We start from the raw sequence: 57655 nt of genomic DNA, 5'->3' as shown, positions 1-57655 counted from the left end.
GAAAAAAAGGAAAGAGTTGGAAAAGAGTCAAGGGGGGAGAGAGAAGCCATAGCAATGCTAAAGCTAGCGCTAGCCTAGGCTAGCTACTCCTTGCTATCAAAATAAAACCGTGTGAAACTGACAAGTGCTCAGTAGAAAAGTGCAGCAGAAGGTGCTATGTTTTAAAGTAGTCAGTTAGAGTTACTTAGATACAGAGATATCACAGAGAAAATAACTTAACTTCAGATGGAGATCCTCTGAACAGCTGCACACTCAGTTAATCCAAACAGGAAGTGAACAGGTCCAAACAGGAAAACTCAAGGAAAACACGCTGAAATATGCTGAAACATGCTGAAACATACTAAAACATGCTGAAACATGCTGAAATATACTAAAACATCTTGAAACACACTAAAACATGTTTAATTGTGCTGAAACATGCTGACATATGCTGAAACATACTAAAACATACTGAAACATACTAAAACATACTAAAACATACTGAAACATGCTGAAACATACTAAAACATGTTGAAATATGCTGAAACATGCTGAAACATGCTGAAACAAACTGAAACATGCTGCAACATACTAAAACATGTTGAAATATGCTGAAACATGCTGAAACATACTAAAACATGCTGAAATATGCTGAAACACGCTGAAACATACTAAAACATGTTGAAATATGCTGAAAAATGCTGAAACATACTAAAACATGTTGAAATATGCTGAAACACGCTGAAACATACTAAAACATGCTGACATATGCTGAAACATACTAAAACATACTAAAACATGCTGAAACATACTAAAACATACTAAAACATGCTGAAATATGCTGAAACATGCTGAAACATACTAAAACATACTAAAACACGCTAAAATATGCTTAAACATACTAAAACATACTAAAACATGCTGAAGCATGCTGAAATATGCTGAAACATACTAAAACATGTTGAAATATGCTGAAACACGCTGAAACATACTAAAACATGCTGACATATGCTGAAACATACTAAAACATACTGAAGCACGCGGAAACATACTAAAACATGCTGAAACATGCTGAAATATACTAAAACACACTAAAACTTCTTGAAACACACTAAAACATGTTTAATTATGCTGAAACATGCTGACATATGCTGAAACATACTAAAACATACTGAAACATGCTGAAACATACTAAAACATACTGAAAGATACTGAAACATACTAAAACATGTTGAAATATGCTGAAATATGCTGAAACGTGCTGAAACATACTGAAACATGCTGAAACATACTAAAACATGTTGACATATGCTGAAACATGCTGAAACATACTAAAACATGCTGAAACATACTAAAACATACTAAAACACGCTGAAATATGCTGAAACATGTTGAAACATAGTAAAACATGCTGAAACATGCTGAAATATGCTGAAACATACTGAAACATGCTGAAACATACTAAAACATGTTGAAATATGCTGAAACATGCTGAAACATGCTGAAACATACTAAAACATACTAAAACACGCTGAAATATGCTGAAACATACTAAAACATGTTGAAACATACTAAAACATACTAAAACACGCTGAAATATGCTGAAACATACTAAAACATGCTGAAACATACTAAAACATACTAAAACACGCTGAAATATGCTAAAACATACTAAAACATGCTGAAACATGCTGAAATATGCTGAAACATACTAAAACATGTTGAAATATCCTGAAACACGCTGAAACATACTAAAACATACTGAAACATGCTGAAATATGCTGAAACACGCTGAAACATACTAAAACATGTTGAAATATGCTGAAACACGCTGAAACATACTAAAACATACTGAAACATGCTGAAATATACTAAAACACACTAAAACATCCTGAAACATACTAAAACATGTTGAATTATTCTGAAACATGCTGAAACACACTAAAACATGCTGAAATATGCTGAAGCACGCGGAAACATACTAAAACATGCTGAAATATGCTGAAACATGCTGAAACATACTGAAACATGCTGAAACATACTAAAACATGTTGACATATGCTGAAACATGCTGAAACATACTAAAACATGCTGAAACATACTAAAACATACTAAAACACGCTGAAATATGCTGAAACATGTTGAAACATAGTAAAACATGCTGAAACATGCTGAAATATGCTGAAACATACTGAAACATGCTGAAACATACTAAAACATGTTGAAATATGCTGAAACATGCTGAAACATACTAAAACATGCTGAAACATACTAAAACATACTAAAACACGCTGAAATATGCTGAAACATACTAAAACATGTTGAAACATACTAAAACATACTAAAACACGCTGAAATATGCTGAAACATACTAAAACATGCTGAAACATACTAAAACATACTAAAACACGCTGAAATATGCTGAAACATACTAAAACATACTAAAACATGCTGAAACATGCTGAAATATGCTGAAACATACTAAAACATGTTGAAATATCCTGAAACACGCTGAAACATACTAAAACATACCGAAACATGCTGAAATATGCTGAAACACGCTGAAACATACTAAAACATGTTGAAATATGCTGAAACACGCTGAAACATACTAAAACATACTGAAACATGCTGAAATATACTAAAACACACTAAAACATCCTGAAACATACTAAAACATGTTGAATTATTCTGAAACATGCGGAAACACACTAAAACATGCTGAAATATGCTGAAGCACGCGGAAACATACTAAAACATGCTGAAATATGCTGAAACATGCTGAAACATGCTGAAACAAACTGAAACATGCTGCAACATACTAAAACATGTTGAAATATGCTGAAACATGCTGAAACATACTAAAACATGCTGAAATATGCTGAAACACGCTGAAACATACTAAAACATGTTGAAATATGCTGAAAAATGCTGAAACATACTAAAACATGTTGAAATATGCTGAAACACGCTGAAACATCCTAAAACATGCTGACATATGCTGAAACATACTAAAACATACTAAAACATGCTGAAACATACTAAAACATACTAAAACACGCTGAAATATGCTGAAACATGCTGAAACATACTAAAACATACTAAAACACGCTAAAATATGCTTAAACATACTAAAACATACTAAAACATGCTGAAGCATGCTGAAATATGCTGAAACATACTAAAACATGTTGAAATATGCTGAAACACGCTGAAGCATACTAAAACATGCTGACATATGCTGAAACATACTAAAACATACTGAAGCACGCGGAAACATACTAAAACATGCTGAAACATGCTGAAATATACTAAAACACACTAAAACTTCTTGAAACACACTAAAACATGTTTAATTATGCTGAAACATGCTGACATATGCTGAAACATACTAAAACATACTGAAACATGCTGAAACATACTAAAACATACTGAAAGATACTGAAACATACTAAAACATGTTGAAATATGCTGAAATATGCTGAAACGTGCTGAAACATACTGAAACATGCTGAAACATACTAAAACATGTTGACATATGCTGAAACATGCTGAAACATACTAAAACATGCTGAAACATACTAAAACATACTAAAACACGCTGAAATATGCTGAAACATGTTGAAACATAGTAAAACATGCTGAAACATGCTGAAATATGCTGAAACATACTGAAACATGCTGAAACATACTAAAACATGTTGAAATATGCTGAAACATGCTGAAACATACTAAAACATGTTGAAACATACTAAAACATACTAAAACACGCTGAAATATGCTGAAACATACTAAAACATGTTGAAACATACTAAAACATACTAAAACACGCTGAAATATGCTGAAACATACTAAAACATGCTGAAACATACTAAAACATACTAAAACACGCTGAAATATGCTGAAACATACTAAAACATACTAAAACATGCTGAAACACGCTGAAATATGCTGAAACATACTAAAACATGTTGAAATATCCTGAAACACGCTGAAACATACTAAAACATACTGAAACATGCTGAAATATGCTGAAACACGCTGAAACATACTAAAACATGTTGAAATATGCTGAAACACGCTGAAACATACTAAAACATACTGAAACATGCTGAAATATACTAAAACACACTAAAACATCCTGAAACATACTAAAACATGTTGAATTATTCTGAAACATGCTGAAACACACTAAAACATGCTGAAATATGCTGAAGCACGCGGAAACGTACTAAAACATGCTGAAACATATTAAAACATGTTGAAATATACTGAAATATACTGAAACACGCTGAAACACACTAAAACATACTGAAACATGCTGAAATATACTAAAACACACTAAAACATACAAAAACATGCTGAAACATACTAAAACACGATGAAATATGCTGAAACATACTAAAACACGATGAAATATGCTGAAACATACTAAAACACGCTGAAATATGCTGAAACATACTAAAACATACTAAAACATGCTGAAGCATGCTGAAATATGCCTAAACATACTAAAACATGCTGAAACATGCTGAAACACTCTAAAGTACGAAGAAGTACGCTGGCACACGTCTACATATGGCAAATATGTCCGCCATATGCCAGAGTCTGTCATCCGTGGGCCATCAGTTCCAGGTCAGCTATCTGATGGCTGACATACGTTCAGTTCCTCATCATCGTGGCGTCTAGCTGATCCTAAACCTCCGAGTAACTTGTCAATATCTTCTGCGTAACTTATCCAGAACTTCTCTCCAAGGCATATCAGCGTATCTGACGTGTTCCAGACGAGCGCTGAACGTGTTTCTACCTTCCAGCTACTGTATAATGGCGTATTGGCAGCGTTTTGGTATAAAGGGGGTTCACAGGAGGAAACCGTCAGTTCTCCTCCAGACTTCATTCCCATCATAGGGTGAGCCAGAAGGTGAGTGATGGATCCTCCCTGCGTTCACGCCCACCACCAACACACTTCCTAGCAGACATGACGCTCAATCTGCTGACACCTAAAACCTTCCTTTTTATCTTTATTTATTCTTTTTTTTTTGGTGGGTGGTAAACAGCAGCTAGGTTAATACCGCCATCAAATAAATCTCTTTCTGCAGACCGTGGGCCTCCGGGCGCATCGCTGCCCCCCTCAGGACACCGTGCATTATTTCCTGGGCATTACGCTGCAGTGCGTTATGCAAAAGTTAGGCTGTCGTTGGACAGAAGTTCTGGACTCGTTATGAATACTCTATGTTTACGCCCTGAATAGAAAGAATCCAAAGAAAGTTTAGCATCTGCCAGCGTTTTAGGGGATTCTGGGACGTATAACCAGTATCCAGAAGGTAAACTCATCTAAAGCTGCTCAGGGCTCAAATTGTCCAAAAATAATCAATAACCAATAAAGGCTTCCCTAAATTTTCCAGAGCTGTAACCTCCACTCATCTCCATGTTCCTCCAGTATTTAGCAGCTCAGCTTGGCTCACAGCAGGCAGCTTCTCAGGAACCTGAGAGTTGCTCTAAGTTTGCTCGCTCTGCAGACCCCGCTCCTTAGTGTGGGGTCTCTCATTATGCCACATGCTCCTGTAGGAGAGCAGAGTTAGATATAGCAAATGTTGATCCTTCTACACTGATGATCATGGCCACAGTCAGCATTAGTATCATGGATTATGGCCCACAGCATCATAGATCCTCCACCTTATCACAGCAGGCACACAGGTTGCTTCTGCACCTCTCCTTATCTTTGATGTAAACTGGATCCACCTCCAGGGTTCCTTTCTTCTCATCTAACCAAACTGCAAACGTTGTAAGTGTAGCAACCTTCTATTCATTAGCTCTTATTTTGAAATGGATTTTATTCTTGCTGTGTCTGACTTCCTGTCTGGCTTATCTGGTTATCAGACATTGACTCATTTTGCTCCATCCTCCTTCATAATCAGACTGATTGCTGACATAGAACAGCTGCCCATCATGCGCGTCGCTGCAAAGGCATGAACAGATGGATGGGGGGGGGGGGGGGGGGGGGGCGTTCCTTTGGGCCCCATAAAACTCTGTTTCCACGTATGGTTAATCCAACTATTCCTTATTTGTGCACATTGATTATGTTTTTGATGAAAATCCTTTGGCTTCAATGCCATCAGAGCTCTGATAATATTAAATGTGTCTCTATGGATTCTATTAACAACAGCGGGGTTTCTACTCTCTGTCCAATCAGCTCAGGGTTTAAACAAACAGATTGTTTTGGAATAAAGTCCCTGGAAGCCAAATAAACTCTGCTTTCAGTCATTAATCAGATGTAAGAACATTCAGAGCTTCAGATTGGTCAGGCCACATGGTGCGGTCACCTGATCCACAGGAGCATCTTCCTGCTGACCGGCGGCCCTCAGACCCCTGATAGTTGGCTAACAGCCCTCCACTGCAGCCTCCTGGCTCTCAGCGCTGATCTAGCTTCATCACACGGAGGCGCTGCTATGAATACCAGCAGACGTCATGAGGGGATCCTTTCCACAGTGACTGAGTGTCACCCTGATCCCCGATCCAACAGCTAATATTAGCCAGCAGTGAGGAACTCAGTGTGACCTTCAGGGACTCTGAGCTTCTGTGTTACAGCAGAGGGAACAATTTGTCACATGACCTTCAGGCTGCGCTTGGAGGTTAGAGACAGCAGAGCGTTGCCTTCAAAGTATTTCTGGCCTTTGGTCAACAGGTGGAATAGTTTCCATATGATAAACGTGCCCATGCTGCAGACGTGTGCTCTCTGTCTGCAGGACAAAAGAAGGATCCAGGAAGACATTGCTAAGAAAAGACGGCAGATTGAAGAGGAGAAACTGAAACTGCAGTATATCAAGGTATGTTTAAAGCTGAGTCTGGCTTTAATTCTTCCTGAAACCACAGAAGAAGCCGTGCTTAGGAGTCTCCTTGGTGTGACTGTAAATTGATCCTAATCCCAATCCAGCCTCTTTTATTTTAGTTCTATACCACTGGCATCAACCCTCTAAACATATTAATTAAAGCTCCTTTTCATAGCTGGAGATGGAAACAATCAGGAAGAAGACATTCAGTTACATTCTGAGGCAGAGGTCACACAGCTCTGCCATCAGTGGAAGATGATGCAGAAGCAAAGTTAGCATGTGAGGAGGGGTGTGGCCTCTTCATCCTCAGATACACACCATGGTAGTTAAACACGCCATAGATCCACATCAAGCAGATAAACATGGAGCACGAAGATCCTCCAGAGTTCAGAGGGCAAATGTCTCCCTGCTCATCCGCTCTAAGGCGAAACTGGGAATGAGGGACGAGAGGGGAAAAGAACGAGGGAGGAGAAAGGAGCAGACGTAGAGGCTGAAACGAGAGGGCGAAGGTGGAAACAAGGGAGGAGAAAGGAGCAGACAGTGAGGCTGAAACGGGAGAGCGAAGGTGGGAACAAGCGAGGAGAAAGGAGCAGATAGTGAGGCTGAAACGGGAGAGCGAAGGTGGAAAGAAGGGAGGAGAAAGGAGCAGATAGTGAGGCTGAAACGGGAGAGCGAAGGTGGAAAGAAGGGAGGAGAAAGGAGCAGACGTAGAGGCTAAAACGAGAGGGCAAAGGTGGGAACGAGGGAGGAGAAAGGAGCAGATAGTGAGGCTGAAACGGGAGAGCGAAGGTGGGAAAAGGGGGAGGAAAAGGAGCAAGTGAGGCGAAACGGGAGAGCGAAGGTGGAAAGGGGGGAAAAGGAGCAGATTAGGGGTAAAGGGAGGGGCAAGGGGGGAACGAGGGAGGAAAAAGGGACGACTGGGGCTGAAAAGCGAAGGGGAAAAAAGGGGGAGGGAAAAAGGGAGCAATGGGAGGTGAACAGGGGGGCTAATGGAAAAGGGGGAAAAAAAGGAGCAGCGAAAGGGGCTAAAAACGAGAGGGAAAAGGGTGGGAACGGGGGAAGAAAAGGACAGAGTGGGCTAAAAGGGGGAAGGGAAGGTGGAAAAAAGGGAGAGAAAGGGAAAAGGGAAAGGAAACAGAGGGCAAAGGGGGAACGGGAGGAGAAGGAGCAATGGGGGCTGAACGGAGGCGAAGTGGAACGGGGGGAGGGGAAAGAGCAGACGTAGAGGCTAAAACGAGAGGCAAGGGGGAAACGGGGAAAAAGGAGCAAAAATTTGAGGTAAAAAAGGGGGGGGAAAGGGGGGACAGGAAGAAAGGGCAGAAAGGAGGCGAAACGGGGGGGCGAAGGTGGAAAAAGGGGGGGGAAAAAAAGGACGACAAGGAAAAAGAGGGCAAGGGGGGGAACGAGGGAATAGAAAAAGGACCGACTTGAGGTGAAACAAAGGCGAAGGTGGGAAAAAGGGGGGAAAAAAGGGTGAAGGGGGCAAAAGGGGGGGAAGGGAAAGAAAAGGACAGAGAAGGGGCTGAAACGGGGGGAAAAAAGGGGGAACAGGGGGAAAGGGAAAACCCGACATTGAGGAAAAAAACAAGAGGGCAAAGGTGGGAACGAGGGAGGAGAAGGGAGCAAATAGAGGCTGATACGAGAGGGCGAAGGTGGGAACGAGGAATTAGAAAGGAGCAGACGTAGAGGCTGAAACGAGAGGGCAAAGGTGGTAACGAGGGATGAGAAAGGAGCCGACATTGAGGCTGAAACAAGAGGGCAAAGGTGGGAACGAGGGAGGAGAAGGGAGCAAATAGAGGCTGATACGAGAGGGCGAAGGTGGGAACGAGGAAGTAGAAAGGAGCAGACGTAGAGGCTGAAACGAGAGGGCGAAGGTGGGGACAAGGAAGTAGAAAGGAGCAGACATAGAGGCTGAAACGAGAGTGCGAAGGTGGGGACGAGGAAGTAGAAAGAAACAGACGTAGAGGCTGAAACGGGAGATCGAAGGTGGGAACAAGGGAGGAGAAAGGAGCAGACGTAGAGGCTGAAACGAGTGGGAGAAGGTGGGGACGAGGAAGTAGAAAGGAGCAGACGTAGAGGCTGAAACGAGAGGGCAAAGATGGTAACGAGGGATGAGAAAGGAGCAGACATTGAGGCTGAAACAAGAGGGCGAAGGTGGGGACGAGGAAGTAGAAAGGAGCAGACATAGAGGCTGAAACGAGAGGGCGAAGGTGGGAACGAGGAAGTAGAAAGGAGCAGACATAGAGGCTGAAACGAGAGGGCGAAGGTGGGAACAAGGGAGGAGAAAGGAGCAGACGTAGAGACTGAAACGAGAGGGCGAAGGTGGGGACGAGGAAGTAGAAAGGAGCAGACATAGAGGCTGAAACGAGAGGGCGAAGGTGGGAAAAAGGAGGTGAAAGGAGCAGAACGAGGGAGGAGAAAGGAGCAGATGCAGAGGCTGAAACAGGAGGGCGAAGGTGGGAACAAGGGTTGAGAAAGGAGCCGATAGTGAGGCTGAAACAAGAGGGCGAAGGTGGGAACGAGGGAGGAGAAAGGAGCAGACGTAGAGGCTGAAACGAGAGGGCGAAGGTGGGGACGAGGAAGTAGAAAGGAGCAGACGTAGAGGCTGAAACGAGAGGGCGAAGGTGGGGACGAGGAAGTAGAAAGGAGCAGACGTAGAGGCTGACACGGGTGAGCAAAGGTGGGAACGAGGGAGGAGAAAGGAGCAGACGTAGAGGCTGACACGGGAGAGTGAAGGTGGGAACGAGGGAGGAGAAAGGAGCAGACGTAGAGGCTGACACGGGAGAGCGAAGGTGGGAACGAGGGAGGAGAAAGGAGCAGACGTAGAGGCTGACACGGGAGAGCGAAGGTGGGAACAAGGGAGGAGAAAGGAGCTGACGTAGAGGCTGACATGGGAGAGCGAAGGTGGGAACAAGGGAGGAGAAAGGAGCAGACATAGAGGCTGACATGGGAGAGCGAAGGTGGGAACAAGGGAGGAGAAAGGAGCTGACGTAGAGGCTGACATGGGAGAGCGAAGGTGGGAACAAGGGAGGAGAAAGGAGCAGACGTAGAGGCTGAAACGGGAGAGCGAAGGTGGGAACGAGGGAGGAGAAAGGAGCAGACGTAGAGGCTGAAACGGGAGAGCGAAGGTGGAAACAAGGGAGGAGAAAGGAGCAGATAGTGAGGCTGAAACGGGAGAGCGAAGGTGGAAAGAAGGGAGGAGAAAGGAGCAGATAGTGAGGCTGAAACGGGAGAGCGAAGGTGGAAAGAAGGGAGGAGAAAGGAGCAGACGTAGAGGCTAAAACGAGAGGGCAAAGGTGGGAACGAGGGAGGAGAAAGGAGCAGATAGTGAGGCTGAAACGGGAGAGCGAAGGTGGGAACAAGGGAGGAGAAAGGAGCAGATAGTGAGGCTGAAACGGGAGAGCGAAGGTGGAAAGAAGGGAGGAGAAAGGAGCAGATGTAGAGGATAAAACGAGAGGGCAAAGGTGGGAACGAGGGATGAGAAAGGAGCCGACATTGAGGCTGAAACAAGAGGGCGAAGGTGGGAACGAGGGAGGAGAAGGGAGCAAATAGAGGCTGATACGAGAGGGCGAAGGTGGGAACAAGGAAGTAGAAAGGAGCAGGCGTAGAGGCTGAAACGAGAGGGCAAAGGTGGGAACGAGGAAGTAGAAAGGAGCAGACGTAGAGGCTGAAACGAGAGGGCAAAGGTGGTAACGAGGGATGAGAAAGGAGCCGACATTGAGGCTGAAACAAGAGGGCAAAGGTGGGAACGAGGGAGGAGAAGGGAGCAAATAGAGGCTGATACGAGAGGGCGAAGGTGGGAACGAGGAAGTAGAAAGGAGCAGACGTAGAGGCTGAAACGAGAGGGCAAAGGTGGTAACGAGGGATGAGAAAGGAGCAGACATTGAGGCTGAAACAAGAGGGCGAAGGTGGGGACGAGGAAGTAGAAAGGAGCAGACATAGAGGCTGAAACGAGAGGGCGAAGGTGGGAACAAGGGAGGAGAAAGGAGCAGACGTAGAGGCTGAAACGAGAGGGCGAAGGTGGGGACGAGGAAGTAGAAAGGAGCAGACATAGAGGCTGAAACGAGAGGGCGAAGGTGGGAACGAGGGAGGAGAAAGGAGCAGATGCAGAGGCTGAAACAGGAGGACGAAGGTGGGAACAAGGGTTGAGAAAGGAGCCGACATAGAGGCTGAAACAAGAGGGCGAAGGTGGGAACGAGGGAGGAGAAAGGAGCAGACGTAGAGGCTGAAACGAGAGGGCGAAGGTGGGAACGAGGGAGGAGAAAGGAGCAGACGTAGAGGCTGAAACGAGAGGGCGAAGGTGGGAACAAGGGAGGAGAAAGGAGCAGACGAGAATCTGGAGGTGAAACTGTTTCTGTGTCTGTTTCAGAAAAAGGCCCTCAGGGAGCAGTGGCTGATGGACGGCCTGAGTCAGCAGACGGAGGAGGAGCAGGAGGCCATGAGGCTCCAGGCTCAGGATGAACAGCAGCAGAGTGATCAGCTGAAGAGCAATATCCTCAGGTAACCCCGCCCCCTCTTTCACTCTGTTCTTCATCCAGGAGGTTCATTGATTTCTCCCACACAGAATAGAGAAGGAGATCGAGGCCTTGGAGCAGAAAGAGCTCAGCATCTCGTCCAATGAGGAGATGGTCCTGAAGCGGCTGAAGGAGGTGGAGAGGACATCTGAGGACATCATTAAGGTAGGCTTTGACTAGGCCGTTTCCTTCAGAGAGCATGGTTGCTGCCTGCTTTCTAATCCAGCAAGCTGCTCTGCATCTCGCTGCTTCAACAGAAACTAACCTCTCTAACCTTTGGTGAAACCGTTTCATCTCATAAGCTGCAGAAACAGAATCCAGAGGCTTCAGCAGATCTAGAAATGCAGAGATTAATTACAGGATGTTTGGACAGCGTGATGCAGCGGAATGTCTGCTTCCACTAATCCCAGTAAAACCAACATGAGCAGAGGTCTACTGGGCTCAGCATCCTGGTGACTGATTGAATTTGGACACCTAGAAGCTACAACCACTCTATCTGGGTTATCCGTAAAGAAATCACAGGCTCACCCGTTAGTTTGCTGTCTGCCTTCTATAGATCTCACAACAGAGAAATTCACTTGTGACATCGTCTGTAGTAAAACACAGAGGTTCAAAAGAAGTGAAAGTTTCAGTGAAGTGATCGTATGTAAATTAAGACATTACGGTTTTATCTGCAGCATTGGGACTCAGTGTAAACTGTGTGCTTGCAGGTTCTGTATCTGAACAAGGAAACAAAGGGCTCTTATTGCACAGGTTATTATAAAGTCTGATGGATGCAGTAATGAATGACCTGCAGTGGCGCTCATCTGTACACAGGTGGTGTCTAATGCTACGTTCAGACAGCATGCTATTGAAGCAGCAGAAGCAGCTGGTTTACATGCAAAGTTTGTGGTTGACGAGCATGAAGGTGCAGCAAAAGGTCCTGGAGTGTCTGGAGCAGGAGCAGCAGGATCAGCAGCAGGAGCAGCAGCAGGAGCAGCAGCAGGAGCAGCAGGAGCAGCAGCAGGAGCAGCAGCAGGAGCAGCGCCTCATGAGCTTCTTGAGCATCTGAGGCGCTTCATTAGCAGCAGGAGTTGGACACATGTAATTTTAGCTGTTGGACGCGCCACATCAACCAATGAGAGAAGCTGATCTGGGAGCTGGCAGGGAGTCAGACGCAGCACTGCTGATGCAGAGCGCTATGATAACTCCTCTGAAACAGTTCATTAACGACTAAATTAACTTCAAATGTAGGAACCTGCCGGCAGAATATGTTGGCTTTTATTATCCTGCTGCCTGCAGTTTGTAGCACAGACCTGAAAAACGCTAACATCTACTTCCAGCCGCCACCAACAGGAGGGGAAAACCCTGGAGAGGCTCCCGGGCCTGAGGCAGCTGCTGCTGGGGATTCCCAGTGACAGCGCAGCGCCGGTATGTGGGGGTCTGAGCGGCTCCCACAGAGAAATAATCTTTGAAGGCAGGATGGTAATCTGGATGAACTGACTGCACAGACCATGTTTTCAGGAGGACTTTCTCACTTCAACATAGATTCTAACTACTTTCTACCCGCTGATCACAGCTAATATAGCAAAACTGATCTCTGGCATCAAACACAGGAGCAGCAGATGCACCAGGACTCACTTTACTGGACCTTAATGAGGACAAGCATCAGAAAGAAAGAAGCTGCTATTGATGCTCAAAGCGTGTTAGTTGTGAACGTAAGCATAAGACGGCCAGTAAAGGAGAAAGGCATTAATTTTTAAATGCTGACTGTTCGATATCAGGCTCGGACTGGGAACTATTTTCAGCCCTGGCATTTTTCCATCTATACCGGCCCACTTATGGACCCCCCACCTCTCTTCAGAAAAAGAAAAAACAATTAATAGAAGCCCAGTCAAACGCGTGCGTCTTAAATGTGAAACACAACACGAATCCACATTAACTGATCTATCTTCAAGCATCACACGACAACATCACCAGGACTTCTAGAATGCGGTTTTACTGGCTTTGGTTATTAACACGGACGCCACAGTGACTGCTGCTGCGTAACGTCACACTCACTGCATCAGCAGGGTTACCAGATGTCACTGACTCATGTTTTCCAGCCCCAAAAAATGTAATAAATCGCCTGGATATACGAAATCTCGCCCAATTTGAACTAAAGTCTTTTGATCTCTTAGGCCATAAATCTAAAGAAAAACATTTTTTACCCATAGAAACATCCCAACCTGCCTACAATGCACGTAACACGGGAAACGTTAGCCTTTAGATGGAAAACCCCATCATGCACCGCAACATATTTTTGCAAAATATTCAAACAAGTTCACCAAATAGAGGAACATCGTAGTTTGGTTTAAAGAAAGCATTTTAGTTTTATTATAATTTAGTTTGTTGCAAGGATTTTACAGTTTGAAGAAACAGAAGATGACACCATATGCCAACCATCCTCATGATGTGAATGACAAGGAAGGGCTATATATACTGCATGCATCATTTAGGGAGTTAACATTGGATGGGCTCTATGCACGTCACACTTATGCGTTTTGGTCGAGGATGCAATTCTATTTCTGGTGGGTGTCCAAAGCGCATAGTAAACACAGCTCCTTCAGTTATGTACAGGTAGGAGCTTCAGCCGGAGAGGAAGTGTTGGGGCCGCTATGATTTAAGGAGGACCGATGTAGGTACCAGATTGACTCGGGCTGCCAGATTGACTCGGGGGCCTGCGCCTTTTGAGATGCGTCAGAGCGTCCGCCATCTTAAATGTGGCAAATCTGCAGTTTCTCAGTCACTTAAACAGTATCAGAGGGACTTTAATCTCTGAATATACTTTGTATTCGTAGTATTTTTGGTTTTGTAATATTACAAGTTTATTTTTTGTATCCCTTTAGCTTCATTCTCCTGAATTTATTCTCGTTACAAATGCAGACCGCGGGCTCAATGTAGTTTGTTTGAGTGGCATTGCCATAATGTCACGTCATCGGGAGGCGCAAGGCCCATGGCGAATTCGGTGACGTCATCAGAAGGCGCAGGGACCATGGAGAATGTCTTCGTAAAATTGTCCGTTTACAAACAGCAATCCCGCTTTCGAATAAAACCTACACCCCGCTATAATTACTTTAGTAAGCTGTCCAGACCAATCAAAATGTTTTGCGCAATTGTGCAAACGTTAAAACAATTATGTATTGTGACGTCATCAAAAGGCGCAGGCCCCCGAGTCAATCTGGCAGCCCGAGTCAATCTGGTACCTACACCGGCCTTCACAAGCTGAAATCGGTATCACAGATTAACAGTCCCAGCCTGTTCGATAAGGATGGTGAATGGTTGCTATGGATGGTGAATGGTTGCTATGGATGCTGGCTGAATGGTTCCTGTGGATGCTGAATGGTTCCTGTGGATGCTGACTGGTTGCTATGGATGCTGACTGGTTGCTATGGATGGTGGCAGATTGCTGTGGATGCTGACTGGTTGCTATGGATGCTGACTGATTGCTGTGGATGCTGAATGGTTTCTATGGATGCTGACTGGTTGCTATGGATGCTGACTGGTTGCTATGGATGGTGGCAGATTGCTGTGGATGCTGACTGGTTGCTATGGATGCTGACTGATTGCTGTGGGTGCTGAATGGTTTCTATGGATGCTGACTGGTTGCTATGGATGCTGACTGATTGCTGTGGATGCTGAATGGTTTCTATGGATGCTGACTGATTGCTGTGGATGCTGAATGGTTTCTATGGATGCTGACTGGTTGCTATGGATGCTGACTGGTTGCTGTGGATGCTGAATGGTTTCTATGGATGCTGACTGATTGCTGTGGATGCTGAATGGTTTCTATGGATGCTGACTGGTTGCTATGGATGCTGACTGGTTGCTATGGATGCTGACTGGTTGCTATGGATGGTGGCAGATTGCTGTGGATGCTGACTGGTTGCTATGGATGCTGACTGATTGCTGTGGATGCTGAATGGTTTCTATGGATGCTGGCTGATTGCTGTGGATGCTGAATGTTTTCTATGGATGCTGACTGGTTGCTATGGATGGTGGCAGATTGCTGTGGATGCTGACTGGTTGCTATGGATGCTGACTGATTGCTGTGGATGCTGAATGGTTTCTATGGATGCTGGCTGATTGCTGTGGATGCTGAATGTTTTCTATGGATGCTGACTGGTTGCTATGGATGGTGGCAGATTGCTGTGGATGCTGACTGGTTGCTATGGATGCTGACTGATTGCTGTGGATGCTGAATGGTTTCTATGGATGCTGGCTGATTGCTGTGGATGCTGAATGTTTTCTATGGATGCTGACTGGTTGCTATGGATGCTGACTGATTGCTGTGGATGCTGAATGGTTTCTATGGATGCTGGCTGATTGCTGTGGATGCTGACTGGTTGCTATGGATGCTGGCTGATTGCTGTGGATGCTGACTTGTTGCTATGGATGCTGGCTGAATGGTTCCTGTGGATGCTGAATGGTTCCTGTGGATGCTGACTGGTTGCTATGGATGCTGACTGGTTGCTATGAATGTTGAGGGTTGTTATGGATGCTGACTGGTTGCTATGAATGTTGAGGGTTGTTATGGATGCTGACTGGTTGCTATGGATGCTGCCTGATTTCTGTGGTTGCTATGGATGCTGACTGGTTGCTATGAATGTTGAGGGTTGCTATGGATGCTGACTGGTTGCTATGAATGTTGAGGGTTATGGATGCTGACTGGTTGCTATGGATGCTGGCTGATTGCTGTGGATGCTGAATGGTTTCTATGGATGCTGGCTGATTGCTGTGGATGCTGACTGGTTGCTATGGATGCTGACTGGTTGCTATGGATGGTGGCAGATTGCTGTGGATGCTGACTGGTTGCTATGGATGCTGACTGATTGCTGTGGATGCTGAATGGTTTCTATGGATGCTGGCTGATTGCTGTGGATGCTGAATGTTTTCTATGGATGCTGACTGGTTGCTATGGATGGTGGCAGATTGCTGTGGATGCTGACTGGTTGCTATGGATGCTGACTGATTGCTGTGGATGCTGAATGGTTTCTATGGATGCTGGCTGATTGCTGTGGATGCTGAATGTTTTCTATGGATGCTGACTGGTTGCTATGGATGCTGACTGATTGCTGTGGATGCTGAATGGTTTCTATGGATGCTGGCTGATTGCTGTGGATGCTGACTGGTTGCTATGGATGCTGGCTGATTGCTGTGGATGCTGACTTGTTGCTATGGATGCTGGCTGAATGGTTCCTGTGGATGCTGAATGGTTCCTGTGGATGCTGACTGGTTGCTATGGATGCTGACTGGTTGCTATGAATGTTGAGGGTTGTTATGGATGCTGACTGGTTGCTATGAATGTTGAGGGTTGTTATGGATGCTGACTGGTTGCTATGGATGCTGCCTGATTTCTGTGGTTGCTATGGATGCTGACTGGTTGCTATGAATGTTGAGGGTTGCTATGGATGCTGACTGGTTGCTATGAATGTTGAGGGTTATGGATGCTGACTGGTTGCTATGGATGCTGGCTTAATGCTGTGGATGCTGAATGGTTCCTGTGGATGCTGACTTGTTGATTTGAATGTTGAGTGGTTGCTATGGATGCTGACTGCTTGCTATGAATGGTGTCTGGTTGCTACGGATACTCACTGGTTGCTATGAATGTTGAGTGGTTGCTATGGATGCTGATTGATTACTGTGGATTCTGACTGGTTGCTATGGATGCTAACTGGTTGCTATGGATGCTGGCTGGTTGCTATGGAATCTGACTGGTTGCTATGGATGGTGACTCATTGCTGTGGATGATGGCTGGTTGCTATGGAATCTGACTGGTTGCTATGGATGCTGACTGATTGCTGTGAATGCTGACTGGTTGCTGTGGATCCTGACTGATTGCTGTGGATGCTGACTGGTTGCTATGGATGCTGACTGATTGCTGTGGATGCTGACTGGTTGCTGTGGATGCTGACTGGTTGCTATGGATGCTGACTGTTTTTTATGTATGCTGACTGGTTGCTATGGATGCTGGCTGATTGCTGTGGATGCTGAATGGCTGCTATGAATGCTGCCTGGTCGATACGGATGGTGACTCATTGATATGACTGTTGAGTGGTTGCCATGGATGGTGACTGGTCGCTATGGATGGTGACTCATTAATATGAATGTTGAGTGGTTGCTATGGATGGTGATTGGTCGCTATGGATGGTGACTAATGGATATGAATGTTGAGTGGTTGCTATGGATGGTGACTGGTTGCTATGAATGTTGAGGGTTGTTATGGATGCTGACTGGTTGCTATGGATGGTGACTGGTCGCTATGGATGCTGAACAGTGAAATGGATGTTTACCCATTAACATTTTTGTATATAGTTTGTATTTATTTGAGTGGTTGGGTTATATCCTGTTAGTTAATAAGAATATGAAGTATATGGTTAATGAATTTTACATATGCTGACTGCTTAATGTGTACATTGAATCTAATTGTGTTTGGAGAAATCTATTGATATTAATTTTAAGGGATGATTTTATATTCCTTTCTTTATTAAAGTTTTTCTTTATGCTGTCTCTTACATGCAATGCTCCACAGTGCCTGGGTGAGAGGAGTTTTTGACCACTTTTAAGAAATGTTTGTAACAGTCTCCTTTAGACTGAAGCTTTATTTAATATTTTACTGTTTTTTCCTTAACTGTCTGTGACTTGGTTGGATTAGCTCTTTGCGGAGACCTTTACAGCTCTTTGCAGACTTTCAGTTAGAAAAACTTTGACTATGGAGCAGTGAGGGCTGTTATGACTGTCTGGTTGTGCCCGGATAAATAACGTGCTCACTGGTTGAAGTACCATTGATCTCCTTCTCATTTATTCATCCAGACTGCATAGTTGAATATGTTTTTACGACACCAATAAGGAGACAAACCTCAGGTTTTCAGGTTTAGCCTAAATGAGTTAAAGGTTATCTGGTTCTTTGGCATCACGGGATCCTGCTTCAGAATGATTTAGTGATGAACAGCAGGTAGAGCCTCCATCAAACTGATTGGTTACCTTAACTGATGGACTGTTTATGACATTACAGGCTGCAGGTGGTGGACACACTGTAGCATAGATGAAACCTCTGGAGCTGTCTGTCATGAATTAAACTGAATTAAACGTCTGCTTGCTGCCTGTCGCTCCTCCTCTAATGAATGTTCTTTAGAGGATCCATCGCTCATTCAAACTGGCAGGTAAAAGCACCATTTGTCCTCTGCAGGCTCCTGTAGCACTTTCTCTTCTGATTCTAACACTCTAACATCTAAGGTAACCACTTTAAGAGGAAGTGATTACTGACTGCTTCTAACTGCTTCATGGAGACTAAACCGATTCTCATGTCTAAAACATTCACTCCAACTGCTCTGTCTTCGCCTGTAGGAGCTTCAAGCAGCCTTCCAGGCAGGTAAAAACCTTCTTACTTTTTTAACTTTAGACTACTTTCCATTCAGGATAACTAAGATGTTGTAAATGTAATGTGATTTTCTTATTAATATCCATAGTGTATCACATTGTTACCAAACTGACTGTTTACATGCTCTGACGGATATTATTCCTGTTAGAAACTGGTTCATTGTTTTCAAACCCATCATGCTCAGATCCTTGTCAGAACGGTTCAGACAGAGACTGGCGGTGATGGACCTTATGTTTAACAAAATTGCATCTATTTCTCTCCTTCCAAATAAGCTAAGATGCTGGTTTACCTGCAAAGGAGACAGTTAGACTGGTTTGTTACCTGGAAGCCAGGTTGGTCAAGTTGTCTCAACCTTCTGCTAATATCCTTCTACCTTTCTGCTAATATCTGCAAAAAAAATCGGATTTCACAAAAAATCGGAATTGAGCATCAAGGCTTGCAGTGTGAACGTAGTCTTGGTGTACTTTAAAACAATCAGCTAAGGCTGATAACTGGACATAAAGTTTTCTAGACAAAGTTTCGACCTCTCATCCAAGAGGTCGAAACTTTTCGCGAGATTTGGTAGTTCTAGTATTAAATACATTTTGTCGACCATGTCACTTATAGGGACAAAATCTGCTGTTCCCAAAACCAGACCCTGTCCGACCCTTGGCTGCACCTATAAAACCTGTTCTGAGCAGGACCAGTGACAGAGGGCAGCCCAATTAGCAGGACCAGGTCTGACTTTATCCTGGCAATGCGGACAGAACTCCTGCTCTACTTATACAGAGGCAGGATGGCCCCTAGTAAAGGGCCCAGGAGCGACCCCGACAGGACACCATGAGGGACATGCTCCTCTGGGTCCTGAAGGCACATTTGGACCTGTTGGGAAAACTCCAATGAACACCAACGCACCTTGAGTTTAGAGCTGGTCCACTCAGCCGGAGTGGTTATGGCAGTGAGCATAGAAACCTGAGGTTCTGAGTTTGAGCCCCACTCCCACAGACTGCCTCTCTGGGTCCCTGAGCAAAATATCCTTAACCCCACACTGCTCAGCCCACTGCTTCCCAAGAGGATGGATTAAATGCAGAGAGTTGTTCTGTACTTGTGGCAGTGGAATGACAATAAAAGCTGGGGGGGGGGAAAGCATCCTGACATAGGCCTTCCCAGAGAGGCTGAGAGGTGTCATCATCTCCTGCAGCTGGAAAACACCCTCCGGTGCCCCCTTCAATGGAGGGGGCTACCACCGCAGTATGCCACTCCAAGGGTACATCCTCAAAGTATTCCTTCTGCTGCGTCGACAATAGATGCAGAGAACATGGTTAGTTCCAATCAAGACATGTCTGTGATTGCAGTGAGGGAGGAAATGATGTTAAAGAAGTAATTTGGACATCTTAAGTTTGGTTGCTCGGTGGTCACCAGAGAATGGTGGAAGCTAACGGCTACTCTGATGCTTCCCTGTAAAAAATTATGTAGAATTTTACAGTTGATGGTATTTAGGCATTTTTCAATCAGCAGGAAATCCTCCATGCTTCTAGGTTGAGTCTGGCTGGTCCAGGCTCTGCAAAGGAAGGTCTAAACTTTCAGATTTGACTCAGCTGTACAGCAGGATGTGTTCATATTGTCTTCAGATTGTTCAGTCTTTTAACAGCACTTGCTATGGCCTTCTTAGTACTTCATAGAGCCACAAAGATCTCTACCTTTGAGGCTTTTACAGATCTTCAGCAGGGGAGATGGTAAACATGGAGGCTTGAAAACAGAAAGATGAGCACCATGCATCATCATTGTCTGACAATCTCATAAAAGCAATTTATATTACTGTTCTGAATTCCATAATGTATAATTCTAGTAATTATTTCTTTGTCCTCAGATTTTGTCCCCGACATCGAAGACGTCCCTTTGGTCTTTCCTCCAATCAAAGCAAAAAGTGCTCCAGTTGGAGAGACCAATGGTGCTGAGACAAAAAAAGGTAGGACAGGTCTGGAGCCCGTTTATGCTTAGCTAGATAGTCCTCCGCCTGCAGAATGCCCAGGAGGAAAAAAATTGTAACCGAGGAAGAAGATAGTGAAGGAAGGAGTTAAAGGCAGCGCTGTAGGTTTTTGTAAATGCATGGCATTGTGAACTGGACCTTGAAGCAGTCAGTATCTGATCAGAAAAGCAATTCCATGATGGACGTTCATGTCTTCTAATCTCACTGTATGAATGTCTTTCTGTTCCAGCAACCTTTGCCGTTAAAATCAGTGTAGAATATAACAGAAGAACAGGAAAAAACCAGGTGGTTTCTTCAACCGCTATAAGCCCAGGAAGCCTCCAGCAGAGCGGCTTAAAGATATACGACGATGGACGCAAGTCTGTGTTTGCCCTGCAGTCTGAAGAAGACAGCAGGAGAGGAGAGGTAGGACAGATGTCCAGTCACGACGTGGAGGAGCTTCTGCATCAGGCTGCAGAGGAAGCGGCGCCTGCTGAAGTACACTTCCATCGTCCAGTGTTCTCAGCACCGTACACAGGAAGCAACAGGCCATGTACGCCTCGGGCACCGACCCAAATACCGGTCAGAGAAAATACGCCTGAACAAATGGATCAGAAAACCCCAGCAGGACTTCATCAAAGCTGCACAGCCTCAGAGCGCCATGACCAAGCGGTCCAAAACAACCGGACAGGAAGGTTTGGTACCAAAACTAGTCCAGATTTCCCTGCCAGCAGCAGCAGAGGGGCCCCGGTGCCAGTTATGATGACATCACAAGCAACACCTGCATCCATAACATCAGGTCACTGGAGCTCAGATCCAGATCTACATTCATCAGCTAGTGAATCTGCTGATGGGACTCTGAGCAACCTTCACACAGCCACAGGAAGCTCTGCCTCCCTGAACCAAATCCAAGCCCTGCCAGAGGAACCAGAGCAGGAACCGCTGACCATGATTTTCATTGGCTATGAAAACGCTTCAGATGAGGAGGAGGAAGACATTCAAGCTGAGCTCGTCATTATAGGCGCCAGTGATGGTGAAGACGAGCCAGGTGATGCTAACCGATGTCTGGATCGTTTGGGCTACAAAGAAGAGCAGCTGTCCTTCCATCCAGAAGGATGCAAGAGCCAAGTCTTCCAACCCAAAGTGGAGATCGCTACGGTTGGAGGACGCCGGGAGGCAGCTGGAAACATCTGGGATGTGGAGCTCCACAGGCCTACGTTCGTCCACAGACCAGGAAAGCACAGCTGCTATCAACCGGGGGAGAGGCTGGATGAGCCTCCTAACATCCGCTGCATCACTGAGGAGAAGCTTCGCTCCACCAGAAGATGAGAGAGAGCAATATGAACATAAAACAACAAAAAAGTCCAGCAGATCCAGTTTATTCTGCATGCAGAGTGTTATTGGTGCCTCTGGTCCTCCATAACACTCCAGAGTGTTTTCATGAGTCTATGGGCTTCAAAAATAGCAATAGGACAGACTCAGGGTGTCCTTTAGGTCCAGTAGGAGAGGAAGAGATGTTCAGGATTCTGCAGCAGAGCAGCAAACATAGAAGCTCCTGATTCTGGATGATGTTAAAATGATTCCTAAATATATCTAAACCTTCATGGAATCATGAAGAATGAAAACATGTTGGCTGTTCTTGGTCTTTTTTAATGTTTCCATATCCTGGATGCCTGACTGTGTGAACCATGATGCTTTGGTGGTCTAGTTTAACATGTAGAACAAGCTGAACTCTGCACCTCTGGTGCTTTGTTTCACATTAAATGAATTTCCTTAAAGCTACAGTCTCGAATCTTCCTCTCTCTGAGCCGCTGTCTCACTTCACCTAAATGATCTTCCAGCTCTCCCACCACCACCTGATCACGAGAGTTTAAATTCTTCTCTAAACAAAGAGTGTGGGTACAGACAGGCTCTGTTTGTCACACATGTCCAGATGACTGATTAAACCATTTAGGATACGTCCACTCAGCAGCCTGACCCAGATCAGAATTGTTTGGCCCATATGTGACCTGTATCTGATCTTTTCATGACAGTCTGAACAAAACTGATCTGATTTTTTCCAATGCGACCCAGGACCCATGGCTCTGTGGTCCTGAATCCGATACGAACCTGATCTTTTCAATGCGACCTGCATCTGAACGGCCAGGTCGCATTCATCCGACCTAAAACCCATTAATACCCGACATAGCTCACTATTCTGGGTCTTGCTACACAGAAGCGGCAAGAAGAAACACAACCATGGCAGACGATGATGCGTAGAGTAGTTTTTATTTTTAACCATCTTGAAAAGATTGAGTTTTTAAGGTTGGGAAAGATCGCTGGATGCGCTCCAGCGCTACCATCCATGTTTACTTCCATAAACACGGAGAAAGCTAGCTTGTGATCTCATTATGTCCTCTACTGCGCATGCGGGACAGTGAAGCTGTATGAGTTGTATGAAATGTGAAATTTGACTATTTGATTTTAGCATTAAGGCCTGCAGTGTGAATGTAGCCTAATGCCGGGAATACACTGTGCAATATTTGCAATGGTTGCACGCAGCCACAGCTCAAACTTTACGACCAAACTGCAGGGTTTAAAAGTTCACAGCTCACCATGTTTGTTCTCACGCTGTGCGACTCGACGCTCTGATGCGATCTACCTGCTCACACTGGATGTCTAAAAACGACCTCAGACTCAGCGCCGAGAGGTGGCGCTACTTGGACCCGTCACTCCGTAAGAAGAAGCAGAAGAAGAACTCCCATGTTTGCACATGCGCAGTGCTCGAGGTTCTGATAAATCGGCTTGTAGCTCTGCTTCAACAGCAGGTTTTACCCGATAGCAACCTAACCTCATGATTCCTAATGGGGAGGTGGTCGCCCCTCGTTACCCCCTGTATACTACACGAAGAAGGACGCACCATGAGGCTCAGCGCGATCGTAACATGCATGTTTAAACATAGATCTAGATCTAAATAATGTCTCTATGATGTATTGAAATGCTCCTCCACTCTCTCTAGAACAGTTTAGAGCTACTTCACTGGCTTTCAGTCACAGGAAGGGGAGGCACCTAAACTTTGTTGTGACTTTATAATCAATTCCCATCCAGGTCGGACTCCATATTACATAACTTTTATATTCAATTTCCAGCAAGCTGGGAATTGAATTTTGTGCTCTGATACTGTAAGATGTTTATTGCCCTCCCCTGTAAGGGGGGGTAAATAACTTATTTAATCAGATATTATTTCAGCCGTTATATACTGTTTATGACACACAGTCCTACTAACTGTGTGTTAGAACAATAAATGAAAGAGTGATTCGAGCACTAATCATGGTCAAACAGTTATTTCTGCACATACATGGAATAAATTCACCACAACTTCTGTTCAAAATATAAGATTTTATTAACAAAAATCATTCAGCTCCACGTCAAACATATTTCAGTTTAACACTCTCAACTAAGACTAGTAAAACTCAACTAAACTAAACTAACTACTATGCACAAGGAGGAAGGGGAAAACGGTTGAAAAACATATTACAGTTTAAGATGGATTCTGTGTTTGAAACCAACGTTTATCTGGAAGAATTTGGAATGTGATTAAATTAGCTTTTCACTAATTTTTGAGAAATTGGAATGTTTTCAGACCAATTCACAATGTAACTCCATGAGGTGAATAAAACATTATTTGGCCAAATAATGTTTTATTGAATTATTTGCTTAATCAAGAACCAATAACCTTTAGCTAAATGATTCTTTACCCTCTGTGAAATAGCTAGCAGCGGATAGACATCAGGATTCCACTAAATGACTCTTGGTCAGACTTGGTAATGGAAATGTAACGAGCATCTGAGGAACACATGAACACTAATGTTATATCAGTGTTTAAATCCTTAGTGAATAAAGCTGGTCTAAGCTACGCTATGCTTCCCTGTAGCATAGCGTAGCATATAGTTCATCCTGTTAGCTTGACTTTACTCAGCAGTAAACACATGATATGATTAACTTCATCATAATACATATTGTTCATTCAGTCCCTAATTGTGCCAGACCTGCAAACCTTTGTTTATGTCTATTTAGAAGGCTTGAGTTTCATCCAGCTGCAGCTCAGCAGGCAGGTTCACAGCAATACAGGGGTTTATTTTCCATGTGGCTCACACCAAGGGATCCTTAGGAGACCTTCTCTCTAGTCTGGCCCTATAAGTTCTGAAACCCAAGAGGAAAGTGTTGCAAAAAGTCTGTTTGCAGAAGTTTGGTTCTGAAAAGTCAGCCATCAAGACTTATCGTTGATAATTCAGGAGATCTGGGCCTTTTTGCCTGGATCTCCATGGTGGCTGGAGCTCCCAGGCAGTGTCATTGAAAAAGAGAGAAGAGAAAGAGATCTGGTGTGTTGTGTGGCATTTTGCACTGCCGGGAGGGGGTTACCATGAGGAGCAAGTTGGCTGAAAAAAAGAAGGAGGGGTTATTTACCCAGTTTAGCAACAAATATGGATAATAAGCCAGGTGTGGGTCTGGGTTTTATTCAACAATTACAGTAGTAGCCATTCAAAATTTCCCTACTTTCCTTAATGGGTCCTTGGTTGTACTTTGGTTGGTCCATGGCTGGTCCTTGATTGGTCTTTGCCTGGTCTTTGGCTGGTCCTTGGTTGGTCCTTGGGTGGTCCTTGGTTGGTCCTTGACTGGTCCTTGGCTGGTCTTTTGTTGGTCCTTGGTTGCCCTTTAGTTGGTCTTTGGCTGATCCTTGGTTGGTCCTTGGTTAGACTTTAGTGGGTCTTTGGGTAGTCTTTGGTTGGTCTTTGGCTGGTCTTTTGTTGGTCCTTGGTTGCCCTTTAGTTGGTCTTTGGCTGATCCTTGGTTGGCCCTTGGTTAGACTTTAGTTGGTCTTTGGGTGCTCACTGGTTGGTCCTTGTTGGTATTTGGTTGGTAATTGGCTGGTCCTTGGTTGGTCCTTGGCTGGTCCATTGTTAGTCTTTGGTTGGTCTTTGGCTGGTCCTTGGTTGGTCTTTGGCTGGTCCTTGGTTGGTCTTTGGCTGGTCCTTGGTTGGTCTTTGATTGGTCCTTGGCTGGTCCTTGTCTGTTCCTTTTGAATTGCTGCTACTGTAGTAAATGTTGCTCATTTATGGTTTAGCAGGAGCTCCTGAGTCCAAAGGTCAGATATATACATAAGAACCAAACTAACAAAGAACTCATAGCAACATGTTTTGCATCTGTAGTGCACTGCCGCATTTAAACGTCTCAGTCAAGCTTCAGCTTCATTTCAGGACCCGAAATCCTCAGCCAAACCGCAGATCTAAAATAAACCCTGCAGTGTTATCTAACCATGAGGAGACTTCGTGGATGATGTTTTTTTTCTTATTTGGCAGTTACTTCAGATTCCAGTTAATCCAGGGATTATTTCTGGGAAAGCATCTCATTGCTCTTATGGGCATGGTGTCATTTATAGTCAGTGTCAGACTCATTAATGTCCCTAAATGTCCCACATATCTCTGATGTCATCTGAGGTCATCAGATCATACAGTCAGATTGATACAAAGTTTTCTATCTAAGGAAAACCAGCTGATTGCATCGACTCATTGACTCTTCAGCAATCCCTCACCCTAAGCATGCTGGTAGCGACAGTGGAGAGGAAAAACTCCCTTTTTAACAGGAAGAAACCTCCAGCAGAACCAGGCTCAGTGTGAGCGGCCATCTGCTGAGGCCCACTGGGGTTCAAGGAGACAGAAGCAGACATAGAAAAAGAAGCATAGATACAAAAGGCAACTGTCAACCAGCTCCACAGGCGGCCCCGTCCAGGAAACACACAGCCAGGCAGACGAGCTCCGAGCCAGCTCCCATGTCAGAGGATGAAGAGAGCACATCCAGTTAGTCACAGTCAGAGAAACAGGACTACACTGGAAAACAGGCCAAGCTCCAACATCTAGAAACAAAGGTGTTGATGGCAGCAGCACAGCTGATATTTCTCTCCAGGATGGAGTCACAGCCAAACAGGAACAGACCAGATGAAGCTACTATGAGAAAAAGCAGAGAGAGCAGAACGTTAGAGATTGAACTAACAGATTCTCTTGTAGTCTAACCCTATAGCAGCGTAACTATAGAAATAGCTCAGGGCTAAATACTACAATTCCACAACAAAATTTGCTTTTTGGTCATGTAATCATTTGCTTTTTCCAATTAATAAATGATCATTTTGGATTACTAATTTACTGATTTTTATCAGAAAATCTTAAATATTTCAGTGAGACAGAAAAGAAATGCATCTCAGGAGGGAAAATACTTTTCCAAACCAAAAATAGTTTTAACCAAATCAATTTCAGCTCTATTTCTCTACATTTGTGCTTAAAGATCAATACATTTATTCTATTTATCTCTTCTTGATCTTTTCTCACATATTTGAAAATGAAATGCCATCTCATGTCTCCCTGTTCCCTGAACAACCATCTGAACAGAGGAGCAGATTGAGTGGAGCTATAGCACGGTGTGAGCCCAAGGTTAGCTCTCCTCCTGCCCGACGCTCCTCTATCAGAGCGGCTTCAGGATTGGCTGCATCCTGTGCGTCGCCTCCCCTTCAGCAGCCGTCCAATCAGAGGCGGCAGCTTCCAGTTAGAGCTGTCAGTGCAAGGCTGCACTTAGAAACAGAGCAGATCTTTTTGCATTAAGCCCACCACTCTGGCTCAGGTAGGTTCATAAAACAAACACACACAAACGCTGCCGTTCAGGGATTTTTATGCCTCTGTGCTGCTTCAGCTGCTGAAATCAGAACCAGCTCTTGTGTTTTGGATCAATGTGTTTGGAGGGACGCAGTGAAGCTGAGAGCAGAGCAGGATCCTGGACTGATGCTCGGTGGTCTGCCGGTTGTCTGCAGTGTTAATGTGTCTGCATGGATGATTTATGGCAGGTATGCTTTCTGGGAAGGAGCGTTCCTTCTTTATAAAGACTGATCCAGAAACCACCAAACTGTCCCAGACTTTAATCGCTTTAATAGATTAGAAGATGTGCTCCTAATGTGTTCCATAATCTGCATTTGGTCTAACGGCGTCCATGTGATGCTGTCCATGGTCCTGAAAGTCTCTTCCACCACAGAATAGTTCCTTTAATCTGTTATGTTTTTTTTCTGCTTTTCATTTTTATTTAGAGCATGATCACTGAAACTGCGAAGAGAACATTAATAAGTATTTTATTTTTGTTTCTCCTCTCTCATTTTCCCTTTCAGACTAGTTAAGAACCGAAGGCTCAGAGAATCTAGAACTTTTAAAGTTCCTTTCATTTCCTTTTCTATGCTGTCTTGATCTGTTGGAGTTTTTCACTCCAAAAGAAATAGAGAGGAAGGAGGTAGGAGCGTGTGGAAGTGTTTTCTGAGCAAGCCTGGGTCTGTGTGTGGGTTTCTGTGTGGGTGGTGAGAGCAGTCATCATCATCATGACAGAGTTATTGTGATTTTGCACTTGTGGTGTCTTTGAAGACAAAACAAGTTGTGACTTCCCCCACAGTGAACGACAGGATTTAAAAGGATGGAATCGTCTCTCTGCTGTTTCAGAAGGTCTGATAAAGAAGGAAGAAACCGGCTGAATATTTTACAGCTAAAAACCTGCTGCAAATACAGAAATGTGCAACTGCTGAGTTAAAAGCTCTGAATGATCCAGGCCACTGGGGGGGGGGCAATCATGAGACAGACCTGCTCCATTTGGTTAGCATGGTGTTAGAGCAGCGCAGGTTGAATTCTGATTCAACCTGATTTTCTGATATATTATTTGAGTTCAATTCATTTCAGTTTATTTCTTTAGCTCTAATTCACATCATGTCATCCCATGTCAGTTTATAGATCCAGATCAACCAGATCATGCATTCAGACTGGTTCAAAATTTTCTGAGGAAAATCAACTGATTGCATCGACTCATTGACTCTTCAGCAATCCCTCACACTAAGCATGCTTGTAGCGACAGTGGAGAGGAAAAACTCCCTTTGAACAGGAAGAAACCTCCAGCAGAACCAGGCATTATGTGCAGAAGGCCCTCCTTAAATCATTCTCTGACTCTGTTGTGACATCAGCCATCTTCTATGGAGCTGTCTGTTGGAGCAGTGGCTCATCTGTAGCTGAGAGGAAGCGGCTGGATCAGCTGATCAGGAAGGCCAGCTGTGATTGGATGCCCTCTGGAAACAGTGCAGGAGGTGGGAAACAGACGGATCCTAAATAAATGATAATTTCTGTTGGATGTATGTAAGGAGTAAGGAAACAGACTATTGCTGAGTTTATAAACCCGAAAAAAGACCATTGGTGAGTTTATAAACCCATAAACAGACAATTGGTCAGTTTATAAACCCATAAACAGACCATTGGTGAGTTTAAAGATCCATAAATAGAACATTGTTGAGTTTATAAACCCATAAACAGACCATTGGTCAGTTTATAAACCCATAAATAGACCATTGTTGAGTTTATAAACCCATAAACAGACCATTGGTCAGTTTATAAACCCATAAACAGACCATTGTTGAGTTTATAAACCCGTAAACAGACTATTGCTGAGTTTATAAACCCGAAAACAGACCATTGGTGAGTTTATAAACCCATAAACAGACCATTGGTCAGTTTATGAACCCATAAACAGACCATTAGTGAGTCTAAAGATCCATAAATAGACCATTGTTGAGTTTATAAAGTAAGGAAAAAGTTGTTTAAAGACTAATTATTGCAGTTAAGTATATATAGCCAACATTTCTATTTAGGCAGATAGTATTTCTATTTTGTTAGTTGACGCCTCTGAAAAAGAATTTATCTCTGAACAGAAATACATGGAAAATGACTGTGATTCATTTTCAGGGGAGATTTCTGATATATGAGAAGTGAAAAAGTAAAGGCAAACAGATCAGATAAAAGTTAATAGATAAAAGTGAACAGATCAGATAAAAGTCAACAGAACAGATAAAAGTCAACAGATAAAAGTGAACAGGTAAAAGTGAACAGATCAGATAAAAGTGAACAGAACAGATAAAAGTGAACAGATAAAAGTGAACAGGTAAAAGTGAACAGATCAGATAAGTCAACAGAACAGATAAAAGTCAACAGATAAAAGTGAACAGGTAAAAGTGAACAGATCAGATAAAAGTGAACAGAACAGATAAAAATGAACAGATAAAAGTGAACCGGTAAAAGTGAACAGATCAGATAAAAGTCAACAGATAAAAGTGAACAGGTAAAAGTGAACAGATCAGATAAAAGTCAACAGAACAGATAAAAGTCAACAGATAAAAGTGAACAGGTAAAAGTGAACAGGTAAAAGTGAACAGATCAGATAAAAGTCAACAGAACAGATAAAAGTCAACAGATAAAAGTGAACAGGTAAAAGTGAACAGGTAAAAGTGAACAGATCAGATAAAAGTCAACAGATAAAAGTGAACAGATAAAAGTGAACAGATCAGATAAAAGTGAACAGGTAAAAGTGAACAGATCAGATAAAAGTCAACAGATAAAAGTGAACAGATCAGATAAAAGTCAACAGATAAAAGTGAACAGGTAAAAGTGAACAGATCAGATAAAAGTGAACAGGTAAAAGTGAACAGGTAAAAGTGAACAGATCAGATAAAAGTGAAAAGATAAAAGTGAACAGATCAGATAAAAGTCAACAGATAAAATTGAACAGGTAAAAGTGAACAGATCAGATAAAAGTCAACAGATAAAAGTGAACAGATAAAAGTGAACAGATCAGATAAAAGTCAACAGATAAAATTGAACAGGTAAAAGTGAAAAGATCAGATAAAAGTCAACAGATAAAATTGAACAGGTAAAAGTGAACAGATCAGATAAAAGTCAACAGATAAAAGTGAACAGATAAAAGTGAACAGATCAGATAAAAGTCAACAGATAAAATTGAACAGGTAAAAGTGAACAGATCAGATAAAAGTCAACAGATAAAATTGAACAGGTAAAAGTGAACAGATCAGATAAAAGTCAACAGATAAAAGTGAACAGATCAGATAAAAGTCAACAGATAAAAGTGAACAGGTAAAAGTGAACAGATCAGATAAAAGTGAACAGGTAAAAGTGAACAGGTAAAAGTGAACAGATCAGATAAAGGTGAACAGGTAAAAGTGAACAGATCAGATAAAAGTGAACAGATAAAATTGAACAGGTAAAAGTGAACAGATCAGATAAAAGTCAACAGATAAAAGTGAACAGGTAAAAGTGAACAGATCAGATAAAAGTGAACAGGTAAAAGTGAACAGATCAGATAAAAGTCAACAGATAAAAGTGAACAGGTAAAAGTGAACAGATCAGATAAAAGTGAACAGGTAAAAGTGAACAGATCAGATAAAAGTCAACAGATAAAAGTGAACAGATCAGATAAAAGTGAAAAGATAAAAGTGAACAGATCAGATAAAAGTCAACAGATAAAATTGAACAGGTAAAAGTGAACAGATCAGATAAAAGTCAACAGATAAAAGTGAACAGGTAAAAGTGAACAGATCAGATAAAAGTCAACAGATAAAATTGAACAGGTAAAAGTGAACAGATCAGATAAGAGTGAACAGGTAAAAGTGAACAGGTAAAAGTGAACAGATCAGATAAAAGTGAAAAGATAAAAGTGAACAGATCAGATAAAAGTCAACAGATAAAATTGAACAGGTAAAAGTGAACAGATCAGATAAAAGTCAACAGATAAAAGTGAACAGGTAAAAGTGAACAGATCAGATAAAAGTCAACAGATAAAATTGAACAGGTAAAAGTGAACAGATCAGATAAAAGTCAACAGATAAAATTGAACAGGTAAAAGTGAACAGATCAGATAAAAGTCAACAGATAAAAGTGAACAGATAAAAGTGAACAGATCAGATAAAAGTCAACAGATAAAATTGAACAGGTAAAAGTGAACAGATCAGATAAAAGTCAACAGATAAAATTGAACAGGTAAAAGTGAACAGATCAGATAAAAGTCAACAGATAAAAGTGAACAGGTAAAAGTGAACAGATCAGATAAAAGTGAACAGGTAAAAGTGAACAGATCAGATAAAGGTGAACAGGTAAAAGTGAACAGATCAGATAAAAGTCAACAGATAAAATTGAACAGGTAAAAGTGAACAGATCAGATAAAAGTCAACAGATAAAAGTGAACAGGTAAAAGTGAACAGATCAGATAAAAGTGAACAGGTAAAAGTGAACAGATCAGATAAAAGTCAACAGATAAAAGTGAACAGGTCAGATAAGAGTGAACAGGTAAAAGTGAACAGGTAAAAGTGAACAGATCAGATAAAAGTGAAAAGATAAAAGTGAACAGATCAGATAAAAGTCAACAGATAAAATTGAACAGGTAAAAGTGAACAGATCAGATAAAAGTCAACAGATAAAAGTGAACAGGTAAAAGTGAACAGATCAGATAAAAGTCAACAGATAAAATTGAACAGGTAAAAGTGAACAGATCAGATAAAAGTCAACAGATAAAATTGAACAGGTAAAAGTGAACAGATCAGATAAAAGTCAACAGATAAAAGTGAACAGATCAGATAAAAGTCAACAGATAAAAGTGAACAGGTAAAAGTGAACAGATCAGATAAAAGTGAACAGGTAAAAGTGAACAGGTAAAAGTGAACAGATCAGATAAAGGTGAACAGGTAAAAGTGAACAGATCAGATAAAAGTGAACAGATAAAATTGAACAGGTAAAAGTGAACAGATCAGATAAAAGTCAACAGAACAGATAAAAGTCAACAGATAAAAGTGAACAGGTAAAAGTGAACAGGTAAAAGTGAACAGATCAGATAAAAGTCAACAGAACAGATAAAAGTCAACAGATAAAAGTGAACAGGTAAAAGTGAACAGGTAAAAGTGAACAGATCAGATAAAAGTCAACAGATAAAAGTGAACAGATAAAAGTGAACAGATCAGATAAAAGTGAACAGGTAAAAGTGAACAGATCAGATAAAAGTCAACAGATAAAAGTGAACAGATCAGATAAAAGTCAACAGATAAAAGTGAACAGGTAAAAGTGAACAGATCAGATAAAAGTGAACAGGTAAAAGTGAACAGGTAAAAGTGAACAGATCAGATAAAAGTGAAAAGATAAAAGTGAACAGATCAGATAAAAGTCAACAGATAAAATTGAACAGGTAAAAGTGAACAGATCAGATAAAAGTCAACAGATAAAAGTGAACAGATAAAAGTGAACAGATCAGATAAAAGTCAACAGATAAAATTGAACAGGTAAAAGTGAAAAGATCAGATAAAAGTCAACAGATAAAATTGAACAGGTAAAAGTGAACAGATCAGATAAAAGTCAACAGATAAAAGTGAACAGATAAAAGTGAACAGATCAGATAAAAGTCAACAGATAAAATTGAACAGGTAAAAGTGAACAGATCAGATAAAAGTCAACAGATAAAATTGAACAGGTAAAAGTGAACAGATCAGATAAAAGTCAACAGATAAAAGTGAACAGATCAGATAAAAGTCAACAGATAAAAGTGAACAGGTAAAAGTGAACAGATCAGATAAAAGTGAACAGGTAAAAGTGAACAGGTAAAAGTGAACAGATCAGATAAAGGTGAACAGGTAAAAGTGAACAGATCAGATAAAAGTGAACAGATAAAATTGAACAGGTAAAAGTGAACAGATCAGATAAAAGTCAACAGATAAAAGTGAACAGGTAAAAGTGAACAGATCAGATAAAAGTGAACAGGTAAAAGTGAACAGATCAGATAAAAGTCAACAGATAAAAGTGAACAGGTAAAAGTGAACAGATCAGATAAAAGTGAACAGGTAAAAGTGAACAGATCAGATAAAAGTCAACAGATAAAAGTGAACAGATCAGATAAAAGTCAACAGATAAAAGTGAACAGGTAAAAGTGAACAGATCAGATAAGAGTGAACAGGTAAAAGTGAACAGGTAAAAGTGAACAGATCAGATAAAAGTGAAAAGATAAAAGTGAACAGATCAGATAAAAGTCAACAGATAAAATTGAACAGGTAAAAGTGAACAGATCAGATAAAAGTCAACAGATAAAAGTGAACAGGTAAAAGTGAACAGATCAGATAAAAGTCAACAGATAAAATTGAACAGGTAAAAGTGAACAGATCAGATAAAAGTCAACAGATAAAATTGAACAGGTAAAAGTGAACAGATCAGATAAAAGTCAACAGATAAAAGTGAACAGATAAAAGTGAACAGATCAGATAAAAGTCAACAGATAAAATTGAACAGGTAAAAGTGAACAGATCAGATAAAAGTCAACAGATAAAATTGAACAGGTAAAAGTGAACAGATCAGATAAAAGTCAACAGATAAAAGTGAACAGGTAAAAGTGAACAGATCAGATAAAAGTGAACAGGTAAAAGTGAACAGATCAGATAAAGGTGAACAGGTAAAAGTGAACAGATCAGATAAAAGTCAACAGATAAAATTGAACAGGTAAAAGTGAACAGATCAGATAAAAGTCAACAGATAAAAGTGAACAGGTAAAAGTGAACAGATCAGATAAAAGTGAACAGGTAAAAGTGAACAGATCAGATAAAAGTCAACAGATAAAAGTGAACAGGTCAGATAAGAGTGAACAGGTAAAAGTGAACAGGTAAAAGTGAACAGATCAGATAAAAGTGAAAAGATAAAAGTGAACAGATCAGATAAAAGTCAACAGATAAAATTGAACAGGTAAAAGTGAACAGATCAGATAAAAGTCAACAGATAAAAGTGAACAGGTAAAAGTGAACAGATCAGATAAAAGTCAACAGATAAAATTGAACAGGTAAAAGTGAACAGATCAGATAAAAGTCAACAGATAAAATTGAACAGGTAAAAGTGAACAGATCAGATAAAAGTCAACAGATAAAAGTGAACAGATAAAAGTGAACAGATCAGATAAAAGTCAACAGATAAAATTGAACAGGTAAAAGTGAACAGATCAGATAAAAGTCAACAGATAAAATTGAACAGGTAAAAGTGAACAGATCAGATAAAAGTCAACAGATAAAAGTGAACAGGTAAAAGTGAACAGATCAGATAAAAGTGAACAGGTAAAAGTGAACAGATCAGATAAAGGTGAACAGGTAAAAGTGAACAGATCAGATAAAAGTCAACAGATAAAATTGAACAGGTAAAAGTGAACAGATCAGATAAAAGTCAACAGATAAAAGTGAACAGGTAAAAGTGAACAGATCAGATAAAAGTGAACAGGTAAAAGTGAACAGATCAGATAAAAGTCAACAGATAAAAGTGAACAGCTAAAAGTGAACAGATCAGATAAAAGTGAACAGGTAAAAGTGAACAGATCAGATAAAAGTCAACAGATAAAAGTGAACAGGTAAAAGTGAACAGATCAGATAAAAGTGAACAGGTAAAAGTGAACAGATCAGATAAAAGTCAACAGATAAAAGTGAACAGGTAAAAGTGAACAGATCAGATAAAAGTCAACAGATAAAAGTGAACAGGTAAAAGTGAACAGATCAGATAAAAGTTAACAGATAAAAGTGAACAGATCAGATAAAAGTCAACAGATAAAAGTGAACAGGTAAAAGTGAACAGATCAGATAAAGGTGAACAGGTAAAAGTGAACAGATCGGATAAAAGTCAACAGATAAAAGTGAACAGGTAAAAGTGAACAGATCAGATAAAGGTGAACAGGTAAAAGTGAACAGATCAGATAAAAGTCAACAGATAAAAGTGAACAGGTAAAAGTGAACAGGTAAGATAAAAGTCCACAGAACAGATAAAAGTCAACAGATAAAAGTGAACAGGTAAAAGTGAACAGATCAGATAAAAGTGAACAGGTAAAAGTGAACAGATCAGATAAAAGTCAACAGATAAAAGTGAACAGATCAGATAAAAGTCAACAGATAAAAGTGAACAGGTAAAAGTGAACAGATCAGATAAAGGTGAACAGGTAAAAGTGAACAGGTAAGATAAAAGTCAACAGATAAAAGTGAACAGGTAAAAGTGAACAGATCAGATAAAAGTCAACAGATAAAAGTGAACAGGTAAAAGTGAACAGATCAGATAAAGGTGAACAGGTAAAAGTGAACAGGTAAGATAAAAGTGAACAGGTAAAAGTGAACAGATCGGATAAAAGTCAACAGATAAAAGTGAACAGGTACAAGTGAACAGATCAGATAAAAGTCAACAGATAAAAGTGAACAGGTAAAAGTGAACAGGTAAGATAAAAGTGAACAGATGAAAGTGAACAGGTAAAAGTGAACAGATCAGATAAAAGTCAACAGATAAAAGTGAACAGGTACAAGTGAACAGATCAGATAAAAGTCAACAGATAAAAGTGAACAGGTAAAAGTGAACAGGTAAGATAAAAGTGAACAGAACAGATAAAAGTCAACAGATGAAAGTGAACAGGTAAAAGTGAACAGATCAGATAAAAGTCAACAGATAAAAGTGAACAGGTAAAAGTGAACAGGTAAGATACAAGTCCACAGAACAGATAAAAGTCAACAGATGAAAATAAACAGATAAAAGTGAGCAGGTCAGTTAAAAGTGAACAGTTGATTCATTTTCATGGAATCTCTCTGATCCCAGGATCTTCTTGGAGTCTTGGAGTTCTAAAGAGTCTGAGTTCTAGAAAAACAATTCTAGATTTATTCTAATTGAAACATTAGATTTTTATAACCCCTTCATGACTGCCTGAGGTTCTATCTATTATTATATTCTCCTTTCAGTTAACTTTATCTGTAGGCTGACATAGTGTGAAGGAACGTTGCCAGAACTAGTGTTACCAGAACGAGTGTGAAGGTTCAGGCTGAACATGGAGGCCAGAGGCCCACCTTTCTCATTTGGAAGCAATGAAAAATGAACCCACCTGAACTCATCTCGCTCCCCCGTGTTGCTAACATCTGCTCCCTCGATTAACAGCAGCGATCTGAAGCCCTATTCTGCTTCAGCTGTGTTTCTATAAAGTCTCATTAATTACTGTTAAACCTGCTAACCTAAAGTTGAACCGTTAGCATGTTTGTTAATGCATTTCTATCCTGTTAATCTTCTTTCTTCTGTGATTTCTGACATTCTGTCTGTTTATCTTTGCAAAGCGACATCAGCTGCTTCAGAGTCACCTTCCTGAATTCAGATCCTTTTCTCAGGCGTATAAAACTTCTGAGCGAAGCACTGAGTGGAGAAATGTTGGCTCTCTGTGGAATGTCTGCTGCAGCCTGAAGAGCAGAACAGATCTGGAGGATCAGCTGCTGCTGCTGATCTCATCACTTAGACCTAGTCTTTCTAGAGCCACTGCCTCAGTGTCGGTCAGGCGCTTTCTGCGGGCAGTCTCTGAGAAGAAGCGGGACCTTCCACAGCCCAGATGTTATTCTATAACCTGGTTCATTAGAGACACATTCAGCCGCTTACTTTGACTAGACCAACCAAAGGAACAGGAGAGCAGAGCAGATTACTGGACTAATGTGAATTCAGCTCTGCTCACATTCAGCAGCCTGCTGCTGATGAGGGGGAGGAGGAGGAGGGGACAGCTGGGCTTTGCTGTAAGTGTCTGCCCTTCTAATGGTTTCCATGGAGCCCAGTCTGTTGCTGGCACATGTCCCTAAAGGAATCTGTGGGAATGAACCAGGGAAGGCAGACTTTTTTTCTCGACTCACCATGACCTGAGAATGTGAGGAGGAAATGTTTAGTCAGGTGGTACCTCCATGTTGGAGGCACAGCCGGTGTAAGTCCAGCCTCCTAGAGGAGGCGCCGCCCTGCCGCTCCCAGCGGAGCAGTCAGACATCCACCACCAACAGATTAATGACTCCGCTACTCGCCATGCAGGCTGAGACAGAGATCCCTCCTGCTGCTGCCCACAGATTTCAGTGGATCATTGGAAATAAAAGTTGGTTCTTCCGCAGTGGCGTCATGATGCCTAATATTTAAACCTCCGGACTAGTTCGTTCTCTCCGATGAGCGGCGGACGCCTTATATGACCAGAGCTTACTGATGGTTTGCTGTCCTGCAGAAAGACTCTGTTTTCCAAACACTTCCAAGTTAATTAAGTTTTGATAGGTCGTTAACACTGAATCAGGGTGTGAGGTTCAACATACTGTTTCCATTTGATCACTGACGCACTTTATGGAATGGAAATGTTCATTTACTGTCTGAAAAGCTGTACTAAAGGAAATTTTGTTTTGTCTAAACTCTATTTATACAGAATTACAATAAAAGCTGTCTAAGCTGTTCACCTACTCCTGACGGCTAAATGACTCGTTTGGGGACAACAACGTCCATATTCTGGCCAAAGAAGACAGGAGGTTTAAGAGAGGGGTTCAGGAAGCCATCTTTGTTAACCAGGAAAAACCATCTCTCAGCAGAGGAGGTGGTCTGAGACACAACCTTTGACCTATTTCCAAAGCACTTTTAGGAACAATACCCAGAAGATGTATCTCTCACCTGCCTTCACCTGACTCACACATCAATGAGGCATGTGACCGAAACCACTGTGATGAGGGAGTTAATGACCTATCAGAACCCCCTAATGACCATTAACCCCCCAGGTGACCTCCTCGGCCAATCCAGTAGGAAGAATCAGAGACACCTTTGGTTCCCCTAATTCTTTCTTCCACCTACAGTTGATTAATCGTCGCACTCCCCACCTCTATTTTTGCGGACTGGAGACCCCAAAGGTCTTACTTACTTTCAGTCTGACTTACTGATTACTTCAAAGGAAGGTAAAATGTACAACTCTTTTGAACATTTAACCCTTAGTTTCCCTCATCAAAATTTCAAGGCAAGAAAACCTCTTCTTTTTGTAACTTTGTATCGTCCACCAGGTCCTTACTCTGAATGTTTAGATGAGTTTTCAGAGTTCCTTTCTGATTTGGTATTAAATACTGACAGGGTCATCATAGTGGGAGATTTTAACATCCATGCTGACATTGAAGGCGATAGCTTAAGAGCAGCCTTTAATGCTATCTTAGACACTATTGGCTTTGTTCAAAATGTGAATAGTCCCACACATTCTCATCTTCATACTTTGGATCTTGTGCTGACATACGGCATAGAATGTGAAGAAATAACAGTATTTCCTCACAACCCTATCCTCTCTGACCACTTTCTAATAACCTTCAGGATTACTTTAACAGAGTTCTCCTCCCCCAAAAGAAGGTTCAATTTTAGTAGATTCAATTCAGTTTATTTATATAGCGCCAAATTCACAACACATGTCATCTCAAGGCACTTTACAGTTCAACCAGATCATACAGTCAAATTGATACAAAGTTTTCTATCTAAGGGAAACCAGTTGATTGCATCGACTCATTGACTCTTCAGCAATCCCTCACACTAAGCATGCTTATAGCGACAGTGGAGAGGAAAAACTCCCTTTGAACAGAAAGAAACCTCCAGCAGAACCAGGCTCAGTGTGAGCGGCCATCTGCTGAGGCCCACTGGGGTTCAAGGAGACAGAAGCAGACATAGAAAAAGAAGCATAGATACAAAAGGCAACTGTCAACCAGCTCCACAGGCGGCCCCGTCCAGGAAACACACAGCCAGGCAGACGAGCTCCGAGCCAGCTCCCATGTCAGAGGATGAAGAGAGCACATCCAGTTAGTCACAGTCAGAGAAACAGGACTACACTGGACTACATCTTGCATGCTTGCATGAATCATGCAGTGTGTGTGGATCTTTAATGCTTGCATAATTCATGCTGTGTTTGTGGATCTTGTATGCTTGCGTGAATCATGCTGTGTGTGAATCTTGTATGCTTGCATGATTCATGCTGCGTGTGTGTGGATCTTGTATGCTTGAGTGAATCGAGCTGTTTGTATGGATCTTGTATGCTTGTGTGAATCATGCTGTGTGTGTGGATCATGTATGCTTGCATGAATCATGCAGTGTGTTTTGATCTTTAATGCTTGTGTGAATCATGGTGTGTGTGTGGATCTTTTATGCTTGCATGAATCATGCTGTGTGTGGGAATCTTGTATGCTTGCATGATTCATGCTGCCTGTGTGGGGATCTTGTATGCTTGAGTGAATCGAGCTGTGTGTGTGGTTCTTGTGTGTGTGTGAATCGTGCTGTGTGTGTATGGATCATGTATGTTTGTGTGAATCATGCTGTCAGTCTGTGGATCTTGTAGGCTTGTGTGAATCGTGCTGTGTGTGTGGATCTTGTAAGTGTATGTTTTTCATGCTGTGATTGTGTGGATTTTGTATGCTTGCGTGAATTGTGTTGTGTGTGTGGATCTTGTAAGTTTGCATGAATTGTGCTGTGTGTGTGGATTTTGTATTCTTGTGTGAAGTGTGCTGTGTGTGTGGATCTAGTATGCTTTCGTGAATTGTGCTGTGTGTGTGTAGATCTTGTAAGTTTACGTGAATTGTGCTGTCTGTGTGTGGATCTTGTATGCTTGCATGAATCGTGCTGTGTGTGTGGATCTTGTATGCTTGCGTGAATCATGCCGTGTGTGTGTCAATTTTGTATGCTTGCGTGATTCGTGTTGTGTGTGGATCTTGTAAGTTTGCATGAATTGTTCTGTGTGTGTGGATTTTGTATTCTTGCGTGAAGTGTGCTGTGTGTGGATCTAGTATGCTTGCGTGAATCATGCTGTGGGTGTGTAGATCTTGTAAGTTTACGTGAATTTTGCTGTCTGTGTGTGGATTTTGTATGCTTGCATGAATTGTGCTGTGTGTGTGGATCTTGTATGCTTGTATGAATCATGCCGTGTGTGTGTCAATTTTGTATGCTTGTGTGAATCGTGCTGTCAGTGTTTGTGGATATTGTATGCTTGCGTGAATCGTGCTGTGTGTGGATTTTGTATGCTTGCGTGAATCATGCTCTGTGTGTGGATCTTGTATGCTTGCGTGAATGGTGCTGTGGGTGGATCTTGTAAGTTTGCGTGAATCGTGCTGTGTGTGTATGTGGATTTTGTATTCTTGCGTGAATCGTGCTGTCTGTGTGTGGATCTTGTATGCCTGCATGAATCGTGCTGTGTGTGGATCATGTATGTTTGCTAGATTTGTGCTGTGTGTGTGTGTGTGGATCTTGCATGCTTGCTTGAATCGAAATGTTTGTGTGGATCTTGTATGCTTGCATGAATGGTGCTGTGTGTGTGTGGATCTTGTATGCTTGCGTGCTATGTGGATTTTGTGCTATGTGGATTTGTGCTATGTGGATTTTTCTTGTGCATGTATGAATCACATATGCATATTTGTGAAAACCGAGACCGATCTAACTCCATCATTTCCCACTTGAAATGAGAGACTACTGCTTTTCTCATTTTAAATGTTAATCATCTTCTCACCTGATCAATTCAAGAAAACTCCACTTCTTTTAAGAAAAGTTAACTCAGATTTGAATGTTTTGCTGTTTTCTTTTTCTCATAACTTTGCAAACATCTGTCATGTTGGGGTGTCATATGAAGAATTTAGAGCTTAACATTGAGGTGTGTGAATACTTTCCTGATAGACTAGAGTTTATTTTTTCCTGGTTTATATTTTGCTCAGTCCTTGTTCAACAATTATCCAGTTCAGGGTGTTTAAACATGTGAAAAAAGCGAACTGACAGAAGATCTAAGAAACGCGTGTTGGTATGAAGAGCAAAGGGACTAGGAGCCTGTCGTCTCACAGGGACACTTGCTCATCTGGGAGTGTGTGGGCAGCTGACCCCCGCAGCAGCCTTACATAACATCCTGTCTGAATGCTGCACATTCCGGGAGGCAATCAGGCAGCCTGGCAACAGCAACACAAGCTCCTCCTGCACCCCCCCCCCCCCCCTACACATACACATCAACTAACCAGGAGACACGTCCCAAACAGGGAGCTGTCCCAGATGTGAACAATAGCAGAAGGTCTAACTGGACCTACTGAGGTCCTGGTGAGGTAACGTGGAAACCTCCACCTTCACCCTGGTTATATATCTATTTATAGTCCATGAAGTGAAATATTTAAATAAACCTTTATGAAATGCAGAGACAACTGTAGTCGGTAGATGCCAGCTGAGTGTTTATGGTTCTGGTGGCGTCCTTCAGCCTCTTTGCTCTGTCTGTTTCCCACAGACTGTTTCATCTGAGAAGAAGGACACCGATGAACAAGACTTGAAAGAGACTGAAAATCACAACTCTGTCACCATGGAAACAGACATACCATCAACGCTGGAGATGGACTGTGAAATGGAGGGAGCCGAGCATGAAATGGATTTTAGTGCTTGTGATAAGCTAGCTGGGTTACAGGCGGACGTCTCAGACTCTCAGGAAGTTAAGGAACAATTAAGTCCAAGCAGCACCAGGCATGTCGATGACAGCCCCTTCTCTGAAACCAGACCAGGCACCTGTGAAGATGAGAAAAAGACCGAAGAGCTCAACAGAAATGAGTCCCTGAACTCATCTGTGTCTGATACCCTTTCCAGTGCTGACAGTGTTTATGAGAACGAGGCCCATCGTAGGAGGCAAGACACACAAGAGAAAGACACTGAGCAGGAGAATGAGTCAGAGCAACATGTGGGGCACGAAGGAGTGCCTGAGCCTGAGCGATATCCAGAGCCAGAGGAAGACTGGGGGGTGGGAGATGTGTTGCACAAAGAAGCCGAACCAGAGAATGAGGAAGACTGTGGGGTGGGGGACGTGTTGCAGAGAGAAGCTGAACCAGATCCAGAGGAAGACTGGGGAGTGGGGAACATGTTCCAGAGAAAAGCTGAACCAGAGACTGAGGAAGACTGTGGGGTGGGGGACGTGTTGCAGAGAGAAGTTGAACCAGAGACTGAGGAAGACTGTGGGGTGGGGGACGTGTTGCAGAGAGAAGCTGATCCAGAGACTGAGGAAGACTGTGGGGTGAGGGACGTGCTGCAGAAAGATGCTGAACCGGAGCCTGAGGAAGACTGGGGGGTGGGGGACATGTTGCAAAGACAAGCTGAACCAGAGACTGAGGAAGAAACTGAGAGGCTAATTAACCCTGAGCTTCACCAAGACCTTCCACTTGAAGATGACCCTGAGGATCAGGATCCTCAACTGGAGCTGTACGGAGAACTCGGACCAGAGGGAGGAGATATTATTGATTTAGATGATGAGTCCTACACACATCTAGCCGAATATACAGATGAAGGTCCAGATGTTGATGAAATACTGTTTGACCAGCCTTTTCATGAGGAGTCTCCCTTAGAGCAGTGCATAAGAGAGGAGGCCATGTCAGATGTTTCCAATGAGTCCTACCATAACCCGGAAGACATCGATGAATGTTTGAGAGTGGAGATTGCGGCGGCTTCATCAGATAGTGATACAGATGAAAAGTGGAGAGCTATTTTCTCCTCCTCCATAAATAAAGAAGACGATGACTCATATTTGGATAGTCTGCAGCTGAGTGCCCAGGAACTTTTTGTCCAGAAAATTGACGAGACAGACTACAATGACCCAGAGAGGACCAACTTTGAAGAGGCAATTAGTATTGAGGTCCCAAAAGTGTCTGAAGTCTTGGAACAACCGGGGATTGTAACCTGCTCCCCGACACCCCCGCATGAGGTTAAATACAGCCCATTCAGCCTTCAAGGTTTGTCAAAAATATCGGAAGACGAGAGTGAAAGTTACAGAGATGTCAACCATAACCACTCGAAATCCCAAGACGACGGCAGTGTGGACGCAGTCAAGAGGCTGCCCAAAGACTTCTGTGTCATTCAGGAGACAAAGAGTGAAAACGTCAGTACAGAACATGTGGACTTCCAGCTTGCTCGCAAGCAGTGGCGAGAAATGGAGAAGCAAATGAAAAATAAGATTGTCATACCTTCGAGCAGGCAGTCAAACCTTCACAGCAGCCACAGCTTCATGTACACCCCAGTCCGACACATTGAAAGAACCCCTAAGAAGGCACGGGATCTAGAGAGTTTGAACCTGGTCACGGATTATTCCCACACACAATTCAGCCCTTGCTCAGAGGACTCTGGCCTGGATGATTCCAGCTATAGGTCCCCTTATGATGACGCCGAAACACCAATCGAAAGGGAGATTCGTATATCCATGGAGAGGGAAGAAAACTTAAAAAGGGAAAGGGGACTATCCAGAATGGGCAAATCAACTGACTGCGCTCCATCAAGAAGCATCCCTCGATCCATTAGTACTCCACTCACTCCGTCATTCATCATCACCTCATCACCAACTAATGAACCATCAAAGCAGGAAGTGTCTGCAAACAATGTTATAATCGTAGACCCAAGAAAAGACTTGGCATCCAGTCTAACGTTTGGCAAAGACAACGCGCCCTCTGGATCTGGAGAATGGTGCCCAGACGAAAACAGCTCCAATCTGATCATCCTGGAAACATCCAATCTGATCATTCGAAGTGCCTCTGACTTCTCCCTGAACAAAGGCTGTGACGAGCCCCAGGAAAAAATGTTCCTCAACAACCCCTTCTTCAAACTCCGTTCAAGAAGCACAATATCCTTGGTAGATGAAGAGATACGGTTGGTGAAGCAGAGGGAGGAAGAGCTCAGGAAGGAGAGGGCAACCCTATATGGGAAAGACATGTTTGGCACGGAAACTGGCCTGGCAAATCACATGGACACTTTGTCATTTGATACCTCAGGTATGTCAATAAGATTCTCCACACGTCACATCGTCTGTAACGTTTCACTTCCTCTTTCCTGAATCATTTGTTTGATCTGATTTTTAGGTATTGTACCCGTTAAGTGCAAGTCCTCTCCATCATCCCCGATGAAAACCCCCCACAGGATGGATCGCTCTGCCTTATCCTGTGACCACAGGGTAAGTTTGTCTCTAAGGGATTGCTGTTGACATCCCATCCAACACAACAAACTGGTTTGGTCCCATGAGTGTTGGCCTAGTGGTTAGAGCAGTTAGCTGTGCTCTGAGAAGGTTGCAAGTACCCGGTTCAATCCCGACAGCCTCCACTCTGGATTCCAAAGCGAGAACCTTAACCCCACACTGCAGCCCACTGCTCCCCAAGGGAATGGGTTAAATGCAGAGTGATTGTGGGAAAATAAAGGGATTCACACGATTGAAACCATCCCTCTTCTCTCTCATTTAGCAACACTTATATGCAGAGAAAGCCTGGAAATACATTGTAGCTTCAGTCTTTGTCATCTCTGTCTGTTTGCTGTTAGAGGAACAGTTGTAGCATAATCCAGAATTACAGTAGGATTAAAATCCCTGACTGCTGCCGCTGTCAAAGAGCTATAAGCAGATAGACTAGATACATTACAGGGATATACGTACAGGTCCTTCTCAAAAATATTAGCAAATTGTGATAAAGTTAACTATCCTCCATAATGTATTCATAAAACTTGAACATTCATATATTTTATATTAGACTGAAATATTTCAGGTCCTTTATTGTCTTCATACGGATGATTTTGGCAGACAGCTCATGAAAACCCAAAATTCCTATCTCACAAAATTTGCATATTTCATCCGACCAATAAAAGAAAGGTGTTATTAATACAAAAAAGTCAACCTTTAAATAAATCTGTACAGTTATGCACTCAATACTTGGTGGGGAATCCTTTTGTAGAAATGACTGCTTCAATGCGGCGTGGCATGGAGGCAATCAGCCTGTGTCTCTGCTGAGGTGTCATGGAGGCCCACGATGCTTCCATAGCGTTTAGCCTTTAGCTCATCCACAGTGTTGGGTCTTGTGTCTCTCAAATTTCTCTTCACAATATCCCACAGATTCTCTATGGGGTTCAGGTCAGGAGAGTTGGCAGGCCAATTGAGCCTAGTGATACCAGTAAACCATTTACCAGTGGCTTTGGCTCTGTGAGCAGGTGCCAGGTCGTCTTCATCTCCATAAAGCTTTTCAGCAGATGGGAGCATGAAGTGCTCCAGACTCTCCTGATAGCTGCATTGACCCTGGCCTTGATAAAACCCAACTTCAGCAGCTGACATGTGTTGTGGGAAAAGAATATTCCACTATTCACCCTAGTTAAATAAACAGAGTTCAATGGATTTCACTCAGTCGGCACATTTATTCATATCTTTGCAAAGAGAGAACAGTTCATCATACAGCCCTCCTGGCATAGTATTCAGCCCTGTTCTGCCTGGGCAGCGTTCTTTCCTCCTTACTTACAACAATGGAAAAGTAGTCAGAGTCAAAACAAATTACAGACACTTTGGTGAAACTGTAACATGTTATGAATAAACCTTGAGAAAGAATCTGGTTTGTTATGGGAATAAGCTATTTCTGGTCTACAAACACCATCCAACTGAGAATAGTTCGGCCTTCAGAGAGAAACAGACTGAGTGAAAACTTTTATAGTGAGTAAATAGGATAAATTAATATATAATAGAGAAATCTAAATTTTCCGACAACACATGGCACCCCAGACCATCACTGACTGTGGGTACTTGACACTGGACTTGTGGCGTTTCCTTCTCCCCAGTCTTCCTCCAGACTCTGGCACCTTGATTTCCAAATGACGTGTAAAGCTGAGCTACAGTCCAGAGCTGCTTCTCTGTAGCCCAGGTCAGGCTCCTCTGCTGCTGTTTCTGGTTCAAAAGTGGCTGACCTGGGGAATGCGGCACCTGTAGCCCATTTCCTGCCCATGCCTGTGCTCGGTGGCTCTGGATGTTTCTACTCCAGACTCAGTCCACTGCTTCCACAGGTCCCCCAAGGTCTGGAATGGGCCCTTCTCCACAATCTTCCTCAGGGTCCGGTCGCCTCTTCTGGTTTTGCAGCGGTTTCTGCCTCTTTTTCCTTCCCACTGAGGTGCCTTGATACAGCAGCACTCTGGGAACAGCCTATTGGTTCAGAAATATCTTTCTGTGTCATAGCCTCTGGCTGAGGGGGTCAATGACGGCCTTCTGGACAGCAGGCAGGTCGGCAGTCTGACCCATCATTGGGGTCTGAGTGATGAACCAGGCTGGGAGTTTTAAAGGCCTCAGGAATCTTTTGCAGGTGTTTAGAGTTCATTTGTTGATTCAGATCATTAGGTGCAAAGTTCATTTAGAGATCTTTTTCATGATATGCTAATTTTGTGAGATAGGAATTTCAGGAATAAAAGACCTGAAATATTTCAGTTAGTGTGTAATGAATCTAAAATATATGAATGTTCAAGTTTTGTCATTACATTATAGTAAATAATGAACTTTATCACAATCTGCTAATATTTTGAGGAGGACATGTACAACCACATGAGCAACTGGGCTAGTACAGCTAGCAAGCAAGAATTTATAATGACATGTTTAAGGAAGCAGTGAGTTGGAGCTACATCATTTGTAGATGAGATGGAGGAACTGGAGCTAAAACATCTCCAGTGGGTTATGATAAAGATCACAACGTGCTGCACAGGGATTAAAAGCCATGAAAGGACAACAAATCAACCACTTTGGCTCCTGAGGGATGGTTTCAGCCATTCTTCTCATTAAAGGTATGAAAGAGGATTTTTCTCAGAAAATAAGTGTCCAACCTCCACTAGAACCAGAACCAGGCTCAGTTTGAGAGGCCAACTGCTGAGTCCGGGACAAGAACTGCAGATTTTAGTAGGATTATAATCCTGATGAACTGATGAACAGAGGATGTTTGGAGGTGGACTTTCTCACTTAAAAACATCCGTCCATCCATTCATTATCTGACACGCTTGTCCTGGGTGGGATCGCGAGGGGTGCCTATCTCCAGCAGTCAATGGGCGAGAGGCGGGGCCCATCCTGGACAGGTCGCCAGTCTATTGCAGGGTAACACAGAGACAAACAGGACAAACAACCATTCACACACACTCCTAAGGAGGATTTAGACAAGTCAATTAACCTAACAGTCATGTTTTTGGACTGTGGGAGGAAGCCTGAGTACCTGGAGAGAACCCACGCATGCTCAGGGAGAACATGCAAACTCCATGCAGAAAGACCACGGGCTGGGAATCACTTAAAAACATGTTAAATCTATGTTTGCAACTCATAGATTAAATAAAGCCAAGCTGCCCTCTAGCCTGAAGCTACAGAACATAACAGATAAACAACCAGAGCGTTGAAGCTTCAAAGCAACTCGTGTTCCAATCTCCCTGTTTAAGCTTTTTTGATGCCTAAAACTTGTTGGTTGATAATGCACCTTTACCCTGTCGAAAGCCATAAGAAAAACATTCTAAGTTTCCTCATTTACTTCAAAGACACACAGTCTGTAATCCTCAGTTTGACCAACCTTGATGCTCCTCTGGATCAAAAACTTCCTTTATCATCTCAAGCCTCCTAAACTCAGAGGAAGCTGGTTATCCTCTCTGGTCTGCAGCCGGAAAACAGTAGCTGAATCTAAACACCCCATTACTCTCAAATTCCATGTGAATTAAAATAAGCACAGTTCCCAATCTATAAATTGGAAATACAATTGTTTGTATTCATATAACAGAAAGGCATTGAAGAATATTTTTCAGGTGGAATCACTATTTTAAATGTCACCATGTATGATTAATAGGTGGTTAAAAAAAGAAAAATATTTAAATATATTTAAGGAAATCTCCCTCTGTCTTTCAGTTTCCTGAGGCCTTTACGGCGGGGAGGCGGAAGAGTGCCATGGCTCTGCGCTGGGAGGCAGGCGAGTTCACCAAGAACAACTGACCCGGAACAAGCTGCCGTTCTGCTGTTCCGCCACTAGAGGGCCACAGTGGATGTTTTTATTCAAGTTTAAATGCTTTTATTATTGTCATTTGTTTCATGTTGTGTCATAACCTAAACTCTGCTTTTGTGATGCTGTAAAAAAAAAAAAAACAATCAAAAAAAACAACGAGAGCGTTTAACAGTGGAACTGTTAAATGTTTAACTTTGCTTTTGTACAGTTTATGAAATGAGTTAGAAATGATCCAGGCTTCAGCTAAAGTTCCAGCCTTTCTTCTCCTAACAGTACAGATCTGCCATTGTGGCACGACTCCTGAATCAGCAGAGGACGACAGACGACTGAACGCGTTTCTTTAAAGTTTGATGATCACAATAATTTCCTACTGATCTAGAGACGAAAGGGCTTAAAAACAGTTTAGAGTCCCTTAAAGACATTAGTTCTTTCTGTAGGGAAGACGGCATCTGCTAGAAAGCTCCAATTCCCCTAAACTTCCAGTTTCTAACATTTAATCTCCTCACTTTCACAAAGCATCAAGTTTAATTCTGGTCGAATAAAAGGCACCTTTCTTGGAACCAAACAATTTTTAAAAGAATATAAAAATATCAGGATCAGATTGTTTTTGTACTTAAATTAAAGATTTTGTCATTTGATATGTAAAACATTTATCACTGATAAAGAGAAGGATAAATACTTAATCTTTGAGATTTTAGAAACATTTTTTATAAATTTGTCCCAGATATTTAAAAAATAAAACTCAGGCAACCCTCTGGTCACCTAAATCCCTCTCAACCTTCCCTGGCTGAGTGTAACAGGGTCCCAAACCGCCACCAGGTTTCCTGCTGTAATGACAACAGAGAAATTATTATTTGAAATGATCGGAAATGTTGAGTTGAGGTCAAAGTTAGATGCAGCAAATATAAAACAAGATGGCTCCTGGATGCAAGTCCCTCCATTTCCTACCAAACAGCTTCCTATGTGTATTCACTGTTACCGTGGTGACAGAACTGTTACCATGGTGACGCATGGCTTGGCAGTAGGCCTTTGAATATTTCGTATTTACACAATAACTACTCTTCTAGCATGTATCTTTAAACCCTTTTAGCTTAGCATGAGGCACTGTGTGGGTCAGTGAGCAGCCTGTTGATCTAATAATCTTTTAGTAAGCCCTTCAGAGGTTAGCCTGGATGGATAGATAGCAGGGCTGGATGGACAGCTAGCAGGGCTGGATGGACAGATAGCACGGCTGGATGGACAGCTAGCAGGGCTGGATAGACAGCTAGCAGGGCTGGATGGACAGCTAGCAGGGCTGGATGGACAGCTAGCAGGGCTGGATGGACAGCTAGCAGGGCTGGATAGACAGCTAGCAGGGCTGGATGGACAGCTAGCAGGGCTGGATGGACAGATAGCAGGGCTGGATGGACAGATAGCAGGGCTGGATGGACAGATAGCAGGGCTGGATGGACAGATAGCAGGGCTGGATGGACAGCTAGCAGGGCTGGATGGACAGCTAGCAGGGCTGGATAGACAGCTAGCAGGGCTGGATGGACAGCTAGCAGGGCTGGATGGACAGATAGCAGGGCTGGATGGACAGATAGCAGGGCTGGATGGACAGATAGCAGGGCTGGATGGACAGATAGCAGGGCTGGATGGACAGCTAGCAGGGCTGGATGGACAGATAGCACGGCTGGATGGACAGCTAGCAGGGCTGGATAGACAGCTAGCAGGGCTGGATGGACAGCTAGCAGGGCTGGATGGACAGCTAGCAGGGCTGGATGGACAGCTAGCAGGGCTGGATGGACAGATAGCAGGGCTGGATGGACAGCTAGCAGGGCTGGATGGACAGCTAGCAGGGCTGGATAGACAGCTAGCAGGGCTGGATGGACAGCTAGCAGGGCTGGATGGACAGCTAGCAGGGCTGGATGGACAGATAGCACGGCTGGATGGACAGCTAGCAGGGCTGGATAGACAGCTAGCAGGGCTGGATGGACAGATAGCAGGGCTGGATGGACAGATAGCATTGCTGGATGGGCAGCTAGCAGGGCTGGATGGGCAGCTAGCAGGGCTGGATGGACAGATAGCAGGGCTGGATGGACAGATAGCAGGGCTGGATGGACAGATAGCAGGGCTGGATGGACAGCTAGCAGGGCTGGATGGACAGATAGCAGGGCTGGATGGACAGCTAGCAGGGCTGGATGGACAGATAGCAGGGCTTGATGGACAGATAGCATTGCTGGATGGGCAGCTAGCAGGGCTGGATGGACAGATAGCAGGGCTGGATGGACAGATAGCAGGGCTGGATGGACAGCTAGCAGGGCTGGATGGACAGATAGCAGGGCTGGATGGACAGCTAGCAGGGCTGGATGGACAGCTAGCAGGGCTGGATGGACAGATAGCAGGGCTGGATGGACAGCTAGCAGGGCTGGATGGACAGCTAGCAGGGCTGGATGGACAGCTAGCAGGGCTGGATGGACAGCTAGCAGGGCTGGATGGACAGATAGCAGGGCTGGATGGACAGCTAGCAGGGCTGGATGGATAGATAGCAGGGCTGGATGGACAGCTAGCAGGGCTGGATGGACAGCTAGCAGGGCTGGATGGACAGATACCAGGGCTGGATGGACAGATAGCATTGCTGGATGGGCAGCTAGCAGGGCTGGATGGACAGATAGCAGGGCTGGATGGACAGATAGCAGGGCTGGATGGACAGATAGCAGGGCTGGATGGACAGATAGCAGGGCTGGATGGACAGCTAGCAGGGCTGGATGGACAGATAGCATTGCTGGATGGGCAGCTAGCAGGGCTGGATGGACAGATAGCAGGGCTGGATGGACAGATAGCAGGGCTGGATGGACAGATAGCAGGGCTGGATGGACAGCTAGCAGGGCTGGATGGACAGATAGCAGGGCTGGATGGACAGATAGCAGGGCTGGATGGACAGCTAGCAGGGCTGGATGGACAGCTAGCAGGGCTGGATGGACAGATAGCAGGGCTGGATGGACAGCTAGCAGGGCTGGATGGACAGCTAGCAGGGCTGGATGGACAGATAGCAGGGCTGGATGGACAGCTAGCAGGGCTGGATGGACAGCTAGCAGGGCTGGATGGACAGATAGCAGGGCTGGATGGACAGCTAGCAGGGCCGGATGGACAGATAGCAGGGCTGGATGGACAGATAGCAGGGCTGGATGGACAGCTAGCAGGGCTGGATGGACAGATAGCAGGGCTGGATGGACAGATAGCAGGGCTGGATGGACAGCTAGCAGGGCTGGATGGACAGCTAGCAGGGCTGGATGGACAGCTAGCAGGGCTGGATGGACAGATAGCAGGGCTGGATGGACAGATAGCATTGCTGGATGGGCAGCTAGCAGGGCTGGATGGACAGATAGCAGGGCTGGATGGACAGATAGCAGGGCTGGATGGACAGTTAGCAGGGCTGGATGGACAGATAGCATTGCTGGATGGGCAGCTAGCAGGGCTGGATGGACAGATAGCAGGGCTGGATGGACAGATAGCAGGGCTGGATGGACAGATAGCAGGGCTGGATGGACAGTTAGCAGGGCTGGATGGACAGATAGCAGGGCTGGATGGACAGATAGCATTGCTGGATGGACAGATAGCAGGGCTGGATGGACAGCTAGCAGGGCTGGATGGATAGATAGCAGGGCTGGATGGACAGATAGCAGGGCTGGATGGACAGCTAGCAGGGCTGGATGGACAGATAGCAGGGCTGGATGGACAGATAGCATTGCTGGATGGGCAGCTAGCAGGGCTGGATGGACAGATAGCAGGGCTGGATGGACAGATAGCAGGGCTGGATGGACAGATAGCAGGGCTGGATGGACAGTTAGCAGGGCTGGATGGACAGATAGCAGGGCTAGATGGACAGATAGCATTGCTGGATGGGCAGCTAGCAGGGCTGGATGGACAGATAGCAGGGCTGGATGGACAGATAGCAGGGCTGGATGGACAGATAGCAGGGCTGGATGGACAGATAGCATTGCTGGATGGGCAGCTAGCAGGGCTGGATGGACAGATAGCAGGGCTGGATGGACAGGTAGCAAGGCTGGATGGACAGATAGCAGGGCTGGATGGACAGATAGCAGGGCTGGATGGACAGCTAGCAGGGCTGGATGGATAGATAGCAGGGCTGGATGGACAGATAGCAGGGCTGGATGGACAGCTAGCAGGGCTGGATGGACAGATAGCATTGCTGGATGGACAGATAGCAGTGATCCATATAGTGATCCATACAGTGATTCGTTCAGTGATCCATATGGTGATCTATACAGTGATTCGTTCAGTGATCCGTTCAGTGATCCATATGGTGATCTATACAGTGATTCGTTCAGTGATCCGTTCAGTGATCCATATGGTGATCCATACAGTTATCGGAACTGTAATTGGATTGCTGCGTTACCAGCTGCCCACTGAGAATCAGTTATGATTCACCTTAGTTGATTTTTGTTTATTGCTATAGCGCCATTTACAACCTATCCAGCCTGAAGGCCCTTTATAATCATCCAGTCAGAGGGTCAAACGTTTTCTATCAAAGAAAGAGCAGCGGTCTGCATCCAGTCACTGACTGGTTGGCGCTGCTAGACTTAGCCGGCGATGAAGTGAGGCAGTCAGAGCATCAGCGGGAACAAATCCTGCCTTTATTCATGCCTGTAGAAGCGCTGCTGTTCCACTGACATACTCTACCAGAGAGCTGAGAGAGGATCTGGAAAAGACAGATCTATAACCTGATCCTGTTAATGAGTAACAGATTAATTGAATCTAAAGGTCACCATAAAGTGTGACGACACCTGTGGCGTTAGAGGTCTCTGATTAGAAGGCCCAGGGTCGCCACCGCCATGCTAATCACCTCTGATAAACATAAAGGAGCATAGCATGCAGCTAAAGCTCTATAAACATCCCGCTACGCAAACATAGCCATGCTAATCCGCCATTTTAACAGTCAGAGTAATACTGCTCCTGAATGAACTGAACGATTCAGTAAATGAGTCTTTCGAATGATTCAGTTCACTGAACAGAACTGCTGTCCCTAGCGCTGCTCCAGAGGGGATAATGGAACGTAACGGCTTACAGACCATGGCCTGATCTGCTCCTCTAGTTCTATGATGTGCATAATAATAGAAAACCCTACGGGCCTCTGTCTGTACACTCTACTTTGTTCATATCTGTGTAAAATCAACAACCTTGTCTTTCTGGCTAACTTTTCTACCTTTCCTTACCAACCAGACAATCTGATCTTTTTAATCCTCCCTCTTTGTGCATCCATGTGGGCCCCACCATGATCCGCCCTGCGTTCCTAAAAACCAGCTAGCTAAACCTGGAGCTGTCGAGCACAGGGGAGCGGCGGCGTGGCCATCAATGGGTGCATTATGGGTAGTGATGCATGTTCTGATCAGGAAGCTCTTCTTCTCTTTGAGCAATATGGCTACAGTGGTTAAACAGGAGGGTAGGTGGCGCCCCCTGTGGAGAACCTGCGTTTAATTTTCTGCTCTTTGCCCAAGGCGAGCTGACCCCTCCCTGCCGTCTCCCTGGGTTACCAGCGTTTCCTGTTAGCAGGGACCAGGGAGGACCTGGAACCCCTGGATGCTCCGTGGGTTTGGACTAGGCCAGCGACCTGATGCTGCTGCCGGGTGTCAGGACCCGCCCTCAGGTTCAAAGGGTTCAGCAATAAACATGGAGGAAGGTGGTGCTGCTGGAAGAAGCAGCTGCTTAGTTAAGGTCCTAATGTCCTAATCAAAGCTCCCCCACCATTCATGCACTGGTCCCCCAGGGGCCTCCGGTGGTTCCTGGTCCTCCTCACGGTTGAACCGTCTCTGAACCCTTTGCTGGCTGCTGCTGACATCCCTGAAGGTATCTCCATGTGATCTAGATCTATTCTTGCTAAGCTCTGTTTGCAAAGCTCTATTTTGGTGTGACTATTGTCTTGAGAAGCAAAATGCTGTATCATGTTGTTTTCTGTATATTCTCTGTATTTTTGTACGGTGCTTCAGCGGGGCGGACAGAGCATGCTGGAGGCTGAGGAGAACCTCTCGAACAGATGCTGATTGATTTAGAAGCTTTTTGTTCATCTATAAAGCACAACTATTAATAAAGGCCACTTTAAAGCACTTTAGTGGGAAGGAAACCAGTGTTCCCAACAGAGAGCACCATCAATTGATGGGAAAAACCCTGGATCTGAACTGGTTTCCTGTCAGAGCAACAGGACTGGACCTACTGGGAGGCTGAGGGTCACACACAGAGGGCTGGAGCTCCCGCTCCATCAGATGGACCAGCTGCTCCTTCAGATGGACCAGCTGCTCCTTCAGGTGGACCAGCTGCTCCTTCAGGTGGACCAGCTGCTCCTTCAGGTCCTTCAGGTGGACCAGCTGCTCCTTCAGATGGACCAGCTGCTCCTTCAGGTCCTTCAGGTGGACCAGCTGCTCCTTCAGATGGACCAGCTGCTCCTTCAGGTCCTTCAGGTGGACCAGCTGCTCCTTCAGATGGACCAGCTGCTCCTTCAGGTCCTTCAGGTGGACCAGCTGCTCCTTCAGATGGACCAGCTGCTCCTTCAGGTCCTTCAGGTGGACCAGCTGCTCCTTCAGGTGGACCAGCTGCTCCTTCAGGTGGACCAGCTGCTCCTTCAGATGGACCAGCTGCTCCTTCAGATGGACCAGCTGCTCCTTCAGGTCCTTCAGGTGGACCAGCTGCTCCTTCAGATGGACCAGCTGCTCCTTCAGATGGACCAGCTGCTCCTTCAGGTGGACCAGCTGCTCCTTCAGGTGGACCAGCTGCTCCTTCAGATGGACCAGCTGCTCCTTCAGATGGACCAGCTGCTCCTTCAGGTCCTTCAGGTGGACCAGCTGCTCCTTCAGGTGGACCAGCTGCTCCTTCAGGTGGACCAGCTGCTCCTTCAGGTGGACCAGCTGCTCCTTCAGGTCCTTCAGGTGGACCAGCTGCTCCTTCAGGTGGACCAGCTGCTCCTTCAGGTGGACCAGCTGCTCCTTCAGGTGGACCAGCTGCTCCTTCAGGTGGACCAGCTGCTCCTTCAGGTGGACCAGCTGCTCCTTCAGATGGACCAGCTGCTCCTTCAGGTCCTTCAGGTGGACCAGCTGCTCCTTCAGGTGGACCAGCTGCTCCTTCAGGTGGACCAGCTGCTCCTTCAGGTGGACCAGCTGCTCCTTCAGGTCCTTCAGGTGGACCAGCTGCTCCTTCAGATGGACCAGCTGCTCCTTCAGATGGACCAGCTGCTCCTTCAGGTGGACCAGCTGCTCCTTCAGGTGGACCAGCTGCTCCTTCAGGTGGACCAGCTGCTCCTTCAGATGGACCAGCTGCTCCTTCAGGTCCTTCAGGTGGACCAGCTGCTCCTTCAGGTGGACCAGCTGCTCCTTCAGGTGGACCAGCTGCTCCTTCAGGTGGACCAGCTGCTCCTTCAGGTCCTTCAGGTGGACCAGCTGCTCCTTCAGGTGGACCAGCTGCTCCTTCAGGTGGACCAGCTGCTCCTTCAGGTGGACCAGCTGCTCCTTCAGATGGAGCAGCTGCTCCTTCAGGTGGACCAGCTGCTCCGTCATGCTCAGCTTCAGCTGTTAGCGTGAGTTAGCCTAGATGCTTGTGGTCAGTAGAGCTCATTGATCTTCTGAAGCAGGACTGTTTGTTGGCCGTTTCTCCTGCTGTGTTTGAAGACGTTTGTGCATCAATCAATAAATAAAGTGAATGTGAAGACCCTAAGCTGGCTCCTCCTTCTCTGCTGAAACACCTCAAACAGGAGTTATAAATGGATGTGAGAGTATAGATATATGACAGTTAGATGGTGTATGTGAAAGTATAGATATATGAGAGTTAGATGATGGACGTGAGAGTATATATATATGAGAGTTAGATGATGTATGTGAGAGTATAGATATATGAGAGTTAGATGATGGACGTGAGAGTATAGATATATGAGAGTTAGATGATGGACGTGAGAGTATAGATATATGAGAGTTAGATGATGGACGTCAGAGTATAGATATATGAGAGTTAGATGATGTATGTGAGAGTATAGATATATGAGAGTTAGATGATGGACGTGAGAGTATAGATATATGAGAGTTAGATGATGGACGTGAGAGTATAGATATATGAGAGTTAGATGATGTATGTGAGAGTATAGATATATGAGAGTTAGATGATGGACGTGAGAGTATAGATATATGAGAGTTAGATGATGGACGTGAGAGTATAGATATATGAGAGTTAGATGATGTATGTGAGAGTATAGATATATGAGAGTTAGATGATGGACGTGAGAGTATAGATATATGAGAGTTAGATGATGGACGTGAGAGTATAGATATATGAGAGTTAGATGATGGACGTCAGAGTATAGATATATGAGAGTTAGATGATGTATGTGAGAGTATAGATATATGAGAGTTAGATGATGGACGTGAGAGTATAGATATATGAGAGTTAGATGATGGACGTGAGAGTATAGATATATGAGAGTTAGATGATGGACGTCAGAGTATAGATATATGAGAGTTAGATGATGTATGTGAGAGTATAGATATATGAGAGTTAGATGATGGACGTGAGAGTATAGATATATGAGAGTTAGATGATGGACGTCAGAGTATAGATATATGAGAGTTAGATGATGTATGTGAGAGTATAGATATATGAGAGTTAGATGATGTACGTGAGAGTATAGATATATGAGAGTTAGATGATGGACGTGAGAGTATAGATATATGAGAGTTAGATGATGGATGGGAGAGTATAGATATATGAGAGTTAGATGATGTACGTGAGAGTATAGATATATGAGAGTTAGATGATGGACGTGAGAGTATAGATATATGAGAGTTAGATGATGGATGGGAGAGTATAGATATATGAGAGTTAGATGACGTATGTGAGAGTATAGACATATGAGAGTTAGATGGTGTACGTGAGAGTATAGATATATGAGAGTTAGATGATGGATGTGAGAGTATAGATATATGAGAGTTAGATGATGGATGGGAGAGTATAAATATAATAGAGTCAGATGATGCATGTGAGAGTTAGATATATGAGAGTTAGATGATGCATGTCAGAGTATAGATATATGAGAGTCAGATGATGCATGTGAGAGTTAGATATATGAGAGTTAGATGATGCATGTCAGAGTATAGATATATGAGAGTCAGATGATGCATGTGAGAGTATAGATATATGAGAGTTAGATTATGTACGTGAAAGTATAGATATATGAGAGTTAGATGATGCATGTCAGAGTATAGATATATGAGAGTCAGATGATGCATGTGAGAGTTAGATATATGAGAGTTAGATGATGCATGTCAGAGTATAGATATATGAGAGTCAGATTATGCATGTGAGAGTATAGATATATGAGAGTTAGATGATGTACGTGAAAGTATAGATATATCCAATCCAATCCACTTTATTTAAATAGCACAGTTTAAATAAACACAAGGTTTCCAAAGTGCTGCACAAAAAGATAAAATAACAAAAATAAATAAAAGTAATAAAATAAAATAAAAGCACTGCCATATATATATATATATATATATATATATATATATATATATATATATA

The 57655-nt window shown here is 43.5% G+C and overlaps 2 protein-coding genes across 4 annotated transcripts; one reads left to right on the top strand and one right to left on the bottom strand.

The window, feature by feature from the left end:
• Window positions 1-6328: 6328 nt before the first annotated feature.
• palmdb (palmdelphin b) lies at window positions 6329-49823 on the top strand. 3 transcript variants are annotated; one of them, XM_038280051.1, is made up of 6 exons: window positions 6329-6806; window positions 11179-11309; window positions 11374-11488; window positions 41599-44110; window positions 44198-44289; window positions 48004-49823. In XM_038280051.1, the coding sequence occupies exons 1-6, from the start codon at window positions 6588-6590 to the stop codon at window positions 48085-48087; spliced, it is 3153 nt and encodes a 1050-aa protein (XP_038135979.1). In that variant the 5' UTR covers window positions 6329-6587; the 3' UTR covers window positions 48088-49823. The 3 variants fall into 3 exon arrangements, with proteins under 3 accessions (XP_038135979.1, XP_038135992.1, XP_038135987.1); XM_038280064.1 differs by lacking the exons at window positions 41599-44110; window positions 44198-44289; window positions 48004-49823 and adding exons at window positions 18689-18713; window positions 20572-20670; window positions 20921-22454 and having other exon boundaries at window positions 6383-6806; XM_038280059.1 differs by lacking the exons at window positions 6329-6806; window positions 11179-11309; window positions 11374-11488 and adding an exon at window positions 27252-27321.
• A 4420-nt stretch (window positions 49824-54243) lies between these two features.
• Window positions 54244-55641, bottom strand: LOC119780049 (involucrin-like). Its single transcript, XM_038279937.1, has one exon. The coding sequence runs from the start codon at window positions 55639-55641 to the stop codon at window positions 54244-54246; it is 1398 nt and encodes a 465-aa protein (XP_038135865.1).
• Between the last annotated feature and the right edge of the window lie 2014 nt (window positions 55642-57655).

Source organism: Cyprinodon tularosa, unplaced genomic scaffold (assembly GCF_016077235.1).
Source record: "Cyprinodon tularosa strain WSP-4 unplaced genomic scaffold, ASM1607723v1 ctg1022, whole genome shotgun sequence".
Lineage (NCBI taxonomy): Eukaryota > Metazoa > Chordata > Actinopteri > Cyprinodontiformes > Cyprinodontidae > Cyprinodon > Cyprinodon tularosa.
Note: the sequence above shows the minus strand (reverse complement) of the source record. Positions and strands in the feature narration are given on the sequence as shown.

Coding starts and splice junctions, on each gene's coding strand:
- palmdb (XM_038280051.1), top strand. CDS start 6,588: ATGACCTTCAGGCTGCGCTTGGAGGTTAGAGACAGCAGAGCGTTGCCT. Junction 11,310..11,373: donor CTGAAGAGCAATATCCTCAG/GTAACCCCGCCC, acceptor TCTCCCACACAG/AATAGAGAAGGAGATCGAGG. Junction 44,111..44,197: donor TTTGTCATTTGATACCTCAG/GTATGTCAATAA, acceptor TCTGATTTTTAG/GTATTGTACCCGTTAAGTGC.
- LOC119780049 (XM_038279937.1), bottom strand. CDS start 55,641: ATGACGGAGCAGCTGGTCCACCTGAAGGAGCAGCTGCTCCATCTGAAG.